The sequence below is a fragment of the Anomaloglossus baeobatrachus genome, chromosome 1 (assembly GCF_048569485.1).
Source record: "Anomaloglossus baeobatrachus isolate aAnoBae1 chromosome 1, aAnoBae1.hap1, whole genome shotgun sequence".
Lineage (NCBI taxonomy): Eukaryota > Metazoa > Chordata > Amphibia > Anura > Aromobatidae > Anomaloglossus > Anomaloglossus baeobatrachus.
In genome coordinates this window covers 165,881,459-165,942,406 of record NC_134353.1, presented here as the reverse complement: position 1 = coordinate 165,942,406, position 60,948 = coordinate 165,881,459, and the positions used below count along the sequence as shown (strand labels likewise).

Genomic DNA, 60,948 nt, shown 5'->3' with positions numbered 1-60,948 from the left:
ACCTAATTTTATACTTGCTCTTCGTAACACAGCTAGTGAAGCTTTTACCAGTCTGGATCACCGGACATGCATCACAGCAACTACTTTTATAGCTTTTCACTAGGTTGGTGGGTAGCCATGTGTAGGACTTGGGTACTAGTTGGTCACTAAGGGACTTGCCCTATTTAAAAGTAAAGAGGGGAGAATTTCCCAACAAACCACCTATGTCACTATCCATGTGTAGTACTGGCCAATGCTTCTTAAAAATGGATTGGATAGATGGTGATGCTTTACAAAAATTAGCAATGAACCGTACGTCACCACTATTAGCATTCTCTGACCTTCTTTTTGGCCTACAGGAAGGCCGTTCTGAGGACACAATCAGGGTAGCCCCTCTCTCTGAAATGGGATTGTAAGTCTGCAGCTTGCACCATGAAATATTTTTCATCAGAGCAGTTTTGGAGTATTCTCAGATAGTGCCCTTTGGGTATCCCTCGTCTCAGGGATAGAGAGTGCGTACGTTACCATCGTAGCAGCACATTGGAAGAGGTAGGTTTTCTATATGTTTTTGCTGCTAGAGACCCTGTTGAGGTTTTGTACATCAAGACGTCAAGAAATGCCTGTTCTGAGGAATGACTTTCACATGTAAATGACAGGCAAATAGAGTTGGAATTTAAGTTTGCTACAAAATTGGAAAAACTATTGGAGTCGCCACTCCACACCACAAAAATATCGTCAACATATTTTGACCAGAAAAACCCACTATCAGTGTTTTCTGGGGTGCAAATAACAAAAATCATAGTCTCCTCCCACCAGCACAGGAGCAGGTTTGCATATGTAGGAGTACAAGGGCTCCCCATAGTGGTAACCCTGAGCTGGTGGTACAATTTCTCATTGAAAAGGAAGAAATTCTTTGTAAGGCAGAACTCATTTAACCTTAAAACAAAGTAATTATACACTGGTTTATTAGCACACAGAAGTGAAGATAAACCAGTAAAATTAGCCATTTTGCTAAACCTATCAATCACTACCGAAAAAAGGAGGGGAGCCAGCACTGCTTATGAATGGCATGCAACAATGAAGAAATAAAAAGTGTAATATTCACAAATTCATTCCTACTGTAACAATTCAATGAGATTTTTTGCAAATGATTGATCAATGATTTGAGTCCCCCTGCCCCGTCACGGCACATCTCTATAGGGGGGTCCCTAACTCTATATATCAGCCCAGGTGCCAGTGTGTGTGGCAGAACCACACACACCAGCACAATGTCAGAACTGGCCCTCACAGTGCCAGACCAGCAAACATGGATGAGGGCGGAACAAGGTTCAGGCAGGTGGTGTTTAAATAATGATGCCTTGGAGCAGGAGGCAGTGGCTGTGTGTGAACAAGCACCAAACTGAATTTTGATGGCGACAGAAGGAATTTGCAAACCACACTGGGCGTGCACGGCATGGTGGCGGTCAACCACCTGACCAGTAAACGAAAAAAGGAGGGGAGCCAGCACTGCTTATGAATGGCATGCAACAATGAAGAAATAAAAAGTGTAGTATTCACAAATTCATTCCTACTGTAACAATTCAATGGGATTTTTTGCAAATGATTGATCAATGATTTGAGCCCCCCTGCCCCGTCACGGCAAATCTCTATAGGGGGGTCCCTAACTCTATATTATAAATTATTATGTACCATAAGGTCTCATATAATGAGCAGGACCATATGAAAACACCACTTACCCGAGACATGTCTGAACCGCTCCCATGCTGCCAGGACTGACAACCGCGAATAAAGGCAGCCCAGGTGCCAGTGTGTGTGTGGCAGAACCACACACACCAGCACAATGTCAGGACTGGCCCTCACAGTGCCAGACCAGCAAACATGGATGAGGGCGGAACAAGGTTCAGGCAGGTGGTGTTTAAATAATGATGCCTTGGAGCAGGAGGCGGTGGCTGTGTGTGAACAAGCACCAAACTGAATTTTGATGGCGACAGAAGGAATTTGCAAACCACACTGGGCGTGCACGGCATGGTGGCGGTCAACCACCTGACCAGTAAACGAAAAAAGGAGGGGAGCCAGCACTGCTTATGAATGGCATGCAACAATGAAGAAATAAAAAGTGTAATATTCACAAATTCATTCCTACTGTAACAATTCAATGAGATTTTTTGCAAATGATTGATCAATGATTTGAGCCCCCCTGCCCCGTCACGGCAAATCTCTATAGGGGGGTCCCTACCTCTATATTATAAATTATTATGTACCATAAGGTCTCATATAATGAGCAGGACCATATGAAAACACCACTTACCCGAGACATGTCTGAACCGCTCCCATGCTGCCAGGACTGACAACCGCGAATAAAGGCAGCCCGGGTGCCAGTGTGTGTGGCAGAATCACACACACCAGCACAATGTCAGAACCACACACAGCCACCGCCCCCTGGTCCATACGCATCATTATTTAAGCACCACCTGCCTGAGGCTGTTCCGCCCTCATCCATGCTTGCTGGTCTGGCACTGTGAGGGCCAGTTCTGACATTGTGCTGGTGTGTGTGGTTCTGCCACACACACTGGCACCTGGGCTGCCTTTATTCGCAGTTGTCAGTCCTTGCAGCATGGGAGCGGTTCTGACATTCCCCAGGTAAGTGGTGTTCTTATATGGTCCTGTTCAAGTCATTATATGAGACCTTATGGTACAATATTAATTTATAACATAGTGTAGGGACCCCCCTATAGAGATTTGCCGTGACGGGGCAGGGGGCTCAAATCATTGATCAATAATTTGCAAAAAATCTCATTGAATTGTTACAGTAGGAATGAATTTGTGAATTTTACACTTTTTATTGTTTCATTGTTGCATGCCATTCATGAGCAGTGCTGACTCCCCTCTTCTTTGCGTTTACTGGTCGGTGGTTGACCGCCACCTTGCCGTGCATGCCCAGTGTGGTTTGCAAATTCCTTCTGTTGCCATCAAAATTCATGTTGGTGCCTGTTCACACACAGCCACCGCCCCCTGGTCCATACGCATCATTATTTAAGCACCACCTGCCTGAGGCTGTTCCGCCCTTCATCCATGCTTGCTGGTCTGGCACTGTGAGGGCCAGTTCTGACATTGTGCTGGTGTGTGTGGTTCTGCCACACACACTGGCACCTGGGCTGCCTTTATTCGCAGTTGTCAGTCCTTGCAGCATGGGAGCGGTTCTGACATTCCCCAGGTAAGTGGTGTTCTTATATGGTCCTGTTCAAGTCATTATATGAGACCTTATGGTACGATATTAATTTATAACATAGTGTAGGGACCCCCCTATAGAGATTTGCCGTGACGGGGCAGGGGGGCTCAAATCATTGGTCAATAATTTGTAAAAAATCTCATTGAATTGTTACAGTAGGAATGAATTTGTGAATTTTACACTTTTTATTGTTTCATTGTTGCATGCCATTCATGAGCAGTGCTGGCTCCCCTCTTCTTTGCGTTATCAATCACTACCAGTTTTACTAGAGGACATGGAAAGATCAGTGATAAAATCCACTGACAGGTGTGTCCATGGTCTATGAGAAATGACCAATGGTTGCAGAACCCCAGACAGATAAGTATTAGGGGTCTTAGAACGCGCATAAACATTGCAATCCGCGACATTATCCTTAACATCATGGTGTAGCTTAGACTACCAAAAACGACAAGAAAGCAGTTCAGTAGTAGTTTTACTTAACTGATGTCCTGCCAGAAATGAATCAAAATATTCATGTAAAATTCTAAGACGTAAATTTAGAGGAACAAACAGTTTGCCTGTAGGACAAGCGTCCGCGAACACCTTTTCAAGGTCCGAACATACTGCCGAAATGACTACTCCCTTATGCAAAATAGGGACAGGCTTGCCACCATTACCTTCCCCGGGAAAACGAGATAATGCATTGGCCTTAAGGTTTTTATCCCCCGGACGAAAAGTAACATACAAGTTAAATCTTGTGAAAAACAGAGACCACCTTGCCTGCCTACAAATAAGTCATTTAGCAGCCTCTAACTACAACAAATTTTTATGATCAGTAATGACCATGACCGGACGTACTGCCCCTTCCAAAAAATGATGCCATTACTCAAAATCCAACTTTATTGTTAGGAGTTCTCTATTTCTGATATAATTTCTTTCAGCAGAAGACAATTTTTTAGAGAAGAAGGCACATGTATGCCATTTCCCAGGAGATGATTTCTGCAACAGTACAGCCCATAGCCCCCCCTCTGATGTATCTACCTCTACAATGAATGGTTTTGCCTAAAGGGGGCTTTACACTCAGCGACATCGCTAGCGATGTCGCTCGTGAAAGTACCCGCTCCCGTTGTTTGTGCGTCACGGGCAAACCATTGCCCGTGGTGCACAATATCGCTAGTAGCCGTCACACTATACTGTACTTACCTTCCTAGCGACGTCGCTGTGGGCGGTGAACAGCCTCCTTTCTAAGTGAACAGTTCGGGCGGCGTCACAGCGACGTCACACGGGAGGCGTCCAATAGAAGCGGAGGCGCGGAGAGCAGCCGAAGGAAAGTCACGCCCACCTCGTTGCTGGAGGACGTAGGTACGGTGTTGTTCGTCGTTACTGGGGTGTCACATGTAGGTGTGTGCTGCCTCAGGAACGACGAACAACCTGCGTCCAGCACCATCAACGATATTTGGGATTTGAACGACGTGTCAACGATCAACGATTAGGTGAGTATTTGTGATCGTTATCAGTCGTTCGTACGTGTCACACGCAATGACGTCGCTAACGAGGCCGGATGTGCGTCACGAATTCCGTAACCCTAACGACATCTCGTTAGCGTTGTTGTTGCATTTAATGGGGCCTTTACTTTAGGCTGTATGAGGACCAATGCAGAAGGAAAACATTTCTTAAGAGTAGCACATGGGGAGGATTAGACCAATGCGAAACGTCTGTCAATTTCTGGTCATATCAGTTAATAGTAAAATTCTTTATGAACTTACGGTAATAACTGGCGAAACCAAGAAACCGCTGTAAAGACTTGGATTTTCAGGAGGATCCAAGTCCAGGACTGCCCAGGTGTTACGTCACCGCCGGAGTCTGCTTTAGCGACTTCTGCTCCGATCACCAGGCGACACCGTGTTCCTGCCGTGGATGGTGCTGGTGATGGGAGAGGAGTCGATGCCAGCGGCACCGGTGGGCGCAGGCTCCGATCATCCACTGGGCTGGGTTAGCTTGGGATTTGCAGTACCGCTGGCTGACTGTGGGTGGCATGTGTCTTCCAGAAGAAGTTGCCAGCATTCAGCTCAGCCAATGGGAAGACACCACACCCTTCTTATTCCCCCTCCTGTCACATGACCACTGCCAGAGATAGTACTGATTTTCCTGGCTCCTGTTACGTCATATTCTGTTGGTGATTCCTGTGTGTTGACTTCTGCGTGTTTTCTGACTACCCTCCTGCCTACTGTTTTTATACCTCGCTGCACGATCCGGATTTGACCTCTGCTACGTTTGCTGACTACGTGATTGCCTGCCGATTCTGTCCCTGTTTCGCAATTCCTGGTTTGACCCTGCCTGACTACTACTCTCATCGGACTGCAGCCTTCCACAGGTAGTGATCTCCAGGGCCCCTGTGTAATTCCAAATCCCTGTATAGGGGTTAAAGGGTTTCAGGGTTCTGGGGGTCCTGCTTGGTGAGTGGCTTCCCTCTAGCCTCCCCTTTACAGCCCATCTGAGTCTGTGGATCCAGGCAGGCGTTACACCAGGCTTTAGCAGGATCCATATGAAAACCAATGGAAGATAATAGATACCCCCAAAATTTAATCTACTGAATGGCGAACATGCATTTTTCCAACTTGACATAGTTTGTTTTTCCTAAGTGTAACAGCGTGTCCCTCCCCTGCCTGTGCTCATGGTGTAATAGTCTGTCCCTCCTTTGTGCTGCTTCTGCTGGGGAATTGTTTGTTCTTTTCAGCATGGGACTTCTCCATTCCACAACTTGGTAAACAAGACAGAGCCAGAAGTCTAAAGTCCATTCATGTATCAAATGTCATCAAATGTCCAGGCAGATTTGGGCCCACCTTAGGGGCTTATCCTAGGAGAGAAGAACAATGAGACCCATGTAGGTCAATTAGTTGGATCTCGGCTGAAGAAGCACTAGGATCTATAGCTGAAGCTGGATCCTAGAGCCTGTGTATGGACTGTTACAGACTGGAGATCAGTGGCCACGTGGGATTGCGTTTTGTTGATTACCCTGTTGGACTCAAGGAACTCATATAAGGACCATTGCCCTATTTTCCCTGGCATCGGAATACCAGGCGGTGCCCCTGGATCTTTTGTTTTGTTGTGGACACCTTGCAGACTTTAAGGATCTATATTTATGTTTGGTGCTTTATCTTTGTGGTTCCAATAAAGCCCTTTGGATTGTTCCTTGGCCAGGAGTTCCTCACTGCTCTGTCGCATACCCTGTCACAAACTGGTGGCAGCGGTGGGATCAGAGCAGAAGAAATGGAGGACAATGGCCCCTCAACGTCTGAAACCAGAACCTCAGAGTACAAGAACTGGACTGTGGTGAGCCTACAAACAAAGGCCCGTGAATTAGGAGTCGGCTACAAAGGACTCTCTAAGGAGCAACTAATTGAGGTATTGTAAAACACTTGTTTGCAAGATGGCACCGAGGAACAATTTCCACAGCAAGGACAGGAAAGACGGGAGCTGGAGGTAAATACCCCAAAAAGTCAATGGGTTGTGTGGTATGAGGAGGAGATGGCACTGCTGGGAGATGAGGCCACCATAGAAGATAAGAGGCAGGCCATTCACAGAGCTCAAGAGAGGGCAGCATTGCTGGAGAGGAGGCTTGCTGTGGAAGCAGCTAGAGGCTCCAGACAAACTGTAACCACAGCACCCACTATGAGGGAATTCTCCAGAGTGTCTCGCAAGGACTTTAAGCCATTTAATGAAGCTGCAGGCGACATTGAGGGCTTCTTCCAGGACTTTGAGCATCAGTGCCGATTAATGGAAGTCCCAGAAAGAGAGCAAGTCAGACACCTGGTGGGCCTCTTGGAGGGTGGAGCTGCCGAAGCCTATAGAGCTATGGACCCTCAGTGGAATTGTGAATATGGGGAGATAAAACAGACCATTCTGGAACATTATGCCGTGACCCCAGATACCTATAGGACTCAGTTTAGTATGTTAGCCTGTGATGGGGAAGTGTCTTTCAAGATGTATGCCCACAGACTGAAACAAGTATGCCATCGCTGGCTGGAGGGAGAGGGGGCCTTAACTTGGGAGACGTTCGTCCAGGTCATCGTAAAAGAACAGTTTTATGCCAAGTGCCCTACTGAGATCTGGGAATGGGTGCGCAAGAGGAGACCATAGACAGTGGAACAAACTGCCGCTCTAGCTGATGAGGTGCTCACTATCAAACCTCAGTGGAAGAATCTGCTAGCAGAGGGAGCAAAAATGACCATCTCCCCAACACCAGAGGTTCCTTGTCCTTCAGTGCCCAATGTTCCTCAACCTCCTAGATCCACCTCATGTGGATACCAGTGTGTATGTTCCTCTAGTTGTTTCTACCACATTTTCTGGAATGCGACGAGGAAAGTAGAAGAGCGAAGATGTTATAGCTGTGGGCATCCCGGGCATCTGCGGGCCACATGCCCATCTATCCAGTGGAGTCATCCTCCAAATCGACAACCACCTCCAGCACCTGCACCTCTCTATCAGTCACCAAGGTCTCCTACCCACTTCTCCAGAAGGCAAACTGGAAGGAGTGAGACGCAGCGCAGATGTTATCGATGTGGGCAGCCTGGTCATCTGCAAGCTCACTGTCCAGGTGTTCGGAGGCAGAACAGCTGCAGACCACCTCTGTCTGTCCATTATCTACAGACACACTCAGCAGGAGAAGAGCTGGATTCAGGCCCTGGTGACTTGCCAAGTGACTCTGATATGTTGACTTCCCTACCAGGAGTTTATGGAGTGCGAGCCACAGTCACCCGTTCTTATGATCTTCAGCATAAACATCTACAGGAGGTCATGCTGGATGGCCAAAAAGTTGTTGGCTTTCGTGACACTGGGGCTTTTCTCACCATAGCAGATCCCCGAGTAATTCAACCAGAAGCAATGCAAAAGGGACCAGAAATTGCCATTGAATTGGCTGGAGGTACTCAAAGATACATTCCAAGAGCGAGTGTAACCCTGGATTATGGCTTTGGGGCAAAAAAATGCATGATTGGTGTGATGAGCGGCCTTCCTGCAGACATTCTTCTAGGGAATTATGTGGGGAATCTTCAATGCCACTTTGTCGGTGCGATAACCAGAAGTCAAGCAAAGAGAGCATCAGATGTGGACGTGTTCAACCCATCAATGGAAATGAGGCCACCCGAACCGCCTTCACAGCCGGTGAGTGATTCTTCTTGTGGGTCTCATCTGAATGTCACTTGGGATAAAGTTCAGTTTAGACAAGAGATAGAGACTGACCCCACCCTGGCTAGCTTTAGAGCTCGGGCTGAAGTAGGGCAGTTAGGAGAAAATGGGGAAAAAATTATCAGAGAAAATGGACTTCTATATCGGGTTACCAATGCTGACTCCCTAGATAAACCCTGGACTTATATCAAACAGCTGATTGTTCCTCAGAAATACAGAGTTTCCCTATTACACCTTGCTCATGACATTCCTACTGCTGGCCATCAAGGGAAAACTCGCACCGAGAGTCGATTGACTCAAATTTTCTATTGGCCTGGAATTTCTCAAGCAGTGGTGCATTTCTGCCGAACTTGCGACATATGTCAGAGTAGAGAGCGACCCGGAGATCACCCAAAGGCACCCTTGCAACCTCTCCCTATAATAGAAGAACCCTTTCAAAGAGTAGCTGTCAATATCATTGGACCACTGGCTAAACCAAGTAAATCCGGAAAACAGTATATTCTCACTGTTGTGGACTACGCTACTCGATATCCAGAAGCTGTGGCCTTGTCAAGTATTTCTGCAGCCAAGGTGGCCGAGGCCCTTGTTACCATTTTCACCTGAGTAGGATTCCCAAGTGAGATCTTATCGGACCAAGGCTCCCAGTTCATGTCAGAGTTGGTGCAGTGTCTGTGGCGCACCTGTGGAGTACGAGCAATTCGAACTACAGCATACCATCCTCAAACCAATGGACTTTGTGAATGGTTTAATCAAACACTAAAAAATATGCTAAGGGACTTCACTGACAGGGATTCCGACTGGGAGAAGTACCTACCCCATATCCTGTTTGCCTATCGGGAAGTTCCCCAGGAGTCCACTAGGTTTTCCCCCTTTGAACTACTCTATGGAAGAAAGGTCAGAGGACCCTTAACTCTGCTAAAGGAATATTGGGAGGGGCAAGGTGAAGATACAGGACCCCTGTTGTTCCATATGTCCTCAAGCTTCAGGAAACCCTGGCTCAACTTGCTAGTTTGGCTCAGGATCATGTGTGGATGGCTCAAACCAGACATAAGACATGGTATGACCGCAAAGCACGCTATTGAGAATTTTTAGAGGGACAACAAGTCTTAATGATTGTTCCCCATTGGCAAAATAAACTCCAGACAACATGGGAGGGTCCCTTCCGGGTTCTCAGAAAACTAAACGACACCAATTACCTTCTTGCTCTAGTTGATCAGGGTCTAAGACAAAGGACTGTCCATGTGAATATGATTAAGGAGTACCATGATCGGACATTATCTATGATAGCAAGCTGTCGGCTGGCTTCAGAAGATGGTCAGGAGGATGAGGACCCATTACCTGATCTTATCTTGTTGAAGCAGCCAGAGCCCCATCCACTGTGGAACAGGTTCCTCTGAGAGATCACTTAGATTCCTTACAGAAAAAACAAATGTTGGGAGTGCTCCATCAGAGACAGGCTGCTTTCTCATCCCGACCAGATCGAACCACAGTAACCCAACATCATGTGGACACTCAGGGCATCCGTCCCATACAACAGGCTCCCTATCGGGTACCAGAATCAGTTAGAAACACCATGCAGCATGAGCTGGAGGAGATGTTACAACTTGGGGTGATTCAGGCCTCCCATAGTCCTTGGGCCTCTCCTGTTGTGTTAGTACCCAAGAAAGATGGGAGTACTCGATTTTGTGTGGACTACAGACGACTAAATGACCATACCATCAGTGATGCTTACCCAATGCCCCGCATTGATGAACTTCTAGACCGGCTAGCTGGGGCACGATACGTCACCACCTTGGATCTCAGCAAGGGATACTGGCAAATTCACCTGACAGAAGAAGGTAGAGAAAGGTCGGCTTTTATAACCCCCTTTGGTCTGTATGAATTTCTAAACATGCCTTTCGGAATGAAAAACACCCCTGCAACCTTTCAGAGAATGGTGGACCAGATCGTCCGGGGATGTGGCGACTTCGCTTGTGCCTACTTGGATGATATTGCCATCTTCAGCCACACATGGGATGAACATCTGAATCAAGTAGGTCTTGTTCTTGACCGGATTCTCGCAGCAGGCCTAACCATTCGACCTGATAAATGCCAATTGGGGATGGGTGAAGTCCAATACCTAGGGCATTGAGTAGGAGGAGGGAAGTTACGTCCTGAACCTGCCAAAATCCAGGCTATTAGAGACTGGCCTGTACCCCAAACCAAGAAACAAGTTATGGCTTTCCTGGGCACTGCCAGTGTGGCCAAGCCCCTTACAGACCTCACGAAGAAAACGATGCCCCGGCTGGTGATCTGGACTCCAGCCTGTGATGAGGCTTTTAACCGGCTGAAGGACGCCCTGGTCTGTGACCCTGTTCTGGCTGCTCCAGACTACAAGAGGAGATTCATTGTGCAGACGGATGCCTCTTCTTATGGACTGGGAGCTGTACTCAGCCAGGTGAATGCAGCCGGGGAGGAGCACCCCATTGCCTACCTCAGCAGGAAACTGCTGGACCGAGAAGTGGCCTATGCAACTGTTGAGAAGGAATGCCTGGCTGTAGTATGGGCCCTTAGGAAACTAAGGCCGTATCTGTATGGGCGAGAATTCACTGTGGTTACTGATCACAATCCCCTCACCTGGCTGAACAGAGTCTCTGGGGACAATGGACGCTTACTACGATGGAGTCTGGCTCTTCAACCCTATAACTTTACAATACAATATAGAAGGGGCAGCCAACACCAAAATGCAGATGGATTGTCCAGGCAAGAGGAGCCCTGAGTCAGGTCCACCATGTTTACTTGACAAGTGACCTGTTGAGGTCACTAGTCCGTACACAAATTGAGGGGGGAAGGGGTTGTAACAGCGTGTCCCTCCCCCGCCTGTGCTCATGGTGTAATAGTCTGTCCCTCCTTTGTGCTGCTTCTGCTGGGGAATTGTTTGTTCTTTTCAGCATGGGACTTCTCCATTCCACAACTTGGTAAACAAGACAGAGCCAGGAGTCTAATGTCCATTCATGTATCAAATGTCATCAAATGTCCAGGCAGATTTGGGCCCACCTTAGGGGCTGATACTAGGAGAGAAGAACAATGAGACCCATGTAGGTCAGTTAGTTGGATCTCGGCTGAAGAAGCACTAGGATCTATAGCTGAGGCTGGATCCTAGAGCCTGTGTATGGACTGTTACAGACTGGAGATCAGTGGCCACGTGGGATTGCATTTTGTTGTTCACCCTGTTGGACTCAAGGAACTCATATAAGGGCCATTGCCCTATATTCCCTGGCATCGGAATACCAGGTGAGGCCCCTGGATCTTTTCTTTTGTTGTGGACTCCTTGCAGACTTTAAGGATCTATATTTATGTTTGGTGCTTTATATTTGTGGTTCCAATAAAGCCCTTTGGTTTGTTCCTTGGCCTGGCGTCCCTCACTGCTCTGTCGCATACCCCGTCACACTAAGTACCTGTAACAACTGCCTCACATGTACTTGGTGTGACTCTAGATTCGGTCAATAGATTAAAATGTCATCCAAATATACCACCACAAATCTACCTACCAGATGTTGGAAAATGTCATTAACAAAATGATAGAACACAGCGGGGGCATTGGTTAACCCAAATGGCATGACAAGGTTTCCATAATGTCCTTCCGGGGTATTGACCATCTTTTCCATTCATCCCCCTCCTTAATCTGGATAAGATTGTATGCCCCCTCAGATCCAGTTTGGTGAAGCATTTAGCCTCGACAATCTGATAAAAGAGATGAGAGGGAGGGGGTACGGATCTCGAACAGTGATCCGATTTAATTCACAGAAATCCAAACAAGGATGTAGTCCCCCGACTTTTCTCTTAACAAACAAACACCCTGCCGCCACTAGAGAACAGGTTGGTCTAATATGTCCTTTGGCAAAGTGTTCTGTAATGTACTCTTTCATGGCCTGCCTCTCTGGACCTGAAATATTATATAGCCTGCTCTTGGCAAATTTGCCCCTGGCATAAGATTGACTAAACACTTGTAGGAGTGGTGGGGTGGCAGCTCCTGACACCCTTGCTCAGAAAAAACATCCTCAAAGTCAGACAAATACTTAGGCAAGAACCTGGCACCGACCATTGAAATACAAGTGTGCATGAAATTGTTTTGACTTACTACCTCCCATGTCTGCCAGTCCACTACAGGATTGTATAGCATCAGCCAAGGGAAACCTAAAACCACCCTCCAGCACAAAACAATCAAAGGATTATGTGTGCATGGCCCCTACCTGGAGATGTAAACCTTGAATAACCTGAGTGAAATGTCCCTGACTCAGAGGGGCAGAATCAATGGCAACAATTGGAATATGTTTAGGTAACTTATGTGGAGAAAGGCACTGGGGCTGAACTGGAAATCCACCAAATTGGACCGCGCATCACTATCCAAAATGGCAAAACTATACACCTTCTTTCCACCTAATAGAACTTCAGCGGGCATAAAAAATTGCGTGGGTTTCCTCCGAGTACTCTGGTTTCCTCTCACATTCCAAAAACATACTCATAGGGAAACTAGATTGTGAGTCCCAATGGGGACAGTGTTGCCATTGTATGTAAAGTGCTGTGGAATTAACAGCACTATATAAATGAATAAATATTATATTATTATATTATATTATTAATACCACAAACTTCTCCCATCCACCAGTGAACCTATCTGGCAATGCTAACTTAGGCAGGAATGGCCTGAGAGCAGTGGCCACTAAACGCGGGTTGAGAGGGGGCCTGCAACATAACCGAACGCAAATTTGCTACCTCCACTGACAGACTCTGCAGCTACTCTGCTAAAGCAGCAGTGGGGTCCATAGTTGACCCCCACCAAAAATGGTAGGGTTAGTGATAATGTTACGCAGTGATTTTAGGGGTTCTGCCAGGAACATAGGAACACTGGGCAAGTGCCGCAACACATAGGGTACACGATATAATGGAGGGCCCTGGCGCTAGGGAAAGGAGAGCAGGGTCACATGCTAAACTCACCTAAGGCTGATCCATACACTCCCTAACATCCCTATACGGGTTCTTTCACCCTGTTGCTCATCACGCGCTTATCCCTATCTTTCACTAGATACAGCCCTGTATAGTGCGCAGGGCTCCAGGAAAGCTAGTCTCTCTCTAGATTAAAGACATAGAGAGGATAAGACAGACAGGGGTACAATAAACAGCAATCAAACAAAGCAATCCAAACAACAAGAGTAATAATAAGGAACAGACCAGGATGGAAAAACCCAAAAGATCTAAGGAAGAGAAAACAACACAACTTTTTGGTAGGGAGAGCTTGGCCCTGTTTATTAGTAGGGGAGAGCCTGGCCTGCTTATTGGTGGGGGAGAGCCTGGCCCTGCTTATTGCTGGGGGAGAGCCTGGCCCTGCTTATTGGTTGGGGAGAGCCTGGCCTGCTTATTGGTGGAGAGCCTGGCCCTGCTTATTGGTTGGGGAGAGCCTGGCCTGCTTATTGGTTGGGGAGAGCCTGGCCCTGCTTATTGGTTGGGGAGAGCCTGGCCCTGCTTATTAGTGGGGGAGAGCCTGCCCTGCTTATTGGTGGGGGAGAGCCTGGCCCTGCTTATTGGTGGGGGAGAGCCTGGCCATGCTTATTGGTGGGGGAGAGCCTGGCCATGCTTATTGGTGGGGGAGAGCCTGGCCATGCTTATTGGTGGGGGAGAGCCTGGCCCTGCTTATTGGTGGAGAGCCTGGCACTGCTTATTAGTGGGGGAGAACCTGGCTCTGCTTATTTGAGGGGGACAGCCTGGCACTGCTTATTGGTGGGGGAGAACCTAGCCCTGTTTATTGGTGGAGAGCCTGGCACTGCTTATTGGTGGAGAGCCTGGCCCTGTTTATTAGTAGGGGAGAGCCTGGCCCTGCTTATTGGAGGGGGACAACCTGGCAATACTTATTGGTGGGGGACAGCCTGGCCCTGCTTATTGGTTGGGGAGAGCCTGGCCTGCTTATTGGTGGAGAGCCTGGCCCTGCTTATTGGTTGGGGAGAGCCTGGCCTGCTTATTGGTTGGGGAGAGCCTGGCCCTGCTTATTGGTTGGGGAGAGCCTGGCCCTGCTTATTGGTTGGGGAGACCCTGGCCCTGCTTATTAGTGGGGGAAAGCCTGGCCCTGCTTATTGGTGGAGAGCCTGGCACTGCTTATTAGTGGGGGAGAGCCTGGCCCTGCTTATTGGTGGGGGAGAGCCTGGCCATGCTTATTGGTGGGGAAGAGCCTGGCCATGCTTATTGGTGGGGGAGAGCCTGGCCCTGCTTATTGGTGGAGAGCCTGGCACTGCTTATTAGTGGGGGAGAGCCTGGCTCTGCTTATTGGTGGGGGAGAGCCTGGCCATGCTTATTGGTGGGGAAGAGCCTGGCCATGCTTATTGGTGGGGGAGAGCCTGGCCCTGCTTATTGGTGGAGAGCCTGGCACTGCTTATTAGTGGGGGAGAGCCTGGCTCTGCTTATTGGAGGGGGACAGCCTGGCACTGCTTATTGGTGGGGGAGAACCTAGCCCAGTTTATTGGTGGAGAGCCTGGCACTGCTTATTGGTGGAGAGCCTGGCACTGCTTATTAGTGGGGGAGAGCCTGGCCCTGCTTATTGGAGGGGGACAGCCTGGCAATACTTATTGGTGGAGAGCCTGGCACTGCTTATTGGTGGGGGAGAACCTAACCCTGTTTATTGGTGGAGAATCTGGCACTGCTTATTGGTGGTGGACAGCCTTCCTCTACTTATTTGTGGGGGACAGCATGGCAGTGCTTATTGGTGGATGAGAGTCTGGCAGTGCTTATTGGTGGAGGAGAGCCTGGCCCTAATAATTGGTGGGGGAGAGTCTGGCTCTGCTTATTGGTGGGGGACAGCATGGTACTGCTTATTGGTGGAGGAGAACCTGGCCCTAATGATTGGTCGGGGACAGTCTGGCTCTGCTTATTGTGACACCTGGTCGGACACTGAGCCGCACTTTTCACCTATCACAGCACACCACAGGAGACTGCCAGTAACAAGCATGGCCGCTCAGTATAGTCAGGTGACTGATACGTCTCTTTCTACGTTGGCTCCCGGCATGCTCTCTTCCTGTGTGGCGGCTTCCTGACCCGGAAGTGACGGAGCGTCGCTAGGCTCATTCAGACAGCTCAGCGTTAGCCCCAGCAGTGACAGCAGGCACAAGGCTCCGTCCTCCGCACACATCCGCGCCGGCACCATGAACACCGCGCTGTCCAGGGCCAATTCCCTCTTCGCCTTCTCTCTGAGTGTTATGGCCGCTCTCACTTTCGGATGTTTCATCACCACCGCATTCAAAGACCGAGTGGTGCCGGTGAACATTCACGTCTCCCGGGTGACGCTGTGAGTACTGCCCCTGCCATATGCTCTTAAAGGGGAACTCCAGCTGAGGACGTGACGTGTCAGTGAGAAGGTGGCTGGTGCAGTCTGAGATCGTCTCCTGCTCACTGCTGCACCACAGGGTGCCCATCATAAGAAGCTGCACATTGTAGGCGCCACTGCCGGGCAATAGGTGATGTGGACCGTTATATGGGCATTAGTGGGCACCCAGGCTACAGAGCAGAGCCCCCTGTGGGTGCCGCAGCTGCTGCAGCACATGATCTCGTAATGAATTGGGCTTTAGTCTGTCGCTATTTGGACGGGTAGGTGTCCTGCAGAAAGTGTCCGGCCGTGGCTGAGTGTCACTATGGATACCGTCCTTAAGTCGGGAGCCACCGGCCTTCACTGACCACCAGTGTGAGGTCACCCCGCTAGTGTTACTGGTGGCCTCCTGGAGGAATACTGATGGTGCTTCTGCTTCATCCAGCCCCTCTGATTGGATTGTCCAGGCCAGATGTTACTGCCAGGTACCATCATCTATATGTAGGTGCTACTGAGGACACGACAGTGCCGTTCATTGTGCTCGGATCATCGCTGGGGTTCTTGATGAATTATCAATGTTTTATATTCTAATGTTGCCATCAGGTCATAAGTCCCAGTTAAACCAGTGGTGAAACATTGGGGCGGATGTGAAGAGGACCTGTCACCAGGTCAAGTGAAGAGGACCTGTCACCAGGTCAAGTGAAGAGGACCTGTCACCAGGTCAAGTGAAGAGGACCTGTCACCAGGTCAAGTGAAGAGGACCTGTCACCAGGTCAAGTGAAGAGGACCTGTCACCTGGTCAAGTGAAGAGGACCTGTCACCAGGTCAAGTGAGAAGTGTTTGCACGTATTTTGTTCACTCTGCTCCCTCGAGGATGTGGTTTTTTAAACCCACCATATGGTATCGGCGATATGGGCCTGTTTATTTAGTGCTAATTTTTATGGTCCTTACCAACGAGGTGTGGCTTACAGGATAATAATGGGGAACAACCTAAAGACAAGTCCACAGAGAATCCTGTGAGCCGTGCCCCTTTGTCCAGGCCGTAAAATTAAAAGGCCCATATCTCCAATACCATATGGTGGATGTAAAAAAAAAAAAAACACAACCCCAAAAAATGGGGGCAGTGAGAATGAAATATGAAAAAAAAAACGCTCCGCGGGCGTCCTGCTGGGCCGGCTCCACGGGCGCCCTTTCTGCCAATCTGACTCCCTAGGTGAACACAAGCTCCCTTTCCACCGGGCCGGCTTCCAGGGCACATCAGTGCCCTGCTGAGCCAAAAATGCACCATATATATACCATAGCACCATGACCTGTTTAAGAGTATGTGCTCGCGCTAAGTATTTGCTGTAGACCTTTTCTTTTTTGGTAGGAAAAATGCTAAAGCCACATGTTTTTTGTTTTTTTTTTTGCCTTTGTGATGCATTTTTTTCCCCCCAGTAATTTGTATGGGAGAAAAACACTGCAAGAAATGACATGCTGCAGATTTGAAACGGGCAGTTGTTGCCTGTTGGTTTTGGAGGTGTAGCATTGGTTACCCCACAAAATCAAAGAATTGTTTATTAGGTAATTAACACCTTATCGGCTTGGGCTATGTTCACATGACTGTATTTTTTTTTTTCATCCAAACCCTGTTTGTGAAAAACCCAGATAGTACTCAGACCAATGTTAGGGGTACTTCTCAAATAGCGAGATCGCTAGCGAGATCGCTGCTGAGTCACGTTTTTTGTGACGCACCAGTGACCTCAGCGATCTCGCTGTGTGTGACACTGAGCAGCGATCTGGCCCCTGCTGTGAATTCGCTGCTCGTTACACTGCTCTGGTTCATTATTTGGACATTGCTCTCCCGCTGTGAAGCACACATCGCTGTGTTTGACAGCGAGAGAGCAACGAACTGAATGTGTAGGGAGGAGGGAGCCGGCGTCTGGCAGCCTGCGGTAAGCTGTAACCAAGGTAAATATCGGGTAACCAAGCAAAGTGCTTCGCTTCCACGTGTCGCTGGTGAGATCTGCCTGATTGACAGCTCACCAGTGACCATGTAGCGACGCAGCAGCGATCCTGACCAGGTCAGATCGCTGGTGGGATCGCTGTAGCGTCGCTAAAGTGTGACGGTACCCTTACTCAGTAGGGCTATTTAGATAACAATAGTTTTCTCTAGTCCCTTCCACGACAGCATAGGAGGTTGTCTCTCCACGCCCTAATTGGGACAGGAAGTTCAAGAGGTTTAAAAGGACCCTCCCACCTCCCATAGCCAGTGTCTTTCCTGTCCCCATGGGGCATGGAGAGGTTTTGTTTTTTCTCCTATGCTGTGGTGGCCGGCGAACTGCAGTATATTTTTTTTTTTTTCCCCCCTATTACCTTCAGCCGGACGGCATCGGTCGGGCCTTCACCGCTCCTCCCTTGCTGTTCCCTCACGCTGTGGGGGACCGCTGCTCCAGCCTTCCGGATCCTCCTGAGGGGTGATGCAGGCTGTTGAGCTCCCCGGCCGGCGTCCTCCCTGAGCCGCCGGCCGCCTCCCGCATGCACGCTGCCGGAGCGATCCGGAAGTGCTCCCGGAGGCGGGACTTCTGGTCTTGCGGACTTCCGGTCGAGCGCTTCCGGTTTGCGGAGGCAGCGTGGAGGCACGCCGACTGCGACTCGACCTGCCCAGGACCGGATGCGGGAGGCGGGGAAACGTGCACCGTCACTGGGGAGGCAGGCCCTTGTCCATAAGGGCTGCCACGAAGACATCAGATCATGGTAAGACCGTGCTCCCTGTCATGTCTTCCGCTGCAGCTGCCTCTGCAGAACCCAGTGTGCCCCCTGCTACTGTGAGTATGGAGGGGACTGGTCCCTCGGACATAGGTCTCATCAGTGATTATGGCTCTCTGCTCTGTGTTTTCTAGGAGGACAAGGCCACCAAGAAAACTGACAGAAATGAGAAATCAGAGAAGCCTGAGAAGTCAGAAAAAACTGACAAGTCCGATAAGCCTGATAGACCTGACAGAGTGGACAAAATTAAAAAATGTCCCATCTGTATAAAGAAGCTCCCTGCAGTATGGGATAAAAAGCTTTGCCAGCAATGTACGGACCAGGTTATTAGGGCCGAACAACCATCTCTGATAGATGAGTTGCGGTCCATGATGAAACAGGAGATTAGGGCCTCACTGGCTTCTCTCCCTGTTCCTGGCCCTGTTCCTGGCCCTGTGCCTGGCCCTGTGCCTGGCCCTGTTCCTGGCCCTGCTCCTGGCCCTGCTACTGGACCCTCTCCTCCAAAAAAGAGGAGACTCCAGTCGACCCCTTCTGATCAGGAGGACGCTGATTCCACCTCTGAGGGTCCTGATGAAGGATTTCCATCTGGGGGGTCTGACCAGTCCTTTCTTTTTCACTCAGAAGAGTTGGGGGATCTTATTGAGGCAGTTCGGAGCACTATGGGTTTAGAGGAAGTGCAGTCTCTTCCTTCAATCCAGGACGAAATGTTTGCTGGCCTGAAGTCAGTCAAACAGTTGGGATTCCCAGTTCATGCCAATATATTGGATATTGTTTCTCAGGAATGGGAATGTCCTGAGAGGCGGGTACGGAGTGACCTTAGACGCCGGTTTCCTCTGGAACCTTCGGGACTACATTGGGAGATCCCAAGAGTAGACGTTCAGGTGGCTAGGGTAGCTAAGCAAACGGCTCTTCCCTTTGAGGATACTTCCCAGCTGAAGGATCAAATGGATAGGAAGGTAGAGGGCCTGATGAAGCGGTCCTGGGAGGCATCGTCTTCCTCTATTCAAGCCAACATTGCCTCCACCTGCGTATCCAGGTCCCTAATTAGGAGGTTGGACCAGTTGGAGGCTCATATTTCCCAAGGGACCCCTAGGGAGGAATTACTGGAATCCCTTCCCTTGCTTAGGAAGGCTACCTGTTTTCTGGCAGATACCTCGGTGGAATCTGTCCGCCTGGCAGCCAGGACCTCGGTGCTTTCTAACTCTGCCCGACGTGCCCTCTGGCTTAAGGCCTGGAGTGGAGACTCCACCTCTAAAATGAGGCTTTGTTCCCTTCCTTTTAAAGGGGATTTGGTGTTTGGACCTGCCCTGGATGATATCCTGGACAAGGCGACTGATCGTAAGGCCTTGCCCGATCCTAGACCTACCAGGAAGCGGTCCTTTCGTCCCTCGATGCCTCAGGCCTCCCAGCCCAGAGGGAAAGGGAAGGCAGGCAGGTGGAGCTATCCCAAAGGTAGAGGGAGAAACATCCTCATCCCTCCACATCAGCAACGTCCTCAGCAGGACAAGCAGTGACTCGGCCCGGGTGGGGGGAAGACTCTCAGCGTTTCTTACCCAGTGGCAGTCCATAACCTCTTGCCAATGGGTTCTGAAGATCATCTCGGACGGTCTTCTCATAGAATTCCTTTCCCCCCCTCTTCCGGGTCTCCGAGTCACTGCGCTGGCATCGCCGGGTTCACAGACTCTGTTGTACACAAAGATTTTAGAGTTAGTGCACTCGGGGGTCGTTTCCCCAGTCCCGAGTCGGGAAGAAGGGATAGGACACTACTCCCGTCTCTTCCTGGTCAAGAAGCCATCCGGCGACGTCCGTATAATTATCAATTTAAAAAGTCTAAACCGTCAGGTCAGGTACCGGCGGTTCAAGATGGAGTCGGTGAGATCAGCTATTCCCCTGATAGGTCTACACCACCAGATGGCCTCTATCGATCTGAAAGATGCCTACTTCCATGTACCCGTCCATCCGGGACACAGACAATACCTCAGGTTTTGCGGTGCTTCACGGGGAAGAAGTACTTCATTTCCAATTCAATGTACTTCCCTTCGGGATCTCCTCAGCTCCAAGGATCTTTTCCAAGATCATGGCAGAGGTGGTCGCCTTCATAAGATTGCAGGGTATCTGTCTAGTTCCGTATCTGGACGACTTTCTTCTCATGGCTCCGTCTGCTCCAACCCTCCGGAGCCATGTGGAGAGGTCTTTGGGAATCCTTCGGTCTCTGGGATGGATTCCCAATCTCAAAAAATCACAGTTAACCCCCTCCTCCACACGGCAGTTTCTCGGAGTGCTGCTGGACTCCGACAGACAGGCATCTTTTCTCCCAGAGGGCCACAGGATAGCTCTGTTATCCAAAATCTCGAAGCTCCGCAGGCAGGCTCGCCCAACGCTTCGAGCGGCTATGTCGGCCCTGGGTTCCATGACATCCTGCATCCCCTCGGTCAGGTGGGCTCAGGCCCATTCTCGGTGTCTCCAGGATCATATCCTGACACACTGGGACAGACTCCCGTCATCCCTAAACAGAAGGTTTCGCCTCTCGGAGTCCGTCTCCTCATCCCTTCTCTGGTGGCTGAGTCCCGCCAACCTGCAGGTGGGGGTTGCCTGGACTCAGAAACCCCTGGTTACACTGACCACAGATGCCAGCCTACGTGGATGGGGGGGCAATGGTGGCAAATTCCCCATTTCAAGGGGTCTGGAGTCCTTACGTCAGCTCCCAATCCTCCAACTACCGGGAGCTCAGGGCAGTCAGGGAAGCCCTCCTTGCGGCTCAGGACCTCGTCCGGGACTCTCACGTCCTGGTATATTCAGACAATGTCACAACAGTGGCACATCTCCGCCATCAGGGCAGTACACGCTCAGGCGCCCTGAAGTCGGTATCCTCCCGAATCTTTCAATGGGCAGAACAATCTCTGCTCTCCCTTTCTGCGGTCCATCTGAAGGGCTCCCTCAATCTTCAGGCGGATTTCCTGAGTCGTCGGGATGTTCATCCAGGGGAATGGAGCCTGGATCAGGCAGTGTTCTGCTCTCTAGTGGCAAGGTGGGGTGCACCAGAGGTGGACCTCTTTGCCTCAGCAGAGAATCGCAAGGTCGCAACATATTTCTCCCTGAACCCAAGGGACGAGGCTTTAGGGGTAGACGCTTTCTGCCACAGTTGGTCCTTTCGCCTCGCTTACGCGTTCCCCCCCTCTTCCTCTTCTCGCACGGGCCCTGAGGAAGATCAGAGACGAGGGGGTCCCAACTATACTGGTAGCCCCTCTGTGGCCCCGGAGGAGTTGGTACAGCTTGGTCATGACGCTAGGAATCGACGGCCCAGTCCTCTTAGGTTCGGACCCCAGCTTACTGTCACAGGGTCCGATTTTCCATCCGGCTCCTCAGAAACTCAACTTGGCTGCCTGGCTTCTGAGGCCCGAGCACTGAAGGCTCAAGGGCTTTCTGACAAAGTTGTGGCTACGCTGCAGAAGAACCGTAAACCTGTGACTAATAGTATATACAACAAAATCTGGAAGAGATTTTCCTCCTGGTGTGGTTCTCGGCCTCCTGACCCTTTTCGGCCTAATATTGCGCAGATTCTGGACTTTCTCCAAAGTGGTTTAGACTTAGGTCTTAGGCCCAGCTCCCTGAAAGTTCAGGTGTCAGCACTCAGTGCAGTCTTGACACGGCTCTGGCAGATCATCGTTGGATCCGTCGGTTCTTTGTGTCCGCTGGTAGACTCTGTCCACGTCGGAGGGTCCTGACGCCTCGCTGGGATCTCAATGTGGTCCTTACAGGACTATCTCAATCTCCGTTTGAACCTCTGTGCTCTTGTAACATTCGTTCCCTTTCTCACAAGACTGCTTTTCTTGTGGCTATTACATCTGCTCGCAGAGTCGGCGAACTTCAGGCTTTGTCTGTTAGGGAACCTTATCTGACCATCAGAGATGACAGCATTGTTTTTCAGCTGGACCCTTCCTTCCTTCCCAAGGTGGTTTCGGATTTTCACCGTTCGCAGTCCATCGTCCTGCCTTCATTCTGTCAGAATCCTCGGACTCCGGGTGAGGAAGTGTTTCATTCTTTGGATGTCCGTCGGATAGTGTTGCACTACCTAGAGGTTACTGCTTCTTGGCGCCTTGATTCTAACCTGTTCATCCAGCCCTTTGGCCGCAATAAGGGCAAGAAGGTGGCTAAGAGTACAGTCGCCAACTGGATTGTGCGAGCAATTAGAGATGCATACCTCGCTCAGCATCTCTCTCCGCCTACTGGATTCACGGCGCACTCCACCAGGGCTACCTCTGCCTCCTGGGCCGAACGGGCAGGGGCCTCCCCTGAGCAGATCTGCAAGGCGGCTACGTGGTCTTCGCTCCATACCTTCACGAAGCATTATCGTCTGGATCTGGATTCCAACAGGGATTTGGCCTTTGGCAGGAAAGTCCTGCAGGCTGTGGTCCCCCCCCTAGGTATCAATTCTTTGGTATTCCTCCTATGCTGTCGTGGAAGGGACTAGAGAAATAAGAATTATTCTTACCGATAATTCGCTTTCTAGGACCTTCCACGACAGCAGGTAATTCCCTCCCCTATGTATTCATGTATTCCTGAATGTGTAGTACTTCTCATATGCTATGGATTCTTTGTAAGACACTGGCTATGGGAGGTGGGAGGGTCCTTTTAAACCTCTTGAACTTCCTGTCCCAATTAGGGCGTGGAGAGACAACCTCCTATGCTGTCGTGGAAGGTCCTAGAAAGCGAATTATCGGTAAGAATAATTCTTATTTTTCACACAGATTGAATCGTTGCCTGAACAAACAGAATATACACTTGTCTTTTCCATATTTCAGATGAGATTTGCCTGTTCGTCTGTGGGTGCGAAGAATAAGGCTACTTTCACACATCCGGTTTGAGCAGTGCGGCTCAATCCGGCTGTGAAAACTATGCAACGGATGCGGCGAAAACACCGCATCCTTTGCATAAGTTTTTACATGCGGCCCGTCCGTTTTTTTCCGGTTGCGGCATGCTACTGAGCATGCGCAGTGGAAAAAACCGCATGCGGCGACCGGATGCGTTTTTTTCCGCATCGCGCCGCATCCGGCCTCCATAGGTATGCATTGAAAAATGCGCGGCAGCGGCCGGATGCGGCGCGATGCAGTGTTTTTTGCCGGAGCAAAAAACGTTGCAGGGAACGTTCGATCCGGCCGCGGCATCGGCTAAATCTGCCGCATGCGGCAAAAACCGGACCGAACGCAAGCCCCTGCGGCACAATACGGCACTAATGTAAGTCTATGCAAAAAAAAAACGCAACCGGCGTTACAAAAGCCGGTTGCGGTTTTTCTGCAGAACGCCGTATTGTGCCGCAGAGCAAAAATCCGGATGTGTGAAAGCAGCCTAAGGCTATGTGCCCATGAGACTCTGTACCCGCGGATTTTGCCGTGGAAAACCTCCGGACTTATCTGGATGTTTTAGATAAATCTGCAGGATTTAGCAAGTACAGACACTCCCCATGTTATCCTATGGGACATGCGGAGTGCTGAATCAATGGTGCGGTATGTGCAGCTGTGGAATATGCTGCGGATGTCCCGCAGCCGCACGTAACTGCATGTCCATTATTCTTGTGGAAATATCTGTGGAATTCCCAGCCCTCCACTATGGAGATAGAGGCCGGGTCTTCGCAGGTAAGTCGCATGAATGTCCGCAGGTTTACCGCAGATATTTCGCTGGAATCCTTCAGCAATGGATAGCTGCGGATTCCGGGGCGCTGCTGCAGGAAACCTGCGGATATATCCACGGGTACATTGTCCCATGGGCGCATAGCCTAAACCTGATCCAGTAAGGATCATATGTGTATAATTTGATTTTTTTCCAGATATCTTACAATAGTTTAATACAGTAAAAAACCAAAGAGAAAAATTGTATGAAAAATACCCTGACTATAAATAAATTGCAAGTGCTTAATAACAGGATACTTAGTATATACATTTTTGCAAAAAGGTAAAAAGCTGTCCCACCTCGTCACGGTGTACCCATCTGAGACAGTCCCTAACCTACTAAAGTTAAAAACATATTCTGTACCTGACTTGTGTCATGTCAAAACTTCAATATGAATGGTGGCAAGTGGTCAGCTGTGTCCCAGATAAAATACACAGCAAAGTGAGACACAATCAGTTGTTCAGTCTCAGTATTAGGAGGGCTGCACCCCCAACTTGCAATAAAGCAATATAACAGACAAAAACACAAAAACCTGAGCTGAAACAATGTTCAGTAAACATGCAACATTAAGCATGTGAATTGCAGCCTTAAGACTAGAAAAAAACCAATTTTTCTGTTTTTTTTTTTTTTTCTAGTCTTAAGGCTGCAATTCACATGCTTAATGTTGCATGTTTACTGAACATTGTTTCAACTCAGGTTTTTGTGTTTTTTAATAGTTTAATACAGGGAATGGTATTTATTCTTGTAAATGTTAATAACCGATGTTTAAAAACAGATTCCTCACGGATTACAATACAGATTAAACAATGTCTGTTTTTTCTGGATGAAAATCAGACTATTTTTAATTTTCTCATTTGAGCTTATTCTTATGATTTTTTTTTTTTTTAATTTTAGCATTGTCAATTATTTATTTGCTTTAGTTAGTATGAAAATAAGCAAGTTTGCAATTTACTTGCTTTTTATATCTGCTACTGTTTTCCTGCAGTGAGAACTTTTATCTTTTATAGTGTACAGCTTGTTTGCATGTAGTGTAGTGTTGATAGATTTAAATTTCAAAGATCTTCATTTCCATATATGATTTGGGGGTTGCTCTTATTAACAGATTCCCTTTAAGAATGGAAAGACCCCATTGTTTACTCCTTAATTGCATGTAAAGGTTCCCTGCTGCCTTCTGATCCTTGAAGAAAACACTGGATGCTCATCTGGCCCTGTGCACACAAGAAACTAGGACCATGGTGGTGGTGTGGGTAAATAGTGTGACTGCCGACAGTTTCCGTGTGCACTGTTGATTCCTATGTATACAGGGGTCATGCAGGATTTTGCCCCCCTGTGATATTTTAGATTTTTTAATAGACTTGTTTAGTGTTTTTGGCACAAATTGTAATGAAATATAATACAAGTTCAGCCTTGCTATCTCTCCGGTCTGCGATCTGTAATGTCTTATTCCCTTGTCTTGCAGGGAGAATGTTGAAGATTTCACTGGCCCCAGAGAAAAGAGCGACCTGGGATTTCTCATATTTGATATAAATGCAGATATCCTTTATTTTATAGGCTTCTTTCATTCTGTTCCTGACTGTTAAGTAACCTAATCCCGCAGATAACAAGTTCTGCAGCTCATATCCCAAGGTTGTGTTTACTCCGAATATTTGCCAAAGTGAGCAGCGCAGAACGAGTGATCTCGGGAACATGTGGTTCAGTTAAAGTGACAGTGAAGTTGTGTCCGCGATGTATGAGCGCTGCTGTGCTGTATGTTCTGTGCATTCCAGAAACCAGAATGGAAACTTGTCATATCAGTGATGTGGGCAGTATCAATGGCTTCCATCTTGTGTTGGCTCCAGCACTGGTGTTAATTTTATTCTGTTCCTATAATCAAGCAAAACAACGGTTTTAGCAAAATCAGGCCTTAAAGGGACTGTCCCGACACCCATCTGTTCTCACGCTTGGCTGCTCGGCAATATTGGCTCTGTTTTATTAGGATACAGCTATGATTACAGCTCCGCTGCCTTCACACAGCATTACTATTCCCCATGGTTTACACTAAAGTCAAAAACTTTAGTGCAAAAAATGCTAATTTATGGCTTTTAAAGGGGGTCCACCCCATATTGCTTTTGGTAAACTACAAGCCATATAGGAAACTTAGCCCCTATAAAAATCATACTCCTTTATTAATGGTTGCTTCTATTATGCATAAAGTGCTCTTTATCAAACTTGCCATCAATGCTTCTCTGTTCACCCTTGATGTGGTACAGTGCACCATGCCACTCACTGGTGTTTGCATGGGGCTGCCTCTCCTCTTGAGTGACAGCACTGGTATGCCCTGAGTGAGTGCTGTCTAAAGAGGATCCTCAATTGTGCTCAGTGTAGAGCGCACCGCCCTGTAGCCGCTCGGTGTAGAGCGCACCGCCCTGTAGCCGCTCGGTGTAGAGCGCACCGCCCTGTAGCCGCTCGGTGTAGAGCGCACCGCCCTGTAGCCGCTCGGTGTAGAGCGCACCGCCCTGTAGCCGCTCGGTGTAGAGCGCACCGCCCTGTAGCCGCTCGGTGTAGAGCGCACCGCCCTGTAGCCGCTCGGTGTAGAGCGCACCGCCCTGTAGCCGCTCGGTGTAGAGCGCACCGCCCTGTAGCCGCTCGGTGTAGAGCGCACCGCCCTGTAGCCGCTCGGTGTAGAGCGCACCGCCCTGTAGCCGCTCGGTGTAGAGCGCACCGCCCTGTAGCCGCTCGGTGTAGAGCGCACCGCCCTGTAGCCGCTCGGTGTAGAGCGCACCGCCCTGTAGCCGCTCGGTGTAGAGCGCACCGCCCTGTAGCCGCTCGGTGTAGAGCGCACCGCCCTGTAGCCGCTCGGTGTAGAGCGCGCCGCCCTGTAGCCGCTCGGTGTAGAGCGCGCCGCCCTGTAGCCGCTCGGTGTAGAGCGCGCCGCCCTGTAGCCGCTCGGTGTAGAGCGCGCCGCCCTGTAGCCGCTCGGTGTAGAGCGCACCGCCCTTTCATCATTGTGGCCCCTTCTTTACACTTACAGGTTTGCAATGCAGCACATAACCAAGGATTCTCTGTAGAAATCACTTGCTCTGAGCAAACCACTGCTGTCAGTCGAGGTAGATGGAGGCAGACACATGTAAAATCAGTGGGTGGAGCGGTGCACTGCACAGCAGACAACCGTTAATAAAGTAAAAGGGTGAATTTTATAGGGGCTCAGTTCCAATATGGCTATTTAGAGTAATAGTGTTGTGCCTGCCAGACCCCCTGTATCTGGGAACAGATGATACAATAGTTGCCCGCCATACATGGAGGCAGATGAGCTTCTTTACATGTGTGATCATTGTTTGCTGTCCTGGTCAGTCAGTGAGACCTGCAGTGCGATGGATTGTAAAACTAACCTGTGCAAATCATTCCTCGTCATGGGATTAATTAGGACTCTCAAGTATTAGGCTCTGTGCGCACTAGTGCGTTTTACCCGCGGATTTGCCGCGGAAATTTCTTGAGAAATGTCTGCAATCTTTGTGCAGACATTTCCCACCAAATTCTATGAGAAAAAAAAAATAGCTGTGCGCACTGTGCGGATTTTTCTCAAGAAATTTCCTTGAGAAGAATTTCTCGAGAAAATTTCTTGAGAAAATGAGCATGTCAATTCTTTTCCGCAGGTACCCTGCGGATTTCGGCAGTACAGCCTGCAAAATCCGCAGAGAACCACCCGCGGGAAAATCGCGGCTATTCCGCGGCAAATCCGCATGCGGATTTGGTGCGGATTTTTTCCGGAGGTCTGGAAAATCTTTCACTCCCAGAAGTTTCTCAAGAAATTTTCTTGAGAAACTTCACATTTCTAGTGCGCACATGGCCTTAAGCTTCAGCTTTCAGTATATGGTATCATTTTTTACATCAAGACGGTCTCTTTATTTTCTTTCATAGGGGAAAAATGATTACTATATATATATCATTAAGACAGTCTCGAGCACACATCTCACTCTGACTTATGATAGACATGTTTGAACATAAATCTGATCCAAGAGCCACAAGAATGTGCTTAGCAGTTTCTCCTTTGGAAGAGCCATTCGGCGGACATGAACACTCATATTGCGTGTCTGTGTGTTAGGCTATGTGCCCACGGGACTCTGTACCTGCGGATTTTTCTGCATCAAAATCCGCAGCTTTCCCCCGGAAAGGTGCGGATTCATAGGTGCGAATATCTTTTATTTTTTTTTTTCAATTGAATAGGCAAAATCCGCAACAATAATTGACATGCTGCAGATTTTTCCGCACGAAAATCTGCACGATTTCCACTGCAGAAAAATCCGCAGCGTGGGCACAGCATTTCCCAAATGCCATAGAAATGGCTGGGGAGTAGCTGTGCTGCAGATTTCTGGAAAATCCGCGGCTTTTCCTCGAGAAATCCGCAACAAAATCCGCGCATTTTCCGCAGCGTGGGCACATAACCTAAGAGGCTCATTCACATTGGAGTAAAGATGGCCAAACCTGCCAGTTGTGTAAGGATCAACGAACAATTAGGCCACGAGCACACGTTGAGTATTTGGTGAGGTTTTTTTTACCTCAGAATTTGTAGCCAAAACCAGAAGTGGAACAATCAGAGGAAAAGTATAATAGAAACACGGCACCACTTCTACATTTATCACCCACTCCTGGTTATGGCTTATGCTGAGGTAAAAAACCTCACCAAATACTCAGTGTGCCCGTGGCCTTATGTGTATAGGGGCCCATTATAATCCTCCGGGGTAAAGGAAGATCAGGAATGTTGATTTCTAACACATACAGGACACAGTGACCAAACATGTCGACAGCGGCTTACCTCCTTATAACCATCAAATCCGTATTCACACTAGACTGAGCCAAGCATGGGAGGTCAGGATGAGAGGCTGAAGGTGCATGTGGCCTCTTCAGGTTACGGTTTGCTATTTTGAGGTCACTACAACATTGATCAATGCTTTGTAAGAAAGTCACGTTTTCCTTAATGACCCTACATTTGCAACCGATATTTGATTGGAACGTGAAGCAGTTATTTATCTACCTGTCAGCGGAGTACGCCACTAAGAGTAATGTGAGTATATGGCTGAAGTACCGCAGCTTTATAGAAATCCACGCACACAGAATTTATTGCATGGAGCATCATCACAATGGGATTCCTTCCTAAAATGAACCTTTAGTAACTGTAGATTGTGTAGAGAGGGCCCTTTTGGAGCCTCTTAATTCTACTATGCTTACAGAAATCGTCTCAGTATTGAAATGTTTTGTAATATTAAATGGATTTCAAATGAAACTTCAGGTTAAAGGGCTATTCTGTTTGATCCCAGGACTGTGCTGCTTCCCTGCCCCCCCCTCCCCCCCCCGCATTCGGCTTGCTGGGGGGCAGTGCATTGCTGACGATTGGATCTTTGACCCCACTGGTCTGAGCTGTGCTCTCCCATGCTCCAAGCAGAGACTGCAGCATTGGAGGAGTAGCACAAGGACACGGGAACTACCTGTATACAGCTTATCTGGTAGTTTCAGAGCAGTACTTACAAGCTCTATAGAAAAGAGCTTGTTTGCACAGCGCTCCTTGCTTAAAGGCCCAGTCACACTAAACAACATCCCTAGCAACATCGCTGCTAACAAACAACTTTCTTTGTCGCTCCATTGGGAGACCCAGACAATTGGGTGTATAGCTATTGCCTCTGGAGGCCACACAAAGTATTACACTTAAAAGTGTAAGGCCCCTCCCCTTCTGGCTATACACCCCCAGTGGGATCACTGGCTCACCAGTTTTGTGCTTTGTGCGAAGGAGGCAACACATCCACGCATAGCTCCACTTTTTAGTCAGCAGCAGCTGCTGACTATGTCGGATGGAAGAAAAGAGGACACATATAGTGTCCCCAGCATGCTCCCTTCTCACCCCACTGTATGTCGGAGGTGTTTGTAAGGTTGAGGTACCCATTGCGGGTACGGCGGCAGGAGCCCACATGCTGATTCCTTCCCCATCCCTTTTTACAGGGCTCTGGGTGAAGTGGGATTTACCGGTCTCCAGGCACTGAGACCGTGCTCCATCTACAGCCCCTGGAGAAGATGCTGGATGGAGCGGAGTACATCAGGGACATGGCCCTGCTTCCTCAAGGTACTCTGTGTCCCCGTGCATTTGGCGCTCACACCGCAGCATGCTGGGTGTTGTAGTGCGCCGGGGGACATCAGCGCTGCGGCGCCTGTGCCATAGCCTCATTCAGCTTAGCTGAAGCAGGCACACTTATGGGACTCGGCCGCGCCGGCCGCTGGGACTGCGGCACGGCTGGCACTTGTAGTGCGCCGGGGACTTCAGCGCGGCCTGCGCTTTTACGGCGGCCGCGCTGATAACTACAGTCCCCGGCTTTTGCGGCCTGCTTCCGTTCGTTCCCGCCCCCAGACCTGCCAGTCAGGAGAGGGGCGGGACGCTGCCCACGTCTAGGACTCGGGCGCGCCGGCCGCTGGCACAGCGGCGCGGCTGGCACTTGTAGTGCGCCGGGGACTTCAGCGCGGCCCGCGCTTTTACGGCGGCCGCGCTGATAACTCGAGTCCCCGGCTTTTGCGGCCTGCTTTAGTTCGTTCCCGCCCCCAGACCTGCCAGTCAGGAGAGGGGCGGGACGCTGGCCACTTCTAGGGCGGTCGCGCCGGCCGCTGGAACTGCGGCGCGGCTGGCACTTGTGGTGCGCCGGGGACTTCAGCGCGGCCCGCGCTTTTACGGCGGCCGCGCTGTTAACTCGAGTCCCCGGCTTCTGGGCCTAGTCTCCCTTCGTTACCGCCCACAGCCCTGACAGTCAGGGTAGGGGCGTGACGCTGCATAGAGCAGAGCTGAGAGCTGGAGTATGTTTTGCATACTCCACCCCTCTCACTGTGTGCACTGTGAGTCCGGATTCCCGCACTTTCTCAGGCACGCCCACGGCTTCCTTCTCTACAAGGACACCGGCAGCCATTAGTGTCAGTTTCTGTACGATACAGAGACAAGTGTGGAAGACCCTGGCATTCTGATAGTCACACAATCGCTGTAACAGGCGTTAAGCAGCACCTGTGGTGCTAACCCCACTAGTGCAGAAGTGCACTTATAGATATGCTTGTACTATATACATTGCACTGTTTGGTCGCACGTTGTATATACCCTCCTGGATTATGCGGAGGAGTTATCAGCATATTCTCTGTGTAAAACAAAGGTGCAGAACCACATGTTTTTCTATACAGCTGGTACAGCATGTACGGCTATACGGCCGGCAGGTACATAGACTCCCATTGTATGCACTAATGGCCAGGGGATGAGGACGGTGTCTGCAGTATTTACTGACAGTTTTTCTGAGACTATGGCTATGATACTAGAAGCCTAGCAGTCCGGACATGTCTCTCACAATATGGGCACTGTTGAATCATTGATCCATGGCCCCCCTCAGTGTGAATAACTAACAGCTCCGGGAATGTCACACGCATCCCAGAGTCACGGCTCTGCACGGACGTCAGTCCCAGACAGCCTAAGTGGGCTCGCTATGAGCGGCCTCGGTTTCATCAGGGTCCTAACAGAAGGACTCGCTGTGTAATGAGGCGGAAGTAGCGGCTCAGGATTCTGATCCTGAGACCGCTCTCAATCTGGATACACCTGATTGTGACGCCATAGTAAATAATCTTATAGCGTCCATCTATAGAATGTGGGTTATTTCTCACAACTCCTCCAGTGGAGGAGTCAGCTTCACGTATTTTTCTGGACCACTCTGCCTTCAGAGAGGCAGTCCAGGAACACCACGCTTATCCAGATATGCGCTTCTCCAAACGGCTTAGGATACACGCTATCCCTGTCCCCTGACTTGGTCAAGGACTGGACCCAATGTCCCGAGCGGCATCCTCCAATCTCCAGGCTTGTAGCTAGATCCATAGTTGCAGTGGAAGATGGAACTGCAAACTCAAAGATGCCACTGACAGACAGATGGATCTCTGGTCGAAAGCCATCTATGAGGCTGTCGGCGCACCGTTGGCTCCGGCATTCTCTCCCTTGGGGCACTCCAAGCTATTTCAGCTTGTCTTACACAGATTGACACGGTTACACGTACATCTGTGCCGCAGGTGGCATCCTTAACCTCTCAAATGTCTGCATTTGTTTCTTACGCGATTCAGGTTGTCCTGGACTCTGCGAACCGTGCGGCGGTAGCCTCCGCTACTCCGTGTTTTTAAGCAGAGCCTGGTCTGCTCGTTAAGTGAATGGAAGGCAGATTCTGCTTCCAAAAAAGGTTGCCTAACCAGTTGCCTTTTTCTGCTGACCGACTGTTTGGTGAGCGTTGGATGTAACCATCAAACAGTCCAGGGGTAAGGATTCATCCTTTCCTCAGCCCGGACACAACAAACCCCAACAGAGCAAGAGGCAGTCGGGGTTTTCGGCCTTTTCGAGGCTCGGGCAGGTCCCATTTTTCCTCGTCCAAGGTGGACTCAAAAGGATCAGAGGAGCTAAGATTCTTAGCGGGCTCAGTCTCGCCCAAAAAAGCGACAGTCGGAAAACCCGCTTCCAAGGCGGCTTCCTCATGACTTGCGGCCTCGGTCGGTAGCAGGCTCTCCCGCCTTGGCGATATTTAGCTGCCATAGGTCAATGACCATTGAGTATGAGACATTCTGTCTCACGGGTACAGGATAGAGCTCACTTCTCGTCCTCCAACTCGATTCTTCAGAATTTCTCCACCTCCCGGCCGGGCCGCTGCTCTTCTGCAAACAGGGTGCACTCTATAGGCAGAAAGAGTGATGACCCCCGTTCCTCTTCAGGAACAAGGTCACGGTTTTTACCCCAAATTCTTTGCGGTACCTATAACAACGGGCCGTTCCGTCCCGTTCTGGATCTAAAAATGCTCAGCAAGCTCGTGGACACCAGGCGGTTCCGGATGGAATCCCTCCGCCATGTCATCGCCTCAAGGTCCCAAGGATATTTCCTAGCATCATTAGGCATCAAGGATGCTTATCCACACGTGCCGATTGATCCAGAGCACTAGCGTTTCTACGCTTCGTTATAGGAGACGAACACCCTCTGTTCGTAGCTCTACCTTCCGGCTAGCGACAGTCCAACTGGTCTTCGCCAAGGTCAGGGCAGCAGTAGTCACAGTCCTGCACTCTCAGGGTCACTCTGTGGTCCCGTATTTAGACGATCTACTTGTCAAGGCACTCTCTTAGGAAACATGCCAACACTGCCCGAACGTTGCGCTGGAGACTCTCTAGAGTTTTGGGTGGATCATCAACTTTTTAGAGTCAGATCCGACCCCGACCCTATCGATAACATATCTAGGCATAGAGTTTCTTACTCTCTCAGCGATAGTGAAGCTGCCGCTAGACAAACAGCATTCACTACGGGCTGCAAGCTCTTCTTTAAGAACCAGTCGCACACATTGACACGCCTCATGCACTTCCTACGTAAGATGGTAGCAATGGAGGCAGTTCCTTTCGCGCAGTTTTACTGCGTCCACTACAATGGGACATTCTCCGCCAATGGGACGAGGAGTCGACGTCCCTCAACAGAGTCGTCGTTCTTCTCAGGCGGCCAAGGAATCTCTACGGTGGTGGCTTCTTCTCACCTCTTGGTCAAAAAGAAGGTCCTTCCTATCCCCGTCCTGGGCGATAGTTACGACAGACGCGAGTCTATCAGGGTGGGGAGCAGTTTTTCTCCACTACAGCGCTCAGGGTACGTGGACTCAGCAAGAGTCCACTCTTCAGATCAATGTTCTTGAACACAGAGCAGTGTATCTTGCCCTACAATCCTTCCAACAGCGGCTGGAAAGCAAGCATATCCGACTTCAGTCGGACAGCTCCACAGCGGTGGCATACATCAACCACCAAGGAAGAACGCGCAACCGGCAAGCCTTCCAGGAAGTCCGGCAGGTTCTGATGTGGGTGGAAGACACGGCATCCACCATATCCACAATTCACATCCCAAGTGTGGAAACTAGGAAGCTGACTTCCTAAGTCGCTGAGGTGTGGCCGAAAGAGTATGGTCTCCTCACCCGGACGGGTTTCAGGAGATCTGGCGCCGCTGACAGAGGCCGGACGTCGATCTAATGGCGTCACGGCACAACAACAATGTGCCAGCTTCATGGCACGGTTTCACAATCATCGAGCTCTGGCGGCAAACGCCTTAGTTCAGCATTGGTCGCAGTTCCAGCTACCTTAGGTGCCACCTCTGGCATTGTTGCCCAGAGTACTGCGCTAGATCAAGACCGACTGCGGCCGCGCCATCCTCGTCGCTACAAATTGGCCGAGGATGTTGTGGTACTCGGTTCTGTGGTGCCTCACGGTAGGCTAACCGGGGGCACTACCAGACCAATCAGACTGGCTGTCTCAAGGGCCATTCTTCCATTTGGATTCTACGGCCCTCAACCGGATGGTGTGGCATTGAGTCCTGGAACCTAGTGTCGTCAGGATTACCTCAGGACGTGGTTGCCACCATGAGACAGGCTAGCATACCAACGTCCGCCAAGATTGACCACAGGACGTGGAAGATGTTCTTATCTCGGTGCTCGGCGCAGGGTGTTTCTCCCTGGCCGGTTGCATCGTCTATGTTTCCTTCCTTCCTGCAATCTAGGTAGGAAAATGGGTTGTCGCTCAGTTCCCTTTAGGTACAAGTCTCAGCGCTATCTGTATTTTTTCAGAAACGACGACTTCCTCAGGTACGCACGTTCCTACGGGGAGTTTGTCTTCTCAGCACTCCGTACAAGCGGCCGTTAGAGCCCTGAGATCTGAACAAGGTTCTAATTGCTCTCCAGATGCCGCCTTTCGAGCCTTTGAAGGATGTCTCCCTTCCCGTTTTTCACGGGAAGTGGCCTTCTAGTAACGGTCTCGTCTCTTAGGAGAGTTTCCGAGCTAGCAACGCTCTCATACAAACTCCCTTCCTGGTCCTTCACCAGGACAGGGTAGTTCTGCGTCCGGTTCCGGAATTTCTCCCTAAGGGGGTATCCCATTTTCATATCAATCAGGATATCACCTCACCTTCTTTGTGTCCTCGTCCAGTCCATCAATTTCAGAAAGATTTGCATCTGTTGGTTCTGGTGAGAGCACTCAGGTTCTACTTCCCGCATGGCGCTCCTGCGCCACCCGGATGCACTCTTTGTCCTTGTCGCTGGTCGGCGTAAACAGTCGCAAGCTTCCAGATCCACCCTTGCTCGGGGGCTCGAGGAACCAATTCTTGAAACCTACAGTTCTACTGGGCTTCTGGTTCTCTCAAGGCCGAAGGCCCATTCTACCAGAGCCGTGGGTGCATCCTGGGCATTACGGCACCAGGCTACGGCTCAGCAGGTGTGTCAGGCACCCACCTGGTCGAGTCTACTTACTTTTACCAAGCATTATCAGATGCATACCTACGCTTCGGCAGACGCCAGCCTAGGTAGATAAGTCATTCAGGCGGCGGTTGGCCACCTGTAGGAGAGGGCCGTTTGACGGCCCTATCATGAGGTATTCTTTTACCCACCCAGGGATTGCTTTTGGACATCCCAATTGTCTGGGTCTCCCAATGGAGCGACAAAGAAGAAGGGAATTTTGTTTACTTACCGTAAATTCCTTTTCTTCTAGCTCCAATTGGGAGACCCAGCACCCGCCCTGTTTTCTCGGGGTTTTTTCTGTTTTTTCGGGTACACATGTTGTTCATGTGGTATGGTTCAGTTCTCCGATGTTTCCTCGGATTGAATTGGTCTTTAAACCAGTTATTGGCTTTCCTCCTTCTTGCTTTGGCACTAAAACTGGTGAGCCAGTGATCCCACTGGGGGTGTATAGCCAGAAGGGGAGGGGCCTTACACTTTTAAGTGTAATACTTTGTGTGGCCTCCAGAGGCAATAGCTATACACCCAATTGTCTGGGTCTCCCAATTGGAGCTAGAAGAAAAGGAATTTACGGTAAGTAAACAAAATTCCCTTCTTTGTGACGTAGCAGCGATGTTGCTAGTGATGTTGCTGTGTGTGACATCCAGCAACAATCTGGCCCCTGCTGTGAGGTCGTTGGTTGTTGCTGAATGTCCTGGGCCATTTTTTAGTTGTTGCTCTCCCGCTGTGTGTGACAGCAACAGAGCAACAACTAAATGTGCAGGCAGCAGGAGCCAGCTTCTGCGGACGCTGGTAACCAATGTAAACATCGGGTAACCAAGAAGCCCTTACCTTGGTTACCCGATATTTACCTTCATTACCAGCGTCCGCAGCTCTCAGCTGTCAGTGCCGGCTCCTGCTCTGTGCACATGTAGCTGCAGTACACATCTGGTAATTAACCCCATGTGTACTGTAGCTAGGAGAGCAGGGATCCAGCGCTAAGCGGTGTGCGCTGGTAACCAAGGTAAATATCGGGTTGGTTACCCGATATTTACCTTAGTTACCAAGCGCAGCATCGCTTCCACGCGGCGCTGCTGGCTGGGGGCTGGTCACTGGTTGCTGGTGAGCTCACCAGCAACCCGTGTAGCGATGCTCCAGCGATCCCTGCCAGGTCAGGTTGCTGGTGGGATCGCTGGAGCATCTGACTGTGTGACATCTCACCAGCGACCTCCTAGCAACTTACCAGCGATCCCTATCAGGTTGGATCGTTGTTGGGATCGCTGGTAAGTTGTTTAGTGTGACTGGGCCTTAAGACCCTGGACTCCACTGATAAGCTGTAGTGATGGCTGGTTACCTAGGCAACAAGTAGTACACATAATTAAAAATCCTTTTTGAAAAAAGGTAAATTGAAAACTTGTCTTTACGACCACTATCAAGTTTACATAATAAGTTGAGAGAATGCCTTCCTATGTGTGTCCTAGTAGATATTATCTATCGATCTGAAGTGCTTAGTAGTGGCCCCTACAAAGTGTACGGAGCTTTCCTGGTCACTGTGTACACTCTACATTCTGCCGGTGCCGACCCATCGGACATTGATGATCCTTCAAACATAAATGATAAAATAGAAAACTGCAGAATAGTTAGGTCCTCGGTCGACTACTGTCCTTCCTGTTCTGCCGTTAAAGCATTATCAAAGTAACTGGGTGACATGGCTGCAACAGAGAAGACGCTGATGCTCACTTTTTTTGTCCTCATTTTGATATCTGAAGGAACCTTAGAAAACAGACAGCCTTGCTTCTTTAAAATTACTTAAGGGTTTTGCTATAATACAAAAATGTAATGACTCTTAGGCTATGTGCGCACGCTGCTTTTTTTTTTTTTTTGGCGCTGCCTTTTTGTGCGTTTTTGGCCGCTAAAAACGCACAAACGCATAACGCACCCATGGCAAAAACGCAAAAAAAATGCATCGGTAAAAACACATACATTTTTATTGCGTTTTGGTGCGTTTTTGGCTGCGTTTTTCTGCGTTTTTCCAATGCATTGCATGGAAGCTCAAAAACGCCGCTTAAAAAAAAGTTGTGTGCGGACAGCAAAAATGAAAACTCATACTGAGGAAGCAAAGTCATGCAGTTTTGAGCCCAAAAATGCACCCAAAAAACGGGCAAAAACGCCGCAAAAAACGCATTGGGCACACATAGCCTTATGGTTCCTAAGAGATTTTTTTTTTTTTTTTTTCCCATTTATATTTGGATTAATAAGAAATAATGCAACGTACTACAAAGTGGAGTCTAAACTATTAATATGAGCCGTGACACTGTAAAAGTAAAGTTTTGACTGCTGAGGCATGATGGTAAACACTACCTTGTCATTAAATGGGGTTTTCTGGTCTAAAATGAAAGGTCTGCAATCAGTGTGCTGTTCTGTGTGACCGCAGACTTGTGAATCCTCCCAGAGTGCACACTGTACACTGTGAGGATTCTCCGATGTTAGAGTTGGTAATGGCATCCAAGTATGTGATATGTGATGGCATACTCCGTGGCTAGAACCAGACTGGTGGGTGAGGTGCAGCTTCTCTCACTTGTGTTAAGTGAGGCCCGGCTGTGACACCGGAGAATCCCCGCAGTGTAGTGTGCTCGCTGGGAGGACTCACAAGTCTGCAGTCAGAGAGTGACTGTAGAGCTTTCATTCTAGACCAGACAGTCACTCTAAGGCGGGCTTTGCACGTTGCGACATCGCAAGCCGATGCTGTGATGTCGCACGCGATAGTCCCCGCCCCTGTCGCAGGTACGATATCTTGTGATAGCTGGTGTAGCGATAATGATCGCTACGCCAGCTTCACATGCACTCACCTGCCCTGCGACAGTCGCTCTGGCCGGCGACCCGCCTCCTTCCTAAGGGGGCGGGTCGTGCGGCGTCACAGCGACGTCACACGGCAGGCGGCCAATGGCGGCGGAGGGGCGAAGATGAGCAGGATGTAAACATCCCGCCCACCTCCTTCCTTCCGTATAGCCTCTGGCGGCAGGTAAGGAGATGTTCCTGCGGCTTCACACACAGCGATGTATGCTGCCGCAGGAACGAGGAACTACATTGTACCTGTCGCGGCACCGGCAATATGGAAATATCGGAGCCTGCACCGATGATACGATAACGACACTTTTGCGCTCGTTCATCGTATCATCTAGGATTTACACACTACGATATTGCCTGTGACGCCGGATGTGCGTCCCTTTCGATTTGACCCCACCGACATCGCACCTGCGATGTCGTAGTGTGCAAAGCCGCCCTAAGGGTTAATAATGTATTTTGGCAGCACGTATGTGCCCCTATATAGGTGTATAACATTTTTGTGTATTTTGTACAGCGCTCGTAACTCCCTGAGTAAGCTCTGCATATCAGGCTTGTAATGTGGTAGAATCTGACACGTTACCCTTTGTGTGTCTTCTTGTCTTCACTTTAGGCTTTGAACCAGGTTGTGCTATGGGACAAGATCATCCTCCGGGGGGACAACCCCAAGTTGTCTTTAAAGGAGATGAAATCCAAGTATTTCTTCTTTGACGATGGAAACGGCCTGAAGTAAGCATCTGGAAGAAATATATTGTTTTTATTAAAAAGTGCTCTCTTCAAGAAGCGAGTGCAAGAGATAAAATTTATAAGGTGAAGCCTGACACAGAAAGCTGATGTCTGTTTACTCCTTGGCGCCAGAATGGCTTGTGATTGATTTGTGGTGACAGAAGGGAGGGTTCTGCAGAGGATCACCATGTCAGCCGTACTTCAAAGCCTGATATCATTGTAGTGCAGCTTACTATAATGACCAGCTCCATTCTACTTGTTAAAATGTGAGCCTCATAATCGGGGTAAAGACATTAAAATGTCCTTCATATTGTCCCAGCTTGTCGGAGGCAGAAGCAGGGTCCCTTCTTGTTTATAATGATGGTGGGTTGATTAAAGATCCCGTTCTATGTTCTGTAGGGATTAGAATAAGGGAATTGTAAAGGGGGTTATCGCCTCTTGTCACCTGGGTAATACTGCACAGCGCTTGCAGAATTGAGTACCATTACTTATTATTATTATTATCAATTTATTATTACAGTGCCATCTATTCCATGGCGCTTTACATGTGAAAAGGGGTATACATAGTATGGAAAAGTACAATAATCATAAACAATACAAGTTACACAGGTACTGTAGGATGGAGTTCCCTGCCCGCGAGGGCTCACAGTTTACAGGGGATGGGTGAGGATACAGTAGGTGAGGCTAGAGATGATCGTGCAGTGCTATAGTGGACTGAGGGTTATGGCAGGTTGTAGGCTTGTCGGAAGAGGTGGGTCTTTCAGGTTCCTTTTGAAGCTTGTCAGGATGGGCGAGAGTCTGATATGCTGTGGTAGAGCATTCCAGAGTATGGGGGAGGCACGGGAGAAATCTTGTATGAGATTGTGGGAAGAGGAGATGAGAGGGGAGTAGAAAAGGAGATCTTGTGAGGATTGAAGGTTACGTGCAGGTAAGTACTGGGAGATTCGGTCACAGATGTATTTAGGAGACAGGTTGTGGATGGCTTTATAGGTCATAGTTAAGGTTTTGAACTGGAGTCGTTGGGCGATGGGAAACCAGTTAATTGAGTGGCAGAGAGGAAAGGTCTGGGACTAGCGGGGGGAACAGGTGGATTAGTCAGGCGGCATAGTGTAGGGGTGCAAGACTATTAGAAGGGAGGCCAGAGAGCAGGAGGTTGCAATAATCCAGGCGGGAGATAAGGGCATGCACTAGGGTTTTTTGAGCTTCTTGGGAAAGGAATGTAGTAAAATTTTTGGGAAACCCCCTCACCCTCAGCTACAGTTTTTTTTTTTTTTTTGTTTTTTTTTTTTTTTTTTTTTTTTTTTTAAAACAACCAATTTTGCTTTCCTCGACATCCCTGGATCCAGCACTGAGTCTTTGCTCTAGCTTCCAGTGACTGTAGCACTGACGTCATGTTGATAGTGCTGCAGCCAATAACTGCTGCTGCTGAGGTCACTGGCTGCAGCATCATCAACATGCCATGAGTTGTGTAGTAAGACACACAATGCGATACAATAGAGATTTTACGGTGTATGTAAACCCCTTCGGCAACTTTCTATTTTTAAATACCGATTTGTTTAATTTATAATTATTGTTTTGCAACTGAGTTTGCCTTCTATTGCGCCTGTGTGGTTCACTGTCTATTGCTCGTTGCGGAATGAGTTAAATGAGGATCAGTCAGTGAGTTCAGTGGAGAGTTTAGAGCTCTTTTTAAATTCAAACGGCTCAACATCATCTGTCAGGAGGCCACAGAACGGCTGACCTTTATGTACAGGTTTATCACCAGGTTTTTGCCAATTTATCTGAGAGGAGCATAATGTAGGGGCAGAAACCCTGATTCCACTAATGTCTTATGACTGGGCTTCTTGCTGCAGTTTTCATTAAAAACACAGTTTTAGCAGCAGGAGATTATCACTAGAGGACTGGTAAACCTAACGCCATGTAGTGCTCCAAACTAATGAACTCTGTCTAACCCCATAATCAGGGCCTCTGTCCCTCCCTACACCATGCTGCTTTTAGATGAGGTGGCAGAAACCAGCAGCTTTTTCAGCTCTGCTGCATTACTAAATCTAAAAACTTTGTGTCAGAACCTCTGCACACAATGATCTAAGTGATGCATCGTTTAATAAGGGTCTCTTTGCTTATTTGCTTACATCATGGTCCTCTCAGATGCGGTAGCAAAAATCTGCTGTCAGATTCCCTTTAACCCCTTCATCCCCAGCCAGTGTCTCGTTATGCGATAAGTCTGGAATACTTCAACGGATCCCTGTGATATTAAAATTGTTTTTGTTTTTTTTTTATTTTTATTTGTGACACGCAAGTTATGATAGTGATAAATGTAGGACAATATATATTTTTTGCGTTTGTGAAAATATCGTAAATTTGGCAAAAATTGTTTAATTTTGCGCTTTACAAAATTTGGAGTTTCTGAGTACACTGATATCCCATAAGTGGTGGAAATCTACTGTTTGGGCACACGGCAGGGCTTGGAAGAGAATGAGCGCCAACTGACTTTTGGAACACTAAGTCTGAAATTGTTGAATTCACCTGGGGGGTGTAATGAGCATTTTTAACGCTCGGGCGATTCACAGAATTGTATAACATTGGGTTGAGTAAATGAAAATTGCCATTTTTTTCCCCACTAAAATGTTGCTGTGGCCTTAAGTTTTTAATCTTCATAGAGGTAATGGGAGAAAGCTAACCATACAATTTGTTACACAATTTCTCCCAAGTACGTCAATACCCCATATGTGGTTGAAAAAAAAAGTTTGAGGCACAATGCCAAGCTCTGAAGGGAAAGAGTGCCATATTCTAGTGCTGATTTTGCTGTTGTGGTTTGTGGGTGTCATGTCATTTTGGGATATTACACCCCTCTAGTAATTTATCTACAGGTGTACTGGTGATTTTGATTCCATGGGTGTTTTCCAGAAACGAGCAGCAATAATGTTGCTGAATGAAAATTGCAAATGTGCCATTGCCATTTTCTGGAGACCTGCACCCAGTATATTACATGTGCTGTCCTCACTATAGAAATGCCAAACATGTGGGCGCTAAATTATTGAGCAGTGTAGGTGCCCCTCAGGGAACGGTGCTAGCGCCCTTTCTATTCACACTGTATACATCAGACTTTCAGTATAAATCTGATTTTTGCCACCTTCAAAAATTCTCGGATGACTCCGTGGTTGTTGGATGTATTCAGGGGGATGAGGAATATAGAAGGGTGGTGTCGAATTTTGTGGATTGGTGCCATGCTAACTATCTACAACTAAATGTTAAGAAAACTAAGGAGTTGGTGGTCAACTATAGCAGGAGAAAGATGGAATGTTTACCGATCACTATTGCTGGTCAGGAGGTGGAGCAGGTGGAGAGTTACAAATATTTGGGGGTCCACCTGGATAGCAAACTGGACTGGAGATGCCACTCAGAGATGGCCTACAAGAAGGGGATGAGCAGATTGTATTTCCTAAGGAAACTGAGGTCTTTTAATGTGTGCAGCAAAATGTTAGAAATGTTCTACCAGTCTGTAGTGGCGAGTACCATCTTTTTTGCACTCATATGCTGGGGTAGTAGTGTGCGGGTCTCTGATGCTAATAAGCTGAATAAGCTTATCAAGAAGGCAGGCTCCGCTGTTGGCTGCAATCTGGACTCTTGGGAGGAGGTAGTGGAGAGAAGAACTCTGAAAAAGTGTATGGCGATTATGAATAATAATGCACATCCATTATATGAGCTATTCATGAGACAGAAGAGCACCTTCAGTAACCGGCTAATCCTTCTGAGGTGTAAGAAGGAAAAATATAGGAAATCATTTGTGCCAACTGCTATGGGAATGTACAACAATCACGTTAGTGTTAAATCTTCAAGGTGAATGTCTATTTTATTTTTTCTACTTTCAGTTCACCCGCTGTGTATGTCCTAATCTAATGTATAATGTTCTTCTGTCAACTCTACTGCCTTGTCAATTATGTAATTCATGTTATGATTTAAGTTGTGCTGCTGTGATACACTTTATTGATCCCGTGGGAAATTATGGTATCGTATCGTAAATGTGGCTTAAGCACATTGTGTGACTGAGAAAGGAGGAGGGCATTTTCATTTTTTTGGGGAGGTGGGGGGGGGGGGGCGGGGAGGAGCATATCTTTTTCCAGAGCCATATCGCTTTTTCGGAGCCATATCGCTTTTCCAGAGCCTTTGTCCTACCAGTAACATGGAAGCCCACTATGTTTACGTTACCGGATGACGGAACTGAGTTGTGACTTGCTTTTTTTTTTTTTTTTTGTGGGTTAAGTTGAATGCTTTTTGGTGGTTGCTTGGTGTGCAGAACATTATGGGTAAGTTCACATTTATCCTGTGCTCTATGCTGAGCACTTATATCATTAAACCTGTTAGTTTTGCACTGACAAGTGTCTTAGGGGTACTTTGCACACTACGACATCGCAGGTGCGATGTCGGTGGGGTCAAATTGAAAGTGACGCACATGCGGCGTCGCTGTCAACATCGGAGTATATGAATCCTTTTTACACCGATTAACGAGCACAAAAGCGTCGAAATCGTATAATCGGTGTAGTGTCGGTCATTTCCATAATTTCAGAAGGACCGATGTTACGATGTTGTTCCTCGTTCCTGCGGCAGCACACATCGCTGTGTGTGAAGCCGCAGGAGCGAGGAACATCGCCTTACCTGCGTCCCGGCTGCAATGAGGAAGGAAGGAGGTGGGCGGGATGTTTACGTCCTGCTCATCTCCGCCCCTCTGCTTCTATTGGCTGCCTGCCGTGTGACGTCGCTGTGACGCCGCACGACCCGCCCTCTTAGGAAGGAGGCGGTTCGCCGGCCAGAGCGACGTCGCAGGGCAGGTAAGTCCATGTGAAGCTACCGTAGCGATAATTTTCGCTATGGCAGCTATCACAAGATATCGCAGCTGCGACGGGGGCGGGGACTATAGCGCTCGGCATCGCTACCATCAGCTTGCAATGTCGTAGTGTGCAAAGTACCCCTTAGACCCTGCTCCTTTCTGTAGCTGGATAACATGGAGGTTGTTGTGACAATCTCAGGTTGTCACGGCAATGATCGGGCCCCTGTGATCATGTTGTGGGGGTCGTGATCATGTGGGAGAGAGAGCACACTCCCTCTCCTAGCCCCTGATGACTTAATTTAGGGGGTTAAACAGGCAGGTGTGATGTGCGGACAGTCTCTGGCTATAACTTACGCCGAGCTCCCGGTGGCGATTGCGTGTGCAGATTTGCCGTGAAATGGCGGGGTAGCTCAAGAAATTGCAATTTTTTGCCAAAAATCTCAAAATTTTTATAAGTACATTTTGGAATTTTTAGTGCTGAAGTGCACATTTAGTGCTGGCTTTTGTTTTTTCTACATATATATCACTGCCTACTTCTATTCCCCACCCTCTGGAACTAATCAAATATATAAAGCTGTGTGTGTGTGTGTATGTACGCTACAGGAAACCGCACCGTCGCATTTACAATCACGAAATTTTGCACAGACGCCTCATGTTACCCAGGGAACGTCGTAGACTGTTTAACAGGAAAATTTAACCCCGCGCTTTAGTTACTCTCCAAAGACACAGACAGGGAAAGAGACAGACAGGGAAAGAGACAGACAGGGAAAGAGACAGACAGGGAAAGAGACAGACAGGGAAAGAGACAGACAGGGAAAGAGACAGACAGGGAAAGAGACAGACAGGGAAAGAGACAGACAGGGAAAGAGACAGACAGGGAAAGAGACAGACAGGGAAAGAGACAGACAGGGAAAGAGACAGACAGGGAAAGAGACAGACAGGGAAAGAGACAGACGCACAGCAACACACAGAGAATGGGAGAGAGACAGACAGGGAAAGAGACAGACGCACAGCAACACACAGAGAATGGGAGAGAGACAGACAGGGAAAGAGACAGACGCACAGCGACACACAGAGAATGGGAGAGAGACAGTTACTATCTCGGGCAACGCCCTGGTACTACAGCTAGTTTTATATAAAGAAGCCATAAATTCTTGCTCCTTGTACAGATTTTTGATATTGAATCGGTTTAGTGCTAATATTTTCTGGTGTTTTGAGTAATCACTTGTGCTCTTTCAGTATCTGCATTTAGGGATATGTTGTTTTGCTTTTTATGACTCCACTTTGCATTCGTACTAAATATATTGTGTTTTCCATTTCCAGGGGTAACAGGAATATCACGCTCACGCTGTCTTGGAACGTGGTCCCTAACGCCGGCATCTTGCCTCTGGTCACAGGATCGGGCCACATTTCTATTCCATTCCCTGAAAACTACAAAACCCCAATGAGCTATTAAATTATTGCAATCTTTCCTACATTGAATTTTTTTTATATGCCCATACTTTCCTGTACATCTTGAAAATAATCCTGCCTAATTTTCCTAAAAAGAAAAGAAAAGAAGTGTTTTATTTACAAAAACCAAACCCCCTACAGTTGGCAATAAAGCATTTGTTTGGAAATGTGTTGGCCATGCAGCGAGAGCGCCCCTGTAAATACCAATAAAAAGCCACAATTTTTATTTTTTTATTTTGAGCAGGTCTTGCTCTTCCCGGAGGCAGGGAAGAGACGGTTACATCCATCTGATCGAAGCAATGCAACATTTATGTCTTGTCGTTTCTTTTCATTTTGTTTAATAATGGCTGAGCCTGTTATTAACGGAATAAATGTGATGAATGTATATTGTTTTATATCAGGAGATTAATTTGGAAGAAAATACAATGTCAGCAGTCCAGACACTGTTTTCAAATAAAACTATCCAACATGGTGTACAAGTTATTAGCAGATGTGTTTTATTAAAAGAATGTGGAAAAACGTTTGTTAAATCTATTAAATTACTGTTCATTTAATACAAAAATATTGTAAAATCTGGTTTTCAGAATATGTTTAGGAATACGGTTTATAGAAATGCTTCCGTGGTGTCTGAGGCCGTTCATGGCACCCGAGCCTGAAGTGGAGCGGAGTGAAGTGGCCAGTGTATTGTATGGGGCCGTTCTGTTTAGCTCAATTCACTGTTTACATCCATCCGCTAACAGAAAAAATAATGGCTAATCGCCCACCTGACAATGATGACCTATCCTTTGGGTATCCATTAGAGTTGAGCGAGTACCTAACTATTCGTATTCGCTATACTCATAACGAGTACTGTCTGATACACACGTATTCATTCCAAATAGCATGTGCAATACAAGTTAATGGGGAATACAATGTAATGAGTTATGCTGCTTTTACACATCTGTTTTTTGCCGTCAGGCACAATGCGGTGTAAAAACTGATGCAATGGATCAAGCGAAAAAAAAAAAAAAACTGGATGAGTTACATCAGTTTTTTTCCATCAGTTCCTTCAGTCTTTGGACGGATCTGTTGTGCTACTGAGCATGCTCGGTAGCAAAAAACGGAATCTGTCCCTGTAATGCGTTGTATGCCGTATTACGACGGATCCGGCGCCCAAAATCTTTCATTGTACATGATGGATCTGGCGCAGTCCATTTTTTGCCGCTGCCAAAAAACGTTGCATGCTGCGTCCTTTACAACAGCTGTACACAAATTTTGCTGCTTCCGGCGCACGACAGATGCAACGCAAGGGCATCAGGCACAATCTGGCACTAATACAATTCAATGAGGAAAAAAACGCATCCGGTGCCTGATCCGTTTTATCCGAAATTCGCTGGATTGTGCCTGACTGCAAAAACCGGATGTGTGAAAGCAGCCCAACCCGAATTCCACATTATTCGCCACTTGCACGAATAGTGCAGCATTCAGATTACTCGTTACGTTGAGAGTATTCCACATTGACTTGCATTGCACACACTATTTGGAATGAATACGCGAGTATTAAACAGTACTTGTTATAACGAGTACAAATAGTTACGTACTCACTCAACTTTAGTATCCATGTCTTAAGCATGGAAAACCCCTTTGCGTACATACATGGCCCAACATGCAACCTGTAATCAAATGTCATACTCATTAATTGTGATATGATGCCGCATTACACAGCACCGCATAATACAGATCTGGAGGATTGACTGATGATGTAATGGTGGATTCCTGCTAGTCTTGGCACATGTTTGATTTCACCGTGCTCAGTCATTGGTACATACTCATAGTGGATTTAGATGGGGATTACAAAGGGTACAGCAGAAGTCCACATGGGTATATGGATCTGCATGCAATGACCAAAGGTTTCCCTCTGAGCCTTCCTGGAGCCATGTACATTTAGACTTGTTTTTTTTTTTTCTCCTTCCCATTTCTTGATCTTATGTGAATTAAACCTCATTCAGACGTCCAATATTTTCTCATATGAAAAGTAGGGACTGATTTCAGTGAGTTCTATCAGATTTTTAGCAGTATTTTTTCAGCTTTAACCATCAGTAATTTTCTTGTGTAAAAAATAAGCAAATTGGAATAGCTTTATCTTACAGTGTGCTGTCCGTGATTCTCACAAGCTTGCAATATGTTTAAAACAGATGTTATGATGGTGTCTGTGCTGAATCCATCTTTGTTACACACCCACTGAAATGTGTTGGTGCGTCTCATTTGAATAACTGGATACTAGTGCATGCTGCAAATCTTGGTTTGTGTAGGTTTTTTAACCCAAAGAGAGGCATTAGTTTGCTGGGGACCCAACAAAAAAAAAGGTCGCTTTGCTGTTGGGCTCACATAAAACTGGCCATTTTTGTGTGCTAAGTATCTCCAATCTTTACATGGTTACAAGAAGTCACGTGCTCATACCCTACATTGGTTCATGTGTGATCTGTTTTCCCATACAGATAATACTTGGACAACAAATGCATTTGTGTGAACATACCCCAGAAGTTATGTTTTTTTTTTTAAATAGTTGCTCAGATCAAAACTACACATATCTCCATAGTGAAGGAAAAGGGTTAACAGCTCACCTGTCATCCACTGCTATATCCACCAGTTGGGTGCTCAGAGTCCCCCGGTCAGTCCACGCCGGTATAATGCAGGAGGAAAAAAAGGGGGAAGGTATGGACTCAGCACAATTTCCTTAAAAAATATCTTAAAAAGTCAGCCAAAACGCATGCACAAGGATATCGTACAGGGAAAAACTTTTTCCCTGTGCGATATCCTTGTGCTTGCGTTTTGGCTGACTTTTTAAGAAGATTATTAATAAAGGACTTAAGATATTTTTAAGGAAATTGTGCCGAGTCCATACCTTTCCCCTTTTTTTTTTTTTTTTTTACATATCTCCATAGTCTGCGACAACACATGGGCTCGTGAACAACACGATAGACTACAATAGGTCATAGTTTTATCAGGGAACACATGGACGCCCGAATGAGGTCTTGATGTTCACTATGGTTCCAATAATATAGTAGCACTACACAAGCTGTGACTTACACGCAGCAAAGTTTTCACCTTCCTCTCCAGTGATCAGAGGGCGTCTATATATCTGGTTCAACTTTTCTTTTTTATTTGTCTGTTCAGGGAAAACAAAGATATTAACTATGTACCTAATAGCGAAGTGTTTCTTTGGGAATATACGGGTGTGCGCAGTATGGCCACTAGATGTCAGTGTTTACATGAATGTGTTTAGGGGATAAGTATCTACTACTACTATAACCTGATAACAGAATGTAGCATTGAAGAATGCAGCAAAATTATATTTTCATCAGTCTCTTAATACCTTTCAAAAATGCTGTCTGATTTATAAATATCGACCATGGCAGGACAGTGCTGTGGCTGACATCTAGTGGGTGGAAAAAGTGAATTACCATTTCTATTTATGTACATTTTTCCCCTCACCCATGAGAGCACAACGTGAGAGAGGGATCCGCCCTGCGAGGACAGAAAACCATTCTGAATAAAAGGGCGGTACCTCTCCTCTTCATCAGTTGGTTTCCTGTCGTTGATGGGAGACCTTGTTCTGAAATACGGCAGTGGAAGAAAGAAGCGGCTGTCTTAAGCTCTTGTGGGACTCGTCAGCAGGAATTCTGAAGCTGGCTATTGCCTAATACCTGCACAGCCCGTACTTTTGTGATCTGGCTGAGAAATTTTGTAGATTGGCTGAAGGATAAACTCCTGGAGAGAGAGTCCTTTCTAACGTACTACTGCTGCAAAGAGCTGCGACTTTTCTTACCGAGTCAGCTGCTGCTGCTATCAGACTGGGAGCCCGTTCGGCAGGATTGTCTACTCTGGCCGGAATGGCATTGTGGTTGAGGGGCTGTCCAGTAGACCTGCACACTAAGACATTATGTTCAAGGCCTTGTGACGGTCAGCTCCTTTTTGGTAAAGAGCTGGGATATGTGTTGAGGACTGCATCCGATTCCAAGAAGTCCTCCCGAGGTTATGCCTTTTTTTTTCCCCCCCAGCAGAGCAGTTACTCAAGGTGTCAGAATTGTCCCTGGGGGCAATCCGCCTTCCCAACATGTCTGAGACGAGCTGTGTCCCTGCGGGGCACTATGATATCCTGCTTCCCGGTGGGGCCAGATCCACTCCAGGGCAAATCTTGCCTGCCCAAAAGGCATTAGGAGGATATTAGAAGGGGACGTCATTCTCTCCTTGACGGTCAAGGCTTCCCTGCTTGTTGGACGTCCATAGGCAACCTGTCTGTGGGGATTCCTGGCTACCACAGCATTGGAAGGTGGTCACTACCAATGCCAGCCAGTCCAGCTGGGGAAGCCCACCTCCATGAGCAGATATCCTGGTGCTGGTGGTCAGCACAAGACGCAGCACAGTCCTCTAACCTCCGGGAGCTGTGGACAGTGGAATGAGCAATGAAATCCCCCCTCCAGGGTCGGCATGTTTAGTAATATCGGACAATCAGTCTCCTACATAAACCACCAAGGGGGGACACGATCCCCATCCCTCATTCAGGCATCTTACAGTCTTTCACTGGGCGGAACAGAATCCCCCTCGGTTCTACTTAACAGGTTTTTTTTTTTCTAATTCCATGGCAGATTACCTCAGTCGCCATCAACTGCGATTAGGGGACTGATCCCTGAATCCACGGATCTTTCAACAGATAGTGGCTCTGTGGGGAATGCTGCGGATAGCCCTATTTTCCTCCAGGCTAAACAGGCAGATTGACCAATTCTGTTCCATGAACCCGGCAGACCAGCCCTTTGCAGTGGTTGCACTTCAGGTTCCATGGACCTTCAGACTAGCTTCTGCCCTTCCCCCTGTTGTCCTGCTATCGACTGTTATTCAAAAGATCGGGGAGGATTGGGCAAAGGTCCTTCTCATCGACCCTTCTGGCCCAAGGAGCCAAGCTTCTCTCTCCTGAGGACAATGTCGGTCACGGATCCTTGGGTTCTACCGCGCAGTCCAGGCCTGTTGGTGCAGGACCCTGTATTCCACGCATGGGAGATGGGGTTCCATTTAACAGCTTATAGCTGAAGAGTTTGCTGCTGATACGCAAAGGGTTCTCCTCTGAACTAGTCTCTTCATGGCTGGATTGCCATAAACCAGCTAACACTAAAATTATGGGAGAGTATGGCAAAAGTTCCCTTTGTTACAATTAGTCCCTTGGGTTGGAGGTTCCTATTCCACACAAATTAAAATTCTTGTAGAGGAATTGCCCTAAGGTTACCAGTGAACACTCTGAGGGTTCCTGTTCTACTTTAGGAACCTTATGCATTGGTACCCTGGCAGCAAACCGGTGGGTTAAAAGCTTGTGATGGGACTGCACCAATAGTCTTGCCTGAAGTTTCACTTTGGGATATCAATTAGTTTAGATGCCCTCACGGGTCCTCCCCTTGAACCTATTGCCGAACTCTCCCTGAAGTTGCTAACATTACATACGATTTTGCTAGTGGCCTTGACGTTCGCACGCAGGGTATGTGATTACAAACCTTATTGGTAGTACAGCCCTACACTCGGGTATTCGATGATAGGCCGGATCAGGTGTTCATAGGACTCTATCTCCCTAGGGCCACCTTTCGGTTCCATTACACGCAGGAGATAGTTCTTCCCTCTTTTTGTAGTCACCCTGCAAATACAGGGGTGAACACTTTTCACACGTTAGTTGTTCGTAGGACCCTACTTTTATGCATCTCAGTGACACATAGTGTGAGGAAAACAGTCCTTATTCATAGCCTTCATGGTAGTAGGAAAACTCTGGGGGTATCAAACAGCACTTTCTCTAGGTGGATTAGGGAGGCCGTTGCTTTAGCCTACTCATCTAGTGGGGCTGCCATCCCTGAGGGCATGTGGGCCCATTCCACCAGTGCAGTATTGACCTCCGGGGCTGAGAAGACGCAGGTATCTATTGCCCGGTTTTGTAGGACTGCTACCTGGTCCTCACAATCTACTGTTTTCCGTCACTATCGGTTGGATCTATCCTCCTCGGCTGACCTCTCGTTTTGTAGAAGGGTGATTGAGAGAGTGGTCCCTCCCTAATACGTTATTCTCTGAAAATCTCTCATGTGGTGCTGTCATAGGTGAGGGAAAAACACCGAGGTTACTTACCCGTAGCCGGTTTTCCAGAACCCATACCAGCACCCATATAATCCCTCCCTTCTCACCCTTGGTGTGCACTATTCTGGGTGTGCATGTGTGTGTTATAGTTGGTGATGGAGCTAAGTTCTAACGATTGATGTTAGAGGTCACATCAAACAGCAGGTGTATGCAACCCCTCCACCAACATTGCAGAACCTACGACGACGTATCACAGATGCTTGTGCAAACGTGTCACCTACCATATTGCACAACGTGCAGCAAGATACAGTATGCGGTCCAGAGTTCAGATGTGCATTGCAGCTGACAGTGGCCGCTTTGAGCATCAAAGTTAAATGAGCACCATATGCGTGACCAACATTTAATGTTTTGGGGGGTCATGGGTTTCATATCATGACATTTCTGTATGCAAGGTGTCGATTCGTATTGAATTGATGATGCCCTACAATTTTTTAATTCACTTTTTTTCTCTATCTCATTCCGTTTTTGAGATAAAAATGCTAACTCCGTTGTTTTCCACCAGGTGGCGCTATAGGTGGTTTCATTGCATAGCGCATGGCTACTTTACTATACCTAGACACCACTTCTATTCCTATAGCTGCCGCCGTTCTCAAGTTAATGGCGGTGGATAGGATATGGGTGGACACACCTGTGTAATATACTGCTCAAAAAAAATAAAGGGAACACAAAAATACAAAATCCTTGTTTAAGTGTTTTCTTTATTTTTTTGAGCAGTATATATATATATATATGTATATATATATATATATATATATATATATATATATATATATACAGTTTATACACACACACATACAGTTGAAACCACAAGTTTACATACACTATCTAAAAAGACACATCTGCATGTTTTTCTCACTATCTAACCTGAAATCAGAACAAACCTTTCCTGTTTTAGGTCAATTAGGAACCAAAATTATTTATATTTGCCAAATGCCAGAAAAATTAGAGAGAATGTTTTAAGGCATTTTTTATTACTTTCTGCAAAGTCAAAAGTTTACATACATTTCATTAGTATTTGGTACCATTGCCCTTAAACTACAGTATATGACTTGGGTCAAACAGTTTGGATCTCTTTCCACAAGCTTCTCATAATAGTTGGTAGGAATTTGGGCCCATTCCTCCTGACAGATTTAGTGTAACTGAGCCATGTTTGTAGGTCGCCTTACTCGCACCTGCCTTTTCAGCTTTAACCATAAATTTTCAATGGGATTCAGATCAGGACTTTGTGATGGCCACTCCAAAACATTGACTTTGTTATCCTTAAGCCACTATGGAGCCAGTTTGGCAGTATGCTTCGGGTCATTGTCCACTTGGAAGACCTATTTCCACCCAAGCTTTAAGTTCCTGACTGATATTTTGAGATGGAATTGAAATAAAGAATTTTTACAGTGACAAGCAAATGGATAACAATGTATTGAACTTTTGAACTTTAGGCTCCATATCTCGCCATATTCTACATCATTGAGCATGAAACTACCTTCATTTTATAGACAATCATCTTGACTGTTTTATACATAAATTTGACTCTCAACTATTTAGCATTTGATTAGTTATGTAGATTCTTGTCATGTCACTGCATTGTTACTGTTTTGCTCCTTGTGTTTGAAAATGTTTTTCTTCCTTTTATACTACAACTTACAACCTGTTCTCACATTCCCTAATAGCTCAGTGTGTTATTAGGTTGATTCCCAAGAGGATCGAGAAACTGCCATGAAGAAGATTTCCCAAGAAAAGCGGAACAGCATTTTCCAGCTCATGGCCAAGAAAATTGTCAAATTGCATCATGTGAGTGCCGTGACAGCCGGAAGAATATAGTCCGTCCATCCATTAAAAAGCCAAGAGGTGAACGTCTAGGAAAAATATCAGAGTCAATAAGTTGGCTGATCACAAGGACTATAGGTTCTGGTGCAACAAACACAGCAGTGGAGGTGGCTCATATGCTTGATTATAGAGATCAAAGACGTTCATGTACATTACGCAAGTCTGGAATGGTAGCTCGAAAAAATGTAAAGAAGCCTCAATATTCAATATTATCATAAGAAGCGTTAGTTTCAGTTTGTAAAGAAGTACGAAAAGTGGACAATTGAAGATTGGAAACAGGTGATTTGTAGCAATGAGCTGAAAGTTAATAGACTAGGATATGAATAGGCTCTGATGGGTGCAGCTGGGTCTGGAAGAAAATAAGGGAAAGGGGCTAATGGATTGAGAAATTGAAGGACCTGTCAACATCAGTGGAGGAAGTCTGATGATACTGTATGTTGCGGTTTCACAGCCAAAGGTGTTGGATACTTGACCAGGATTGATGGTGGTCTATATGCTGAGTTATATGTTAATATCCTACAAGATAAGTTACTTTGTACACTCGAATACTATGGGTATGAAAAGGACGATATAGCGTTCCAGCAGGACAATATCCTGAGGCATACGTCAAGATTGGTGGAAAAATGACTCAATGTCAATGATGTAGAGATGCTGAATTGGCCTCAAGTCCTCAACCCAATTAAACACTTGTGGATAAAGTTAAAGAAAAATCTGTATATGTCGCGGGCGGAGGAGGGGACGCTACGCTCACCCACTGCTCGGGTCCGGCTGCTCTGCTGCTGCTGCTCGGTGGTGGCTCGAGCGGTGGGCCGGATCCCGGGAACTCGAGCGGCGTTCCTCGCCCGTGAGTGAAAGGGGGTGGTTTGGGTTTAGGGATATTGTCCGTGATCCCACCCACGGTTGTGGTGAGATTGGTGACACCACCGCTGCTCTGGACGGGGATCCCGGGAGCGATGACAGGGAGCAGCTTGGATGTTGGTTCTCCCCTCCGTGGTTAGGGGGGTTGGTTGTCCCGGGGCCCGGTGAGGGGTAGGGATATATGGCAGGCGGGTTACGGGGCCTGGTGAGGTGCAGGGTCGCGGGGGCAGCACTGTGCCGCACGGCACGGTGGTACTCACTCAGCCAATGATCAATGCAAAGTCTCCGGTAAAACAAACGGCTGGATGGACGGGTCCCACAGACGGCTGCGGTGTTTTTCCCCTGACCCCAGGTTGGTAGTGTAAGTCCTTTCCTTCACCTTCGTGTACGCTCTTCCTGCGCTCCGGTTTCCAGCTGGCTCCCCGGTTCGGTACCGGTGGGCCACCGCCCAACCCTGGCTACCTACGGTTCCACCAAGACTGTCTTCCCAGCTCCTGCAGACGGCCACTACCATCTACCCCACTGGCTACACGAGGGACCTAGGCTCCAACCTAGGCCCCAGTCTGCGTCTGCCTCTCTGCAGACCTCCTCTCTCTTCCTCTGCCTTGACTTGTCTGAACTTGTTTCCTGCCTCAGGCTGGCTAAACTCCTCGGTGGGCGTGCCTATCTGCCCAACTCCGCCCACCTGGTGTGTCTGTCTGAACCCGAGGAAGAAATCAGGTGTCACTGGGGATGACTGCTGTGAACTGCTGGGGGTGGGGGTGTGTGTGTGTGTGTTGTTACCTGTGGCGCCTGGCTTGTCCACCCAAGTGATATGTACAGAGGAAAAGAAGGGGAGACCCTGGTCACCTGTTCCCGAGATCAAATCCGGACCGTGCACAGAAAAAGAGGCAGGCAGACCTCAGCAGCAGCATAGGTAAGGTATAAATCCAGCAATCAGGTCCAAAAATTGATTAAAATAAATTTGTGCTTTATTTCATGTTCGTTAAAATAATTCCATCAAGAATTCATAGGGAAATGCAAGTGAGAGGACGCGTTTCGAACATAATGGTTCTTGGTCTGTCTCTAGATTCATATAAGTCTATGGGGACCAGGAACCGGAGATTAAAAGCGTTTGTGAAAGGGATTTGGGGGTAGGAGCGCGTGCAGTGTACCCATCCCAGGCTGTGTAATGGCAGCAAACTCCTTCCAGGTCATACTTTTCCCTTCCGGAGCCGACAATTCAATATTCATTGTTTTGCCCGCCCACCGGCGCGTGTAATTAGTTGCAGCTAGATGCCCCCCCACCCTGAGTCTCAGCGTGTCAGCTGACTGCAACCAATAACAGGCAGCAGGACGGCCGGTGGGCGATGAAAGCAGTGCGGGTCAGTATTGTGAACGTGCATGTCTTTCAGAAACACATGCACATTCCTGTCAGAAGTGTGCGGCTGTGCCGCTGATGCGCTGTCAGACTCGTACAAGTCTGACATGACATCAGCCGGCCCAGCCTGCGCTCTCTGAACATGAGCGCGCATGTACACAGAAACACATGCATGCTCCTGTCAGAAGTGTGCGGTTGTGCCGGTGATGCGGCTTTTTATTTTATTGTTAATACAATAAAGAATTTTTTAAAAAAAAAATGACGTTTGGTCCCCCCCCTAATTTTCATCCCCAGCCAAGACAAAGCCAGCTGGTGGCTGGTAGTTTTAGCCCGCAGCCGCCTGGTATTGCCACATCTATTAGATGTGACAATCCCGGTGCAATACCGGCTCTTCTCGATTGCCCTGGAGCGGTGGCAATCAGGGTAATAAGGGGTAATAGCAGCACACAGCTTCTACTAAATCCTAGGTTAGTGATGACACAGGCGTCTATGAGATACCTGCATCACAATAACCTGTAAATGACAGTAAATAAACACACAGAGAAAAATCCTTTATTTGGAATTCAAGTACAAAACACACATCCTCCTTCACCCCTTTATTAAACCCCAACACCCTGCAGGTCTGGCGTAATCCACACGAGGTTCCACACTGCTTCAGCCCTGCTACATAGCCAGCAGCCATAGAGCACGACCACTAGCTGTGCAGACATTGATTGAGACGCAATAGCTGCAGGGAGATACTGTCACAAGCTGGGGGTGTGTGTGCCTGAAACCAATCACAGAAGAGAGGACAACCAGTGTGCAGGAAAAACACGGAAAGCTGTGTGTATATGATGCACAGTACAGGAAGTGAATGCTCGACCCGGAAGCAGTGTGACATCATGACACTGAGTCTCGGTAAGTATGAAGTGCTGTTTTATTCCTGTTTTTCTTTATTTTTCAATTATTTTCCCCAGTGCCGAATCCGGATCGTGCAGCCGGAATTCCGGATTTGGCACCCGGAAACCGCACGGATCCGGACTTTTACAGTTTGCATCCGCTCAGCCCTAGATTTTAGTAGAGACATGCTTGAATCTGATAGAGAGCATCACCAGAACGATTTAGGCACTGTTGAAGCCAAAGAAGATTTGCAAAATACTAACAAAATAATTAAAATTAAATTGTAGATTTTTATGAGCAAAACAGTAACAATGCAGTGACATGACAAGAATCTGTATAACTAATGATATGCTAAATAGTTACAAGTCAAATTTTTGTATGAGATAACCAAGATGATTGTCTATAAAATGAAAGTAGTCTCATGGTCAAAGCTGTAGTGGATGGTGAAATATGAAGCCTGAAAGTCAAAAGTTCAAAACATTGCTAACCTTTTGCTTGTCACTGTATATTAGCTTTAGATATTCTGTAAATGTCATTAAACTATCATTTTACTACCAAATAGTAAGTGGTTATGCTGGATTAAAAAATACTAGTTAACCCCTTCGCAACCTTGGACGTACCAGTACATCCAAGGCCATGTCTGTACCTTTAATGCTTAATCGGAGATCCACCCGCGCCTGTTAACTATTTAGATTGCGCTGTCAAACTCTTGACAGTAGGATCTAACACGCGTCGGCAGGGAGTGCGCCATTTGCCGCCGCCCTCAGAGGATCCAATCACGGGGTGCTGATGGGTTGTCATGACAGCTGGGAGTCAGCTGATAACCCCTGTCCCTATCATGACAGTTCCTTTGAACACCTGCTAAATGCTGACATTCACAGGAGAACAGCATTTCTGCGGTTTAGAGGGATGCTAAAGCATCTCTCTGAACAGCCGAAGCGATCAAACAGTGCCAGTTTCACTAATAAAATTAATAAAAAGTGTAAAAAAAGTTTTTAAAAATATAAAAAGCTCCATAAAAGTTCAAATCACCCCCCTTTTGCCCCATTGAAAATAAAACAATACCAAACCCACACACATATTTGGTATTGTCGTGTAGAGAAATGCCCGATCTATCACAATATAAATTAATCTGATCGGTAAAGGGTGTAACAGGAAAAAAAAATCAAAATGCCAGAATTACGTTTTTTTTGGTGGCTGCAACATTGCAAAAAATGCAATAACAGGCAATCGAAACATTGTATCTGCCCAAAAACGGTATAACTAAAAACGTCAACTCAAGATGGAAAAAATAAGCCATCACTGAGCCCCAGATCCCAAAAAATGAGAATGTTACGGGTCTCGGAAAATGGCGACGAAAGTCCATTTTTTTTTTTTTTAATTTGTTTAACCTCTTAAGTAAAAATAAAACTACACGTTTGGTATCTGTGAACTCGTACTGACCTGGAGAATCATTGCAAGGTGGCAGTTTTACCATATAGTGAACATGGTAAATACAAAAACAATTGTGGAATTGAATCTTTTTTGCAATTGCACCGCACTTGGAATTTTTTTCCCATTTTTTCCAGCACAATATGCAGTATAATGAATGGTGTCATTCAAAAGTACAACTTGTCCCAATAAAAACAAGCCCTCATATAGCTAAATTGTTGGAAAAATAAAAATGTTTATGGCTTGGAAGAAGGGGAGTTAAATATGGAAAATGGAAAATCACCAGTTGGTGAAGGGCTTAAAGGAACTATCCAGGATTAGAGGATTACTGCCACACTTGTCCACAGGTTGTGTGTGGTATTGCAGCTACATCCTGTTGGAACTCAAATGTAAATTACAATCCAAAACTAGATGTGGAGCAATGTCTATAAGAAAGCAATGTTTTTTCATGAAATTTAATAGTTAGAAATGAATGTTTTACTTCACATGTTCTTGTTGAAATCTTGTAATGTTTCCAAAGGTGAAGATACCACACACTCCGAACACACCACACAGCGCCAAAAATGACAAGCCGTGTTCCAGTGTCTCAAGTAGATTTTTCTAATTGATTGTGTAAAGCCCTATATAAACTGGTCTGGGAAAACAAAAACTTCCGTAATGTTTCATTTATGAGAAATGAACACATGATATAATAGTAAAATAAAACCATTAATACTTACAATTAAAGGGATTAAAGGAATTGCTTACTAGAGATAATAATTGTATATTGATAGGTACCCAAGACCCAGGGGTGTTCTGCCCTGTGTTTCTTAGTGGAGCGATTTATCACATAGTTAAGACAAGTGATTGTTTTTGTCGGGTCACCTCTCCTTCAGGAGCTATTGATATTGATCGGAAAAGTAAAAAGTAGTTAGATATTTCTTTTACTATCATGTTGCATTTTGTAAGGAAGTCTGTCAGTACAAATTGGCTGTTCAATCCAGACCAGTCGTTCAGTGCACCTGTCACACAGTGACTACTGGGGTTGTGTTATGTACAGCAAACATCCCGGTGAGCACCACAACACATAGGGTACATGATGCAACAGTGTGGGCGCTAGAGAGAGGGGGGCAGTGTCACCTCCTGCACTCACCTGAGACTGTTCCCTGCACTCGATAACATCTCTATAAAAGTCCTTCTCTGAACCTACCTTGAACTCACACTGGCTAGTGAAAAGGCTGGCAACAGCACTAGTCTCAATAGAGCACTGCTCTATTAGGTTCATATCACGTAAGTGGCTCGGCCATTCTAGCAGCTTTATTTTCTTTCTCCGAAACCAATTGAGAGCCTCCTTGGCTGTGTATTTTGGATCATTCAAAGCAAGAGCAGCAAGAAAACTACAAAAGACAACTGGGTTAAACTCCACAACCACACAAAGTAACAAGATCTACAAGTATCAGATAGTCTAGGCCACCACACCACACCAGACCAACTAAGGCAAGCTATAGCTGGCATAGGAGGAAGGACCCTGCCAGTATATATATATATATATATATATATATATATATATATATATATATGGAGAGCAGATGTGATAATGTGATAGGCTCCCTCACAACAGGTGATCAAGGAGAGTAAACAAGCAGACTAGCAACGATTAACTTGTGCTAGCCTACCTATTAATCATCACACAGCAGGTTGGTGCATGAGTCTACCTGCATTGCTCCCAGACACCAGAGAATCTCTCATGTGGAGTGTCAGAATCAGCAATCTGAATAGAACCTGACGCTGCCATGACAGTCAGCAAAGTTAGTGAAAATCTCCATGCAGCACACAAAAATTAAATAAAAAATGGAAAAAAGGGATTAAAATGCTGTATACGCCCAAAAATGAGAATGATGAAAACTATCACTTGTCTTGCAAAGAAACAAAAAAGAAACCTCATATAGCTCAATTGAAAGCAAAACACAATTGCTCTGCTCCTACAGAAAATATCATACCACTATCATCAGTGGCCAATCTGTGTGGATCTAAATATGGTGAATATTCTCCTTTGACAGCATAATGGATACACTAAGTATCCCTGTTTTATCTGTGTCTGAGAGAGTAGATAAAAAATTAGCATGGTTTAGAAAACAGTGGCCTCTGAGAGAACACATGGTTGTAGGAGAAAATAATGTAATTGCAGAACTATTGGTTGACAGGAATAAGATACTTATACCACCACTGCACATCAAATTAAGTTTAAGGAAGCAGTTTGTTAAGGCTTTAAACAAAGCAGGAAGATGCTTAGACGTCACCGGGTGTGAGAAATTCTGGTTCTGGCATTGAGTGGAAGGGACCTATGGAGCTTCTTTCTCTGAACGAGGCTCCATAGGCTGGAGTACTGATTGGTGGGACATAGTGGGACCAGTACAACATGGATTACGCTGGAGCTTCGTGGATTTTTTTAAAATAGTAAATTTGTGAACGAGGGATCGTGTGGGGAAGTCTTTATGAAAGTCACTAAAGGGTGCAAGTGTACAATATGGCCTATATGCCTGCTCTAATCTAAGCTCTCCGTCTCACATCAACTCTCCCTGAACTGCTTCCAGAGGAAAGTGTGCAGAGCATTGTGCCCCCGGCTGTAATATAAAACCCAATGACGCGATGCAGCAGGTCAATCACAGTAATGCCAGTAGCCAACGTGGCTTTGGCATTGCCGTGTATGGCAGGCAATCCCCAGATGTTGACTGGCTGTTTAACAGCCACGAAACATGCAGAGTGAGGACTCGAGCTTTTGCTCGAACACCCACAATACTCGTTTGAGTAATAAGCATGCCCAAGCACCCCGATGTTCGATCGAGTGTTGAGCAGTGCAGAGCACGCTCTTTCATCACTACCGAACACGCAGATATCTAAAATCGACCGGTCAAAGCGGATTTATAGAAAAAAAAACTGGAACTAATTCCGGATATCTGGCCGGACGCCGATCCCCATATAAGTCTATGGGGACCCGAATCATGCTCTTTAAAATGGTGGTAGAATGGGCTAGGGGGATTAGAGCAAGCGTGTTCTACTTACCAGTGTACCTCGTGGTGTTAACACTACTTCTAGGGCCGCTCATTATTCCTCATGCATATGCACTGCTTCCCCCGAACACCTCCAGTTCCAGCATGTGATTGGTTGCAGTCAAACAGCGCCTCCACCCTACGTGTCTGACTGCTTGGATTCACACACTGTGGGTCTCTATAGGGTAAAAGTAAATAAATAAAA

The 60,948-nt window shown here is 47.4% G+C and overlaps 1 protein-coding gene across 1 annotated transcript; it reads left to right on the top strand.

The window, feature by feature from the left end:
* The first annotated feature begins 15,434 nt into the window (after positions 1–15,434).
* On the top strand, positions 15,435–45,697 carry SPCS3 (signal peptidase complex subunit 3). Its single transcript, XM_075347185.1, has 5 exons — positions 15,435–15,686; positions 25,579–25,654; positions 29,086–29,160; positions 38,826–38,941; positions 45,090–45,697. Exons 1-5 carry the CDS (start codon positions 15,544–15,546, stop codon positions 45,220–45,222), a joined length of 543 nt encoding a protein of 180 aa, XP_075203300.1. The 5' UTR covers positions 15,435–15,543; the 3' UTR covers positions 45,223–45,697.
* Positions 45,698–60,948: the final 15,251 nt, after the last annotated feature.

What these genes read in the sequence shown, in the direction of transcription:
- SPCS3 (XM_075347185.1), top strand. Translation starts at nt 15,544, where the DNA reads ATGAACACCGCGCTGTCCAGGGCCAATTCCCTCTTCGCCTTCTCTCTG. An exon ending in AGTACGCCACTAAGAGTAAT is followed by an intron (nt 29,161 to 38,825) that starts GTGAGTATATGG and finishes TCTTCACTTTAG; the next exon opens with GCTTTGAACCAGGTTGTGCT. An exon ending in GACGATGGAAACGGCCTGAA is followed by an intron (nt 38,942 to 45,089) that starts GTAAGCATCTGG and finishes TTCCATTTCCAG; the next exon opens with GGGTAACAGGAATATCACGC.